The following is a 72,089-nucleotide window of genomic DNA, read 5'->3' on the forward strand; positions in this document are numbered from 1 at the left end:
TAAACATTAGTCTCATAGCTAAAATTTCTTTAGATTTTTTTAAAGAACTCTTTTAATTAATAAGTAGTTTATTCGTGCTTATCTATAAAAAGGATGTTTTTAGGCTTTCTTCACCTCCTTTAGTAGACTGCATGATAAATCTACTAAGGAATGATCTTCCTGAGACCATGATGATGTAAATCTAATATTCTCTAGTCTTTCCATAAAGATATTAATGAATACTTACATTAATAATAATATCATATATTTAAACAAATATTTTGCTTTTCAAAGTGTCTACAAGTTATCTTATTTTATTTTCTCTCAAGGTCTTTGAGAAAAGTAAGGCAAGTATGATTGTATCTTTTGATGGAGAATTAAGTACAGCATATATGAAAATCCATTTGTTAAAGATAACTTTGTTTTAAAAAGACAATTATGACCAAAACAGAGAGAGCAAGGATATGTGGAAAGAGTGAAGGCAGAGAGGTGAGGAAGAACTTATGGCAGAATTATGGGATGTTTCCTATAATACGGCACTTTCTCAATATCCTCCCATCTGGGAAAATTTCATTTTATGCATCCCAGGGACCTCCAATTTGAACCAAAGTCGGAACTTCCATTTGCATGCAGGGTGCTGGTATGGGAAGGGGGATCTGCCAGTCAGACTCAGCTACGTGAGACTTTGATTCAGACATGGGCAATGTGAAGAAGCAGAACTGAGTCAAGTCAATTTGGGTGATGTGATGGGTGTAGAGGTATCCAGGTTTCAGGGCAGTGGGACGACGATTCTGCCATCTAGGTCAGCAACAACGATGGCAATGGTGTCTGTAGCTACAGTGGCTAGTAGACCCAGCAAGTGTGGTGTGAGATTTATCTCTGGCTATGTGACCTTTAGGCCTGACATCTGGCTTTCCTAATTGATAAACTCTTTAATGTTCTTGAATATTTTTTTAAAACTACTTTAAGAAGTTTTCTACCATTTGTGGGGCACCCAGGTGGCTCAGTTGGTTGAGCGTCTGACTTAGGCTCAGGTCACAATCTCACTGTTCATGAGTTTGAGCCCTGTGTGGAGCTCTGTGCTGACCACTCAGAGCCGGGAACCTGCTTGGGATTCTGTGTCTCCCTCAATCTCTCTCTCTCTGCCCCTCCCCACTCGCATTCCGTCTCTCTCTCAAAAATAAATAAACATTAAAAAAATAATAATTTTTCTACCCTTTGGGTGTAGATCACTGACTGACAAAGGACAAGGCTATGGAACACTCCTAAGTCTTTAAGTGATAAACTCTATTTTGAGCATATCTTGAATAAACATCACAATAATAAATTCAGAAATTTAATTTTGTTAGGAAAAAGCAAACTTGCATATTTTAATTTTTTTTAATTTTTTTAACGTTTTTTATTTATTTTTGAGACAGGGAGCGACAGAGCATGAACAGGGGAGGGTCAGAGAGAGGGAGACACAGAATCTGAAACAGTATCCAGGCTCTGAGCTGTCAGCACAGAGCCCAACGTGGGGCTCGAACTCACAGACCGCGAGATCGTGACCTGAGCCGAAGTCGGCCACTTAACTGACTGAGCCACCCAGGCGCCCCTTAAATTATTAAATTTAGCACCTGAAAAAACCCTAGAATTACTCATAAGAGGACATCATTTCACATGGTGGTAATTACTTCAATAGGATAGTTAAATTTAACAAATTTTTTTAAGTTTACTTATTTATTATTTTTGAGAGAGAGAGAGAGACAGAAAGCAAGCAGGGGAAGGCAGAGAGAGAAGGAAAGAGAGAATCCCAAGCAGACCCCATGTTGTCAGTGCAGACCCCAATGCAGGGCTCGAACTCACACACTGTGAGACCATGATCTGAGCCGAAATCAAGAGTTGGACACTTAACTGACTGAGCCACATATAGGTGCCCTTAAATTTAAGAACTTTTAATCCACCACTATGTATACAAACAGGTTTTATGTTGGACATTTGAATTATACTGATAAATAAGAATACTCTCTTTCTCTAAAGAACCTGTAATCTAGGAAGACCATGTTTTTAATGCAATAGCTTTCCACTCTGTATCATCAATAGATGGCATTTTTTTTTTAAATTAAGGAAATGTAACTTTCTGATAAATAGTATAGACAGAAACTTTAAATATTTATTTATAAGAATATAAACTTGTTAATTACTGACCCCGCTTATGTATATTTAAAGGGAAAATCTTTTCCAAATGATAGTATCAGAACTGAGCGCTACCAGATTCTTTTTTTTTTTAATTTTTTTTAATGTTTATTTATTTTTGAGAGAGAGGGAGAGACAGAGTGTAAGCAGGGGAGGGGCAGAGAGAGAAGGAGACACAGAATCCGAAGTAGGCTCCAGGCTCTTGAGCTGTCAGCACAGAGCCCGATGCGGGGCTCGAACTCACAAATCGCGAGATCATGACCTGAGCTGAAGTCGGATGCTCAGCCGACTGAGCCACCCAGGTGCCCCAACTACCAGATTCTTTAGAGGCTACTAAAGAAAAATTATCCGTGCTTTGTATTAACTTCGTGATTTCTATCTTCCAACATGTGTCTTAAGACTCATGGATTAAAAATAATGAAGGGTAAAACAAGATCAAGTGGAAAATAATAATATTAAAATAGACTAAGGTAAGTATACTTAGTCTAATGTAATAAATAATCAATTTTTGGCCAATATTATAGGTTCTATTTTTTCTGTGTAATTAATGTTTTTCTTTTTTTTATAATTTATCTTTTTTTGTTGTAATTTATGCTTTGTATCTAAGTTTTATTGTTCCTAAACTTTCTGGAAAAACTTCCACAGTAAAGTTGTGCTAATAAGTAAATTTGATGAAATATTTTCCTCTATGATTTAAACAATTATTTCTGGAGGGATGACTCATGGGCAAGCAGTTTTCCTAAGGCTTGATTTCTTACACTTTTTTCTTTGCAAAACTTTTTCTAGTGTCATACTTCTAAATATTCATACTTATAATATTGATGGTCCCTCAAAAGTGTTCTGGAGGTTTGTTTTTGTTTTTTGTTTTCTGTTTTTTCTTTAATGTTTATTTATTTTTGAAGGAGAGAGAAACAGTGGGGGAGGGGCAGAAAGAGAGGGAGACACAGAATCTGAAGCAGGCCCCAGGCTCTGAGCCATCAGCACAGAGCCCGACGCGGGGCTCGAACCCAGGGACCGCGAGATCATGACCTGAGCCAAAGTCAGACACTCAACAGACTGAGCCACCCAGGCGCCTCCTGGAGGTTTTTAAATTAGCCCCAAGAAACTAAAGAACCATATGTAAATTAACATAAGAGTTTATATGAATAGCAATAAATTATTTTCATTTGCCTTAATTGATTTTGCCTTCACTAGAGATAAGATAAAGTAGGTATGGTTAACCTTGTTTATTTATCCTGAAATATGTTCTCTAAGGAGGCTGCAAACTTTATTCAATTAACTCAGCTTATAAAGTGCCTCCTGGACAGCATTTCAGAAATTCTAACTTCTGGAGCAAGTCTCTGCCCCTCAAATCAACCATGTAGTCATAAACAATATTGGTAACTTCTCACTTATTATATTCACATTTATACCATGTGCCGTAGGTATGTTGCTTCATGTAATGCACTAAAAAGCTTAACTTCATCGGGCAGATAAGAAAAGGAAAGCTTATAGAGAATTAAAAAACATAAACAGTACTCAATCTTTCTGGCCCCAGGTGTACCATAAATATGTTATCAGACACCAAGGTGTCCAGGAGGCTGGCTGAAAAGGGGAAGAGAGTTTCAGGCGTGGAGTTTCAGGTATTCTTCCGTGGGTTTTCCAACTCCACAATGGGGGGAAATTCTCTCAAATTTAAAGTCTGGGCCTTTTGTGGTGGTGGAGGAGGTTTGTTATTTATTTGTGTTTTCTTTTTGTTTGTTTTGTTTGAAACTCCAAATTTGAACAAAAAAGAAACACCCTGGGGCTTCTAGCTGAGTCAGTAGAGCATGCTACTCATGATCTTGGGGTTATGAGTTTGAGTCCCACATTGGGTGTACAGATTACTTTAAAAAAATAAATACATAAGGGCCTCAGTGGCTCAGTTGGTTAAGCAGCCAACTCTTGATTTCGGCTCATTTCGTGATCTCGCTTCAGCTTCGTGAGATGGGGCCCGAGCTTGGTTGGGATTTTCTCCCTCTCTCTCTGCCCCTCCTCCACTCACACTCTCTCTCTCTTACTCTCAAAATAAATAAATAAACAAGAAAATAAATAATTTAAATAAAGAAATATTTTTTGAATTTAATTTAAAAATAAATAAATACCCAGTGGCTGGTTGTAAGATCGGCATAAAGTTTGTGACATTTTGAAATCTATAAAGACCCACCCAATGATGAGAAACACAGTAATTGATATTTTATACACGTTTAGCCCTGTGATACCTCTGAAAAAAATCACTTTAGGAAATGAGATAAGCTACCGGAAGGTTGATGTTGAAAGCCAACTCCAGTTTCTGATAAAGATTAAATGAATGTGCTTCTCTGGCAACCAGGACCAAAGGAAAAAAAAGAGATTTATAAAGTGTTAAGTCATTGTGCTATATCAATTACAGTTCATGTTTCTCATTCCAAAATACAAAATTATTATCTAGCCAGAATGCTTCTTGATAGACTCTATAAATGTGAATTTATAGATTGGATGATTTTGGAATAGCTTCTAAATAGCTTTTTTTAAGCAAAAATATATATATATATATATACCATACTAAATTTTAATTAATTCATTCACTTAAAGTATCATTAAGACTCTTCCTTCAGAAATAGATTTATATAAACACAATATTGAATATGAAAGAATATGCAGGAGATGGGTAAAAATATTCTTTACACTTTCAAAAGGTATTTTGGCACATATCCCTGTGCCAAAGAGGGTTAAAGCAGACTTGTTTCACTGTTTCTTACACACAGTGACTCTTGTGACCATGTAATGAAATACTGGATGGCTGGGATTCCAGCTCTTGAACTCCATTTTGCCCCAAAAGCACAGTGCCACGAGTCATTTTATCTCACTGTCATTAGGTACATCTTACCTTTCTAGTCCATGTACTAGGAATAAAATCAGACAACTCTGGCGTTCCAAGGACAAAAGCATGTTCACCCTATTAAGCCCAGGCAGTTGGTTTTGGTCTTGTTATTCAGATGTAAGTGAATATTAACACTTAAGAAATTGTAGGGAGCTTAAACCAGAGATCTGGAGTTATAAGATGAAGATTTAAGGCTCTGTTCCATTGTTTATATTCTATTGGACACCGAAAATATTGGTAAGATTTCCTACTTCTTCATCTACTAAATGGGGTTAATAATAATAAAATAAATTTTAAAAATTTTTGGTAATGTTTATTTATTTTTGAGAGAGACAGAATGCGAGCAGGGGAGGGGCAGTGAAAGAGGGAGACACAAAATCCCAAGGAGGCTCCAGGTTCTGAGATGTCAGCACAGAGCACAATCGTGAGATCATGGCCTGAGCCGAAGTCCGACTCTTAACTGAGCCACCCAGGTGCCTCTATAATAAACATTTCTTAAAGAAGACCCCTGAATAGTGATGCAACTGGATAAAGAAACAGCCCAATCTGCTATGCTGTTGAAAGAACTTCTTAAAAACAAAAGAGAAAGAGAAGAAGAAGAGAAACGGCTGGGCACTCTACACTTTTTCAGAATAAATCCTATATTCTCTGAAACTACAACCAAATTTCCTAATCGAGTACAATATGGTTCTAGCTAAACTTCTGTTGTTGTCAAGTTGAATATTGTAAATCCAACAAGAGAAGAAAGAATATTGACTAGCTAGTTCACTGGCCATTTCATCCATCTGCATTTGTTTTCAACCTGCAAACTGAGGAGTTTGAAACCAAATTATCTCTAAGTTCATGTCCAGTTATAACTTTGGTAATTTCGAAGATATTTAACACATTACCTCCCCCTTTTGTACTTGTGTCTTTTGACTAATCGATACCAACAAAATGTACAAATTCCCCTTACCCAGAAAGTTCAACACTTTCAGCACTTCATTCACATTTTGTAAATACCCACTGACAAAAATTTTGGCACCAAATTCTAAAAAATTTCAGCACCTCATTTCTATTTTGTAAATATCTGTTGGTCAGAGTTGTGTGATATTCCCTGAGCCAGACCATCTTTGAATTAATCATAAAGATGAAGTGGGAAACAACTGAAGGATGAGGGCTTTGAGAATTAATATGTTGCATTTCTGGTTTAATTGTCAGGGTCTGAATAACACATAAGAAAATGTTGTCGGTGTGATGTAGTTGTCCAGGTAATTGCAGCATTTTGGACGTGGAAACCAATTGATTTTCAATTAACAAATGGTAGGAGCACTATTACAGTAGTGACTGTTAGATTATTGCTCAGATGAAATGTTGGTCTCTACACATTCCATACACACTTATCTTTAATATATCATTTGCAAAGCAGATAGATCGCTAATTCTAATCTACTGAAAATTGTGTAATATTTCCTCTCCCATAGGAGAAAAGAATGATGGGAGGAAAATAAAATGAGCTCTATGTAAAAAATATAGCTCAGTGACAGCCATCCCTGGCATGGTAGGCGGCGAGTGTCTTGAATGACCAGAATCAATAATCACATTGAAGACTGCATCAGATATTGCCAAGAATAGATTTGCCTTGAACATTAGGTCAGTACTCAGGTCTGAGCACAGGTGCCAGTAAACGACGCCACTCAGAGGACAAGGGAGGTCATGGAGGAGCCTGCCTGTATAATCTTCACTAGAAAGCAGCTCTCCTCAAATGATGTGGGAATAAATAAAAACAATGAAACCTAATTCTTGCTCTAAAGATGTCAGAAGTTCATCTCCACTGAGGAGCGCCTGGGTGGCTCAATTGGCTAAGCATCAGACTTCAGCTCAGGTTGTGATCTCGTGGTTAGTGGGTTCGAGCCCCGTATCGGGCTCTGTGCTGACAGCTCAGGGCCTAGAGCTTGCTTTGGATTCTGTGTCTCCCTCTCTCTCTGTTCCTCTCCTGCTCATTCTCTCTATCTCTCTCTCTCTCTCAAAAATAAACTTTAAAAATAACATTAAAAAAAAAGAAATAAGGATTAAATATGGGATGTGTTAACTTTTGGACTTTATTTATTTATTTTGCTGAAAGCATACATATTGACTCAAATAACTCCTTTCCCAAATTGTATATTATTTCCCAAAATGTCCTTTGTTACATATCTCCCCACTCTAGGGAGTTCTTTGATAATGATATCATTGTAAAGCTCAAGATAAGATTTTTTTTCCTTTGAGTAATAAATTATAGTGTTTATCCTATTAATGAACCATCCTCACTTTCAACCACTCTCTCTCCATCCCCACTTTCCCCAAAATCAGCAGTTTTATTTCTGCCTAGCAAGTCCCTTACAATCAATTTTATTACAGTGACAATAACAGAAATGAGCTTAGAGGGTAGAGTGAAAGCATTGTTGTAATAGCATCAATAGCATGTAATAGCAGAAAGTCTTCTGACTTTCTAGAAATAATACAGCATACATGTTTTCTCTGGATTTCCCTCTTCTTTGGAAAGATCAGATTGAAGTATTGAGAAGGCAAAAGTTTTAGGCTTTCATTCTACACAGAACTTGGATTCAAATGTGGGATCCATACTTTATAGCTGTGTGACCTCAGGCAGTTGTTTAACTTAAACTTTAGCCTATTTATCTACAAAATGGGCATATGAACTTGACAAACTCTCAGAGAATCATGAGGGTCTTGTGATATACTATGTGAAACTGTAGAGCACAATGAATTCTTGGCACATAGAAACACTCTATAAATGGTATTATGTTTAATATGGTTATGTTATGCATTATGTCATGCTATTCATTATATTCATTATTTTTTTAATTTTTTTTATTTTTTTAACTTTTTTTTTTAATTTATTTTTGAGACAGAGAGAGACAGAGCATGAGCAGGGGAGGGGCAGAGAGAGAGGGAGACACAGAATCAGAAGCAGGCTCCAGGCTCCGAGCCATCAGCCCAGAGCCCGACGCGGGGATCGAACTCACGGACCGCGAGATCGTGACCTGAGCTGAAGTCAGCCGCTTAACCGACTGAGCCACCCAGGCGCCCCTATATTCATTATTTATAATTTTTCTTGTATATTTCCCTTTCATGTTCACTCACATATGTACAAAGAAAAGATTGCAAAATTAACTGTAGAGCACATACACATGAAAAACTTGGCATCTAAAAATATTATTTTCATTGTTTTGTAATTTAACTTTTCTAGAAATTTATTGTTTGGTCTTTTGCCAACATATCAGTCCACAATGGATGGGGCAGCGTGGCTTGGGGGAGACACACTGGCCTGTCACCACAAATAGCCACAGAGTCTCTGCCTAGAACAGGGCATCTTTTACTTTAATGTCAATGCAAATATCTGGGCTGCAGTGAGGCTGAGGGCCTACATTTTCTTTTTTATTTAAAAAATTTTTTTAATGTTTATTTATTTTTGAGAGAGAGACAGAGTGCGAGTGGGGGAGGGGCAGAGAGAAAGGAAGAGAATCCAAAGCAGGCTTCAGGCTCTGAGCTGTCAGCACAGAGCCTGACGCGGGGCTCGTACTGGAATGCAAGATCATGACCTGAGCTGAAGTCTGATGCTTAACCAACTGAGCCACCCAGGAGCTTCTGAGGACCTGCATTTCTAACAAACTCCAGGTGAAGCTGATGCTGCTCAGAGGACACCCTCCTGGTAAATGGTAAAATATGAGAGGACTCAGACCAACCTGCAGAATTTCTGACCCATTTATAGTTAATAGACAACTGTTGTGGTCACCATAAATAAACTCTATTGGTCACCTTATATCAACTGAGTGTACCAATGGAGTATGTTTAAAACTCAATTAGGATAAGTGAAAATGTTTGAGTTATTGAAATTGTATTATTATATATCAGTATTTGGGGGGAACACTCACAGTGTAAATATGCCGGAATGCCTTTACTTCTGGTATAGACAGGATCTTGACTCCCTGTCAAACATAAAAGTATCCTTCAAGAGGCAAGGAAAAGGGGTTTTGGAATTCTAATCTCTCCTGGGGCAGAGGCCCATTATTGTGTCACAGTGAAGTTTCTCTGACGTACCTAGAGCACTTGTTAAGCCTCCTTGTGAATAAGAGAGATTGAGAGGTTCTTGGATGTTTGCCTCCTATATGTTGTGGGGAGAATGGGAGGAGAAATTTCACTAAACTCTTAAAATTGGCTTTAAAAAACTGTCTGTGGTAAATTAAATTCCATGCACAAAGGAATTGGTGAGGGAGTTGAACACTGGAAGAAACTCTTGGCTAACAGTGCAGTGAGCAGAAAACCACCGTTACCTAATTTCTGGATAGAAACATACCTCTCATCAAATCACAACTCCTCACAGGATGCCTGGGTGGCTCAGTCTGTTGAGCGTCTAACTTCAGCTCAGGTCATGATCTCCTGGTTTGAGCCCCACATGTGGCTCACTCCTGTCAGCTCAGAGCCTGCTTGGGATCCTTGTCTCCCTCTCTCTGTTCCTCCCCCACTCGTGCTTTCTCTCTCTAAAATAAATAAACATTAAAAAAATGTTTTTAAATCACAACTCCTCAATAGTGAGACTATAAGGATTTTCACCTGGCTATTGTCAACCCAAATGCCCTTCCCCATCCATCCATTTCTGCCCACACCATCTATCTAACAACGATTGCTTTTGAAATGACTAATTAATCCCTACTTAAAAATATTTTTTTTAATTTCTCTTTGAGTCAGAAATTAATATGCCAATTCTCTTATCTAGAATACTGACCCCCTCCAAAGATGTTGTTCCTCTATCAAGTCTCTGCTGACAAATAAAACTATTACAGGAAGACCTTTGTCCAACCATCGGGGACTCTAATAAAGTCTATGAAATTTCTTTCTACTTTCTTGAATCCTCAAGATTTTGTGGATATGTCAGTAAAATTATGGCTTTCTATGTACTTGTCATGTGTTCCTATTTTTATTTCAGCAATTTGAGTGACAGGAAAATCAAAACACCTTCAGAGGCAGTCTGTGATTTTTTGAAGTCTTAAACTCTCTCATAGTATTGAATTTGCCATCTATTAAATGAATGTTTTTGATTGTTTGATTTTATTTGTGCTTCCAGAACTAACAAGTATTTTCTAGAATTTTGTTTTGTTTTGTTTTTCTTTTGAGTCAACACACTAAAATAATAAAAATGACTGTTGGAAAATGAAAAAAAATAGAAAGCGTGTTGGGCTTCTCAGCTTTCTGTTATGATTGAATGTCAGAATTCAGGAAAACATATTTTATTTAAATATTTATAACATATCTACAATGTTTCTGCCTTCTATTAATTAATTATAGCACAGAATAATTAATCAATTACCCCAAAATTGTTACCTGTTGTCTATGATATGCTAGGCATTATACCAAAATTGTACTAGGACGTGCCTTGTGAAGCCCAAAGTTTGCAGGGAAAGATGCGATTATAATTAATAATCTAATGTTAAGCACTAATAAAGGTACAATACCTTTCTGCAAATTAAAATATCTAGGAATGTTCCATAGAGGAAGAAATGTGAGTTTTGTAGCATTGGGTAAGAGTGTATTCTCTGGAGTGAAATAGACCTGCGTTGTGTTATTGACCAGCTGTGTAATCTTGAATACATTTAACCTCTCTAAGCTTCCATTTGCTCATCTGTAAAATAAGTGTTGTTATGCTAAAGTCTAGGCTGGAACACAGAGAATGAGAGGCAAGAAGGTGGGGGCCGCATCTCCCTCATCATCCTGGTCTTGCTGAGGAGCTGGATTTCATTCTCAGTGTAAAGGGAATACACTGGAAGGATATAAACCAGGAACCAACAAGATGTGGTTTGCTTTTCTAGATCACTCTGGTTGCGGTGTGGACAACATTAGCATAGAGAAAGGATGGGAATGTGGAGTGTTGAGGCATGAGGTCCAGGTGAGAAGAATAACACCAGCACATCTGGGGAAACTGAAGATGAAAAGGAGTCAGGGGTTACTGACATACTCTCGGGAAGCAGAGCATGACTAGGCCACAATCAAGTGGTACCGATAGAAAAAGATGGAGTTGAGAGAGTCTCTTGAGATAGAAACATAAAAATAAAAATACATTTCTAGATTGAGAGATACAGTGGGTGGCATTCACATGGCAAGGACCTTGAGTGTATACAAAAAAAAATCATGATCTGATGTAAGAAGAATACATATAGGATATGAAGTCAAATATTTTTATGATTTTTTCAGAGAGAAAAGAGCATTTTTTTAGGATTCAGTATACATTATTGGGCATATTTCCTCTCTCTGATACTTGAAGACAGGAGTGATCATTTTAAGTTAATTGTGTATAGGAAACAACATATTGACTTAAACACAAATATTAATTGCTGTCCATACTTTGTATCATTCTGAAGTAAAATCTATACACTCTTGTCAATGATATAAATAAGTTTTCAGTATATCTCTCAGCATGAAGTTTTGTTAGCAAACAAACAATTAGGTGTCTGCTAGAAAAATTCTAATGAACAATTTTTCTTAAACAACCTATAACTTTTGGTAAAGTAGTGCTTGGGAATTGGCAAATAATATTTTATTTGATTCTTCAGGAAGTTTGAGTTTATTCTTGTCACAGTACCTTCCTTTATCCTTTAGATGTGTCATCACCTTGAAAAGAAAAATGTATTTTTTAAAAATATGAACTCTATAAAGTCTGGCAAAGTTTCTGAGAATTAACCAGGTGTGTCCCATCAACTGCCATTTGGAGATGTGTCCAGTCAACTGTCACGGTAATGTTCCCGAATGTATGCGTGGGCAGACTCCAAGGTGGTTGCCATTTATTGAGGAACTGCGAAGAGTTGAGGCCATGGTAATCCCAGGTGTGTAGCAAGAAACAAACTTATGTATGAGATCATTCATTCATAAAATGGGTATTTATTGAGCACCTATTGTATGTTAAGAACTGTTCTAGATACGTAGAGACAGCATTGAATACATCCGACAAAAACTCCTGCCTCCATGGAACTTACAATTAGTGAGGGAAAACTATTTACTAAAATTAAATGAAAGGGGCACCTGGGTGACTAAGTCGATTAAGTGTCTGATTCTTGATGTCAGCTCAAGTCTCGATGTCAGGGTAGTGAGGCCGAGCCCCAAGTCAGGCTCTGCGCTGGCTTTAAAACTTGCTTAAGAGTCTCTTTCTCTCTCTCTGCCCCTCCCCCACTCATGCTCACACACAAACATGCACATGTGCTCTCTCTTTCTCTCAAAATAAATAAATAAATAAATAAATAAATATTTAAAAAATAACAATATTCTTGCTTATACATTAGACACATGTGAATTATATGAATTGTTTGGATTTGAGTTTCTTTAATCTTCAATTAGTGTAGAGATTATTAACGTACTTTGAGCTATATGTCTGAGTTGATGATTTGAAGCACTTCTAGAATATCCTCCTGTATCTATTATCTTGCTCATTGTTACACATGAGGACTGAGAATGCCAGTCAGACTTTTTAATTAAGTTTTCGAGTTCTTCACTCCGATGCAAGAATCACAAATATTAAGAGATACCTGTGGTTTGTTGCTTGGTTATTTTGCCATGCTTTGATTTTTATTCGTAGTCACATCAGGAAGCACTTCAAATGACCGTTAATGGCTTTTAAAGTTATGACTTAAGCGAGGCTCTGAAGCAGAACTCCAATTTCAAACACCTATGTTGTATTCCTTCAGAAAGTTCTCTTGGAAGCTCACATATTTTCTGAGTAATTTGAAGAACAATCCCTCAAGTACTTATTCTGCTCCAAAGCAGTTAGGAGAATATGACCAAAGGAAACAAGACCCCTGGATAATAACGGACATTTCAGCAGCGATCCGTAGAGTGCTTTATAACAGTATCCTCTAGACGTGCATAAAGCGAACCTTGAACTGTGTAGCAATCAGCTAAAAGCCTGATTAAGCAAGTGATGTTTAAGCAAACATTTCAAACACTTGAGGTTGATTCCTGAAGTTTCTAAGCACTGAAATGGCCATATATGTACCACAAGTACTGTATGTCCAGTCTATGTGAAGGAGGGCTGTCCTGTGACAGTGAGGTGGGAATGGGTGCCCGGATCCACCAAGAAACTACAGCACGCACTCTCCTTGTGTTTGTTGTATCATTAGCTTTGACAAACAACATATCAACTATGTAAGTAGATACTTGGGGTTGGAGAAGAGATGTATTCTGAGAAAAAAAATAATAAAATAGACACCTCCTCACCTTAGTAACTGCCAAGATTAATATTTTTTCTTACTCCACTACAAACACTCAGAACCACACACACTCACACACACACATTGAGAGGAAGAGTCTGTGTCCCTTTTGTGTCTTTTTATTGTTGCCTTGCAGAGGTATAATTTGAATTGTTTTGGTACATTTCCTTAAACAGCTTAAATTACTTAAAATAATTGCTATTCAAATTGTGAATCAGGTGACAAAGTGATAGGATACCACCTCTCCAAATGTAGGACAGTAACCACTTCAAAGGCAATATGTTAAACAATGGTTTGGGAGCAACCTCATTAATTATCATCAGCATAAGCATCCCAGCTCCAGCAGTAATAGTTAATACTTTGTTTTCCACATGCTAAGATTGTACTAAAGGCTTTGAAGTCAAAGAACTCACTTAATTCTTATAAGAGCCCCTTTAGTCACCAGTGCTTAAAGATGTTAAGTTCATCGTCCAACATGACACGGCTAGTAAGGGGCAGTATCTGAACGCAGATTTAGGCAATGATTAGGGAACCTCTAATCAATTGGCCCAACACATGTGATTTTGATATTTTTAATCATATGATTAATACATAGCATCACTGTCTTCTTTTTTTTTTCTTTTTATAACTGTAACTTGGCTTTTGTAGCCAAGTTAGGGAAACCATTTACAATTTTTGTTGTTGCTGAGGGATTATTTTTCACATTCAAAATGAACTTTTCAGCTGTGACATCACAGGAATCTTTCAAAAACCAATCACCATTACTATCAGAAATGTAAAGCCACTGCCCCAAGAAGAAGGCTTTCGATGATGGAGCACATAGGGCTGTTTAAAAGATCCATTGTAACCCTCTCCTTGAAGGAGAATGTGTGATGAGGATATTTCCTTGATATCAGTGGTAGTTGAATAGTCTACATGGACAATTATTTTTAAATCTTAAGGATTGAAATTCTGTACCAGCTGAAGTTGCCAGATGGTGTATAAAACGAGAAGCCAAAGGCAGGCTGGCTCCAGAACATATCCTTGAAGTAGCTGCATGAGAACAGAATTGGTTGAAAATGGTAGTGGCATCATTGGTGATAAACAAAATATGTCTGGACCCATGGGGCCAACAGCATAAATAGGAGAACTAAGAATAATAGGTTCAACCATCTGATGAGAATATGTCCAAAGCTCTTGACTCGATAATTTGAAAAGTTACAAAATTACATGCTAAGTTTGAAAAATCTAAATCCAAATAAATTAAACAAAATAAATCAGCAGTCATATTGATGTTTCACAGAAGGTTAAGACTGAAAGGATCATAGAGTTTACTCCACTCTCTCACGTCACAGATGAGCAAACTGATTGAAAGCATCACCTAAATTCAGCATTATCAATCCAATGGATTAATTACATTGCTGTGATTTTGGGATATATATATATATATATATCGATATATATATATATATCGATATATATATATATATATATATCCATATATACACACACACACACACACACACACACATATATATATATACACATATACATATATATATATATAGTCTTTGTCCCCATTTCTGGCACAGATCCTAATACCATTGGAATTTCCTAAGTGAAGAAAGTGATGAAGGTACCGTTTGTTACGTCACTGAGGTGACTTTGGAAAATCAAGTCGTTAACTTAACGATGGGGGCTGGTTGCTAGAGGATCCAAAGATTTCATTAGAAGTTTGAACCTTTCAGTCCCATCCTCCCCATATACCTCCAGGGAGGAAAGAGGGTCTGGAGATAGAATCAATCACCAGTGATCAATGATTTAATCAATTGTGCTTATATAATGTAGCCTCCAGAAAAACCCAAAAGGATGGGTTTCAGTGAACATGTGGCGATTCAGGGAGAGTGGCATGCTAAGAGAGGGCATGAAAGTTCTATACCACTTCCCCATACATTATGCTATGCATTTTTTCCATATGGCTGTTCCTGAGTTATATCCTTTCATAATAAGCCAGTGCTCTAGCAAGTAAAATGTTTCTCTGAATTCTGTGAGCTGCTCTAGCAAATTAATCAAACCCAAGAAGGGGTGATGGGACCTTCAATCTAGAGACTGTTAGAAGCGCAGCTCACAATCTGGATTGGAATGGTCTGTGAGACATGTGTGTGGAGGGCAGTTTTGTAGGACTGAGCCCTTAACCTGTGGGACCTGACACTATCTCCAGATGGATAGTGTCAGAATTGTAGGACACACAGCTGATGTGTGAGAATTGCTTGTTTGTATATGTATAGAGAAAACTCCCTCTCCAATCACACTGAAGTTGGGTATAGAACTTTTCACTGCAAATTAGGAAATGAGCAAATGAAGCCATCTATTTCCTCCTTTTTAGTATTCATGTAATGTTGGTTAGGAAAATGACTACCAATGTATCAAATGCCCTAGGATGCTAGTGTAACACTAAAAAAAGTAATAATAATACAAAATTTTAAAAAGTAAAATAAACATATGGTGAAATCAGTTTTTTGACTCACCTCCAATGGAATTATAAAATTGATAAGAAATATATATAGAGAGAGATAGATATAGATATAGATATAGATATAGATATAGATATATGTATTAGAAAGGAAAGGAAAGGAAAGTACAGCCAACTCAGGAATAGCTTGCTCTTTTCATTTTTAAATAATTTGCAAGACAGTGTAAAGAGTCCACAGATAGCCTTCACTTACCTTTCCCTAATGTTAACATTGGAATTCCTCCTTTTCTTATTTCTAATATTTATCTAACTGTATGATACTTGGCTTCCATTATCTACAAATATTTACTGATTTGTTATACAAGTGAAGTAGTTTCAGAATTGTTAACACTGGGGTCCCTGAGTAGCTCAGTTGGTTAAGCATCTGACTTTGGCTCAGTTCATGATCTCACAGTTCATGGGTTTGAGCCCTGTGTCGTCCGGCTCTGTGCTGACAGCTTGGAGCCTGGAGCCTGCTTTGGATTCTGTGTCTCCTCTCTCTCTGCCCCTCCCCCCACCCTCTCTCTCTCTCTCTCTCTCTCTCTCTCTCTCTCTCAAAAATGAATAAATTAAGATGTTTTTAATTTCAAAAAAAGAATTGTTAACACCTACCCCTGTGTGAAACAAGTTTTACCATCTAGAGCTCAGAATTCGTGAACTATTTTTTTTTTTTTTGTCGTCACATAACCGGACAATATCCAGCAAAAATATAGTTTTCCAAATCTACTAGGTCTTCTCCTTTCTTCCCCACCCCCTTCTGTGTGTTAACATCATTTAACTGTCCATAATTGGAGCCATTGTCACAACGTACATACTATATGGGTTTTCCCAATATCCTCATTGATTTTTAAAAATTCACTATTATTGGTGTAAACGTCTATGGGAATTGACAAATACATAGAGTTCTTTCTGTATTCACCACCACAAAATCACACAGAACCATTTCGTAACTAATTTTTGACATCCCTGAATTTCCTTTGGGCTATTCTTTCTAGAACATCCTTCAATCACCAACCACTGGCAACCAGTGTGATCTCCCACCCTTACAATTTTGCCTTTTCCAAAATACTATGCAAGGGAATCATAAAATGCAGCCTCTGGGGTCTTTCACTTCATAAAATTTATTTAACGGGCATCTATGTTGTTGTGAATTGGTGGCACATTCCTTTTTATTGCTGAGGTATCCATTGTGTAGATGTTTCATAGTTCATCATCCATTCACCCAGAGAAGGATATCTTGGTTGTTTACAATTTTTGGTGATTTTGCATAATGCAGCTATAAACTTCACATATAAATATTTTTGACAACATATGTGCTTATTTTATTTTCATCAATATCCAAGAGTTGGAGTACTGGGTTGTATGGTTAGTTCTGTTTAACTTTGTAATAAACTTCCCAAACTGTTTTCCAAAATAGCTATATCATTTTGCATTCCTATCATCAATGAATGAGAGTTCCAGAGTGGCATCTTGGCCAGCATTTGATAATGTCAGAGTTATGTTTGGTTGTTTGTTTGTTTGTTTTGCCATTCTTGTAGATGTGCAGTGGGAGCTCGTTGTGGTTTTAATTTCTAGTTTCCTAAAGTCAGTTAATATTGAGAATATTTTCATATATTTATTGTCCATCTATATATCATTTTTAGTGAATTTTCTGTTCAAAATTTCTCCCTATTTATCTTATTTAGGTGTTCTGTTTCTTTATTGTTGATTTTTAAGAGTTCTTCATATATTGGGTGCCTGGGCAGGTCAGTCAGTTAAGCCTCTGACGTCGGCTCAGTTCATGATCTCACAGTTCTTGAGTTCGAGCCCCGCATCAGGCTCTGTGCTGACAGGTAGGAGCCTGGAGCCTGCTTTGGATTCTGTGTCTCCCTCTCTCTCTGCTCCTGTCCCACTCGTGCTCTGTCTCTCTCTGTCTCTCAAAAACGAATAAACATTAAAAAAATTGTTTTAAATAAAAAAAGGAAATTCCCAGAAATATCTGAAAAGAGCATTTTATGACAATAGAGAAGACAACAAAACAACCCTGAGATGGACCATGTTTGGTAAGATACCAGAATAGCAGAGTCCGATGTAGCTGGGAGTTGAGTGATGAATTTAGTGGAGATGATTGAAACACTGAAATGGGTCTTGTAAATCTTTGTAAGGGCTTTAAGTATTGCTCTGAATAAGATGGACCAATCTCACAGTTGAGTTTGTCTAGGGAAAAGGGTGGAAGCAGGGATGCAATTATTATTTACAATAATCCAGACAAGAGAAGGTCCTGACCACAGTATGATAGAAGTACAGGTTATGATGGATGTTTAAAATCTAGGAATATTTTGAAGGTAGAGTCATCAGCATTTACTTTCAGAAGGGACATATGGTAAGAGAAAAGACAAGAGTCAAAAATGACTTAAGTTTTTGATCTAAGCAGCTGAAAGAATAGCTCGACTTTAACTCAGACTGAGAAAGTATGAGTGGAATACATTTTACAGGCAAGATTAAGAGCTCAGTTTGGGGCATGTTGACTTTGAGGTTATTATCAGTTACACACCTAATAGGAAATGTTGAGTACCAATAAGTGGATAAATGAATAACACTCTTCTATGAGACAGGGCAAAGACAGTGTAAAGTTCTTGTGAAAAATAAACTATGTTTTGGTCAATTTCTTAGGGACATTGTTCACTTGATATGCCTGTTACATACTTCTAGGTTCTGGGACTCTATTAGTGAAGGAAAAAGACATATATCTTTGTTTTCATGAAGATCTCATTCTTGTGGAGACAGACAGAAATGTTAAGAAATAAACTGGCAAAACATATAAGTTAGAAGGTAATGTATACTTTGAGAAAAAAAAAATTATGGAAGTTTAGGGAATATTGGAAGTGTCAGCAAGGTGCGGAGGGGTGCCGTCGCTAAAATGGTTACTCTCTGCCTCGCAGTGATGGTTCAGAATATCTAGGCAGTCATAAATACCCAGAGGTATGCAGTGTTTGTGAGATGCTTGAGGCAGGCGGCTGTGAGCATCACTTGCAACCTCTGATGCAACCTGGGAGGACATTTCGAATGGAAGGACTCTACAGGCAACACCACAGATAACACTGAAGTACATGAAATCTATTCATATCCATTCAGAGCCATCGTTCATGCATACGTAGTTCACCTCCCACTGGTGGCCTGGTGAGGGAAGGATCCTGCATGTCAGCCAGTATAATCAAGATTTCATCTGTCTCCAGGAGAGAAAAAGATGGAAAGAGGAAGATGAGGGGAAAATAAGAGCTTGGAGAAGGAAAAGGTAGGAGGGTAGAATATAGAGTGCAAGAATCATACATTCTAAAGCATCATTGAAGACTGGAGCTGAAAGATCTGAGATTGGAAGTAATTCACATGGATTGAGCATTTGCTCTTTGAAAGGGATTGTTCTAAGTGCTGCACGCTTATTAACTCATTTAAGCTTCATACCAACTCTAAGAAATAGATATTATTTAGATCCTCATCCTACAGATGCAGAAAGCAGGGCTCATAATGTTTATACAGCCTGTCGGTCAGGCAACCAGTAAGTGATGGAGCTGTGACAAGCTGATGCCGGTCACGTGTTCTTGCCTGCTGGGCAAGGCAGCCTGCCTGACGTCCAGGTGAGAATCGCCTGCCTTTCTGTACATTCCTTTTAGCCCTCTTCGTGCCTCTATCAACATGGACTGCAGTGCTGGCGAAAACAAGGCTCAGAGAAAAATGCCACATTCCAGGAATTTTAATTTCAGAGATATCTTTCTTCTATCAGAAACCATGTATAATTAGTATATTTATGCACATGCACACGCGCGCACACACACGTAATTTGCCAGTAGTATTAAACTTGCAATCATTAATCTGTAAAATTTCTTATTGCATTATTTGAATGCCCACAAATTATTGAATAACCATTCAATTAGTTTTCCTCCTTTCTACTGATGCCTGACCCTTAGCTTAAACCACTTATAAGAGATGATGATAAAAATAGCTTTTTTTAAAAATTTTGCACGCAATATTCCCTTTGTATTTATACCAACCCAATGAAGTGGTAATTGTCCCTGTTTTGGAAAACAAGGAGTTTTATAGATTTAAATATTGTTACTCAGCTAAATAATATCAGCACCAGGTCAAAGCCAGCATAAATAAATTCACCGCAAAAACTCATTCACAAAGGAAGTGATTTATTATGCCTAAGATTTTTTTCTCTGCCATTTGATCCTTGGGATAACTCAGTGACAACTCTGATAAGCAACCTAATTAATGTAATTAGAGTAGGAGAGAGAAGAAAAAGAGAACGGGAAATGGAAAAGAAAAAGGAGACTGGGAAAAGAGAAGGGAAATAGAAGCCTTTCTTTTAAAGGATTGCAAATACTTGGGCTACAGTGGTTATAGTAGGCAGAAGAGCAGGGATGAGCACTATTATAACAGATTTTAAAGGTAGCACTTGACCTTGGAATTAAGTTAGTACTGTTTTATAAATGGAACCAAACTCTCACCATGTTCTAGTGTCACCACAGTTTGAATTTTTTCTATGCCTTTTTTCATGATAAAGGCATTTTGAAAGGGAAAATTAAATATTTACTCAAGTAAAGGAGAATTCATGCTTTAACACTAGAAAAAAACAGCACGTGTCTGGCTGTTTCCTGTTTAGTCACTGACATTTTTAAAAGCCAATGCACTGAGGGGCACCTGGATGGCTCAGTCGGTTAAGCAACCGACTTTGGCTCAGGGCATGATCTCATGTTTCATGAGTTCGAGCCCCGCATCAGGCTCTGTGCTGACAGTTCGAAGCCTGGAGCCTGCTTCAGATTCTGTGTGTCTCCCTCTCTCTCTCTGCCCTTCCCCTGCTTACACTCTATCGTTCTCTCAAGAATAACTAAACATTAAAAAAGAAAAAAAAATTAAAAGCCAATGCACTTAATAGAGAACCCCCAAAAGTACACCTTTTAGACTGAATCATGATGATCTATAACATCCCTCAACACATCATATTTGGGATATATGTTTGAGAGCCTGGAAAGAAGATGCCACCAGAAACAAACCTATGAGACTTTCCTGCAATATTCACTGACATCTGTCATCTCACCTTGGTTTTTCTGGAAGGAAAATACAGTAGGATTGTTTGATTTTATGGCTTACAAGAGATTTTTAGTTAACCATTACCCCAAATTAAATTATAAGGCCTGTTATTGGATTTGTACTAAAATAAATGTTAAATGTCATCAATTACATGAACATGAAGTATTGTTAAAATTCAGGTAAATATAACAAAAAAAGAAAAGATTCCAAAGATATGAGAATGAGGCAAGTTTGAAAGTGATATCTTAAAAAAAAAAACTTCATTGAATTCTTACTCATTTTAGAATGTCTCATCCTTACAGTGTTTGTCATTACTGATTGTTCCAAATAGAATCTAGTTTATTCTCCCTTGAACATTAGATGTGATGGGTTTCATTAAAATGGCATAACTTGTGAAATTCCCTGGGAAATCTTACAGACACCTGAATAAATAAGCAATCTATTAAATTATAGATAGATAGCTTTGATGATAAGTTCACTTTCACAAACTCTCGTTCTTTTGGTCCCCTGATACAAAAACTCAGCTTAAGGCACTTGAAGTTAACACAGTGGAAAAATAATGGAATTCATATAATGTAGCAATAGATTATAGTTGACTGTTCCAGGAAGGGGGATGGGGTGGAATCTTCCATAGGGAAGCATAATCATGCTCCATTTCACAGAGTAACAATGAAGAGGGAAAGTGTCTGCTATATAAGGGGGAAGTGTAGCAAGAAGAAAAATAAGTTAGGGAAGAGAAGTCCAGGAAATGGTGGCATAAACAGTCTAGACACATTCAGAATTGTCAGGTGAAAGTGATCACATGAAGCTTCTGAGTCACAGTACGACATGCAAAACATTTACCAGGAGATAACGGCAAGCTCTTAAATTACTACCAATGGGCTTTTAGAATTTAGCTAGCAATCAAGCAGAGAAAGCAAGGTCAAGGTTCCTGGGAAGAGGTGCTCACATTTTTATTTCCACTTTGCTGTGCAATTACACAAACAAAAGGTAAATATGGAATATTCTTCTTTCAACTCTGTACCACAACATCTAGATTGCACTACCAATAATGACAATGAAATAGAAGATAGATTTCTCTTTTAATTTTTTTTTAGCTTTCTCTCTCTCTTTCTCTTTGTAAAGAATGACACTTTTGGATTGATTCTCATGATAGCATTCTCTAAAAGGAGTCCATACTATAACCTTATTTTCTCAAATCTAACACTAGCAGAGAAAATGATGTAACGATTTACATTAAATTGCTGGAAAAAAGACTTTAGTATATAAAGGGAAAATTTTCTTCTAAGAAATGTAGTCAATGATATTCACGCATTAAAAGAAAGCAATTTTGGGATGAATACTATCTTTTTGCCATTCAATTTCACATAGCTAAAGGGAAAGGATATAGATTTTTGTCATGAATTATTGCCCTTTGAAAATCTATTTGAAAATAAACATACTATCTATAAAGGAATTTATAAAAGTATAATTAGAACAATGCATCAAACAGTAACAGCTTCACATTATTTTTAAGGACTCACAAAACTCTTAAATAGCTACATGTTAGATTAGGATACAAGTTTCAATAAATTTTAAAAATTGAAATACATCGGAGTATACTCTTTAACCACAATGGAATTAATCTAAACATAAATGAAAAATTTATTAAGAAGTCCAAACTGATAGAACATTAATGTATTTTTTGAAAATTTATTGAAGAAAAAGAAATTGGAATGAGAATTAGAAAATAATTTAAATTTAATGATAAGCAACATATCAAAATGTGTGGAATGTAACAAAATCAGGGTTTAGAGAGAAATGTATAGTTTTAAAGACATATTTATTTAATCAGAAAAATTAAAAATCAACATTCAATCTTACTCCTCAAGAAACTACAACAAAAGTAACCCAAAAGAAGCAGGAAGACTATAAATAACAAAGATAAGATCAGAAAAAAATAAAATAGAAAATAAATGTACAAATAAAGGGAATCTACAAGCAAAAAAAAAAGACTAAGAATGAAAGCAAAAGAGACTGGGTGACTCAGTCAGTTAGGTGTTTGACTTTGGCACAGCTTCTCAGGGTTCATGAGTTCAAGTCCCATGTCAGGCCTTCTGCTGTCAGCACAGAGCATGCTTCAGATCTTCTGTCACCTTCTCTCTCTGCCCTCCCCCAGCCTGCATGCTCTCTCTCAAGGTAAATAAGTAAACTTAAAAAATATTTGAAAAAAAAAAAAAAAAAAGACAGAGAGAGTAAGGTGCCACCAATATTGAACAAACATCTAAAGCATTCAGCAACTAAGGTGAATAGATAAATTCCTTAGAAATACAATACATGAAAATTGATATAAGAAAAAAATATCTGCATACTTCTGTATCTATGATAAATTGAATTTGTTATTAAAATTCTTCCCACAAAGAAGCAGTCTTTCTAACATAAATTTTAAGAGAGACATAATAATAATCCTGTACACCCTACACAGGAACCAAGAAAAAAGGGGTATTTCAGAATTTGTTTCATGAGGCCAGAATAGTGTTGACACCAAAATCTGACAAAGCTACCACCCAGCTTCTTTCATGAACATGTATACAATCAATTATAATAAAAATATTAGCAAATTCTAGTGATATATAAAAATAATTTTATATAACAAATAGTGTTGATTATAGGAATCTCAGGTGATCTTAACATTTGAAAACCAATATATATATATATGTATATATATATATGTGTGTATATATATATATACATATATATATATATATATATAGTCATAACGCCTACAAAAAGGAGAAAAATCTGATGTAGAGAACGCACTTGATAAAATTGTATAAGTATTATTGAAAACAATTAACAAAGATCTAAATAAATAGATATATCATGCCATATTATTTTTGAAAACTCTAAGTTGTAAATAAGTCAATCTCCCCAATTTGATCTACAGATATAATGAAATCCAAGTCAAAATCTCAGCATTTTTCGTAGAAATTGACAAGCTGATTCTAAAATTTATCAATGAGCCAACCCTGAAGAAGGCAAACAAAGTTGGAGGATTTAAACTGCCAAATATGTAAAGTGATCACAATATATAGTAATAAGGGCATTGTAATATTGACATGAAAGTAAACAGATCAATGAACTATTATGGAGTCTAGAGATAGACCTGCATCTTTATTCTTACCTGAATTAAGGCAGTATAGTGGAAATACAGTATATAAGGAAAGGATGGTTGACTGAAAATCATATGAAAAAAGCAAATTTAGATTCCTGTTTCACACCATACAAAAATAAAACAATTGTGGATGGATTGGGAATCTAAAGATGATATAAAGGCCAAATGCTATTTATTCATCAAAATTCCAAATGTCCAAAATGGGTCCAAAAACAGGTGAATGTTTAAATAAATTATCACCATTATATTTATTTTTGAAAAATATTTTAAGGCACAGAAGACATAATTTAAAACATGGAAGTTAATAGTATACAACATTGTATATAGAACATTATTCTAGCTTATACATGTAATAGGGGTGTAAAATCTGGAACGAGTAAAACAAAATAAAAGTGATTGTCTTTGTGTGGTAGAAATTGGTACTATTCCCTTTATTCCTCTTTGTGTCTCTAAATTTTCTAGTGTGTATGTAGTTCCTTTTATGTCTGGAACAAAAGTTTGTAAATTTGCTCTAATTACCTCATAATTCACATCATATTTTCCACTTTATGAACATGGACTTAATGTCATAATGACTTAATGACTTAAAGTCATTTGTAGAATTTGGCCATGACACGCTGCTTGCCAAATGATGTGACCCCCTGACGAGAGTTACTCTTTTCACAGTTTTTTATTGGTCTTGACATTTTTTATTTGTCTTTACCTCATGTGTTGGATTTTTCTGAACACAAACTGAGAGGACCTCAAAAATCTGTAGATTTAAATTTTAAAACTCTGGCTGTGCTCTTGAAACCCACCAGTAAGAACAACAAATAATGCAGTTAGATCATGGGCTAAAGGCACAGAGAGACATTTAACCAAAAGAGATATACAGATGGAAAATTAGCACATGAAAAGACGTTCAACATCATTAGCCACTAGGGAAATGCAACCTACAATTACAAGGACATACCACTACCAACCTATCAACATGGCTAAAATGAAAAATAGTGGAAATGCCAAATGCTGGCAAGGATGCGGATAAACTGGATCACTTATCCAATGTTGGCAGGATTGTAAAATGGTGCAGTCACCGTGAAAAACTATTGCACTCCTAAGAATTTACCTAAATTCCCAAAACCTGTGCACATATGTTTAGAACAACTTTTTTTGTATTAACCCAAAAGTAGAAACAACCCTGCTGTCCTTTAATGACTGAATGGTTAACCAAATTGTGGGACTCCCGTACTATAGATTACTACTCAATAAAAAGAAGGAATGTACTCCTAATACACACAACTTGGTGAATTTCCAGAAAATTATGCTGAATAAAAAATGCCAATCCCAGAGGTTACACCTGTATATGATTCCTTATCTATAACATTCTTAAAATGACCAAATTATAGAACTGGAGAACAGATTAATGGTTGCTTGAGGTGAAGAAGGAAAGGAGGTGGGAGGGAAGTGGGTGTGGCTATAAAAAGGCAACATGAGGCATCCTTGAGATGGAAATCCTCCTTATCTTATAACCTCTATCAGTGTCCGTTTCCTGGTTCTGATGCTGTACGATAGTTTTGTGAGATGTTTCTCTGGTGGGGGGGCGGGGGGACTGAGTAGAGGATACATGGATCTCTGTATTATTTCTTACAATTGCATGTGAATCTAAAAATCATCTCAAAACAAAAAATTTAGTCAAAAAAATGTAAGCTATAATTCGAGGCCTCTGTCCATATGACTTTTTAAAAAGTCAAAATAAATCAGATTCGGTCATCATCATTCAAAGGACTATTTCATGAAACCAGGTAACCAGTTTTTTTCTGCCGTTACACAAACATAGGTTCGCTGTAACTTCATACTAATTTAAGAGGACGATTCTTCTATGTTCCTTTCTACTGTGTTTTGCGTCCTGCTACGTAGGATGCAGCAGCAAGCCTAACGTAACTCAGCCACCTTTCGGTGAAAAACGTGATAATAAGGCCAGCTCCTTACAAGTAAAAAGGAAATCTGCACAACCCGATAGCAGCTCATTGAGGAGCTCCACACACAGTCTGCAGAGCTTGAGGAAGACCTGATTGGGAAGAAGCTACTTAGGAGCATTCGAACATTCTGTGAAAGAGAAGATTAATATTTGGCGAAGTCAAGTGTTACCTTAAGGGAAGCAACTCTTCGCATAATTGAAGAGAGCTCTGCTGTACACAACTCAGAAAAAGAATGATAGATCTCCGCATGTAACACTGGTAACAGTGAGAGTGCCCTCTAATTGTATCTGGTGACCGAGGAGAGTGCAACAAACACTTAGGTTAGGTACTCATTTAATGTTAACTCAGCACAGTGCTAATAGGAGGGACTGTCTCAGAGTTTCATGATTTAGGACTTAGGCACCTCAAGGCTCTGACAAGCACTATTGTCAGGAAACAACAACAAAGAAATAGCTGTCATGAGATTTACAAATCAGAGCCAGGAAGTGATGCTGTAGCTGCAGAATTATTTTTGTCTATTTTTAACAGACAGCTTCTGAAGGTGTTAACTTTCTTACGAAGAATCTAAATCAGAAGTTGGGGAAGTTTCATTAAGTACCTCATTGTCGGAGTACCTCGGAAATAACGCCATTTCAGAAATTACCCTCGTATTCACTCCCCACTTGTTTTTTTTTCCCCACTAAATATTGCCTTACACAGGATCCATGTAAATATTTAATATTGAGAGGTTGCTCATCCTCGGCACAGTGTTTTCCTTGATAATTTAACTAAAAAGAATCCTTTTTAAAAAACCCATTTTTTTAATGGGTGGCTTATAACAACCATGGCACAGTTTGGGGGCTCTCTGGATCCTTAGTCCTTCATGGTCAAGCAGGAAATGAGGCAGAAGCAATAAGGGTCTGATGAGCACAAATCTCAAGGTTTCAATTATCTTCACCCACCGCCACACTTTATAACCGCAAATCTGCTCACTGTCTCTGTTTGGAGCTGGAAGATATCCATCTCTGGTTCTTTCTTCCACAGGAGAGATGCTGCATTGCCCTCTCTTGACCAATATTCACTCCTTGCTTCTTCAAACCTAGTTGAAATTTGAATTAAATATGCTTCACCCTCATCATTGCTGTACTCAAGGCAGCATCGCAGCGCTTTGTTTTTAATGGGTGGTAATCTTGATCCTTTAAAATGAGCTCCTGCCACCCGGATTTTCAAAGTGGACTCAGGACCAGAGCCAAATCTAATGAGGAAGAGGGACAAAGTCAGTTCAGCCTCATAGTGTCTGGGTTCTTTATCAGAGGCTCTGTCTCCTTCCTCAGCCAAATGATATCCTTACGTAACATTACATAACAGAGGCAACAGTTGAAGAGTTTCTCTGACCAATCAGCTGGCTTAAACTTTTCAAGTGATTGGGGAGCTACTTAAAAGTTATCAGACTTTAGATTATAAACTCAATAGTTGCATTCAGGATCAAATTATTAACTGAAAATACAGACTTTAGGGCAGAAGCCTGGAACAGGTTTGGTCTAGTTGACCACGTACTGGCAATTTACATGTGCAAAGGAGAATGTGTGACAATCTTGGGGAAATTAGTGATAATTTTATCTAAATCTACAATTGAAAGCTAACCTTCTGAACTGACATCATGAATTGGATAATTTCATTAGTCTGAGTCTAGTCACTCTGTTTTTATGGACAGTTGCATTTTAACAGATGAAAGAAATGTAACAGGCAACACTAATCAGTGAATTAGTTTGAAAGACTAGAAAACACAGTGTCCATAAATCTAAGAATGTAAGCATTTTGCCGTGGGGCCTATTAATTGCATCTTTAACTTTCTCTAGCCCTATTTCTATTTTCACAATAAATTTCTGTATATATAAAACCACAGTCTAAACATACTGGTAAATTGATATTTTTAAAACAACCCAGAAGTGAGTTTTAGAAAACAAAGATATTTGGCAATAGGAATAATTAATAATGGTTACTTTTCAATAAACCTGTGTCTCTGTAATATATATTGATCATCTGACAACAGTTAAAATTTCACTTCCCAGAGAATTAGAGATTTTCAGATACAAACGGCCATGTAATCCAGGCTTCTGGTTCCAATTTGAACAACTGGAACAATCAATGTTGGCTCTTCAGGTAAACACATGGTGGTTAATATATATCATCACATAAGAGATGGTAAGAGAGCTGCTTCCACAAAATGTTCCCAAGCCAAAAATATGCCTGAACTTTCCAGCAAGATTTCCTGTTTCAGATCAAAGTACAAACACTCTTATTTAAATGTCTTTTACCTTAATTTAAGTTAGTATATCAGATTAACCTTAAATTCTTTAGCAGGTCCCATGAAAAAACAGCCATAAATAAAAGATAGGAGAAGGTCTGAATACAGTAAAAGACTAGAAGCTCCTCCAGAGCCTTCAAGTAAGGATTGGGACCTGTATTAATTTTCTATTGCTGCTATAACAAACCACTACAGATTTAGCAGTTAAAACGAGAACAAACAAAGCAAAGCAAAACAAAAACAAACAAAACACATTGCCTGGAGTTAGGAAGTTGGGAGGGATGAATTAGGCAGAGTATGAAGGAGTTTTAGGACAGTGAATCCATCCTATAAAGTACTAGAATGTTGGACACATGTCATTACAAATACATGGAAATCCTGGGGCGCCTGGGTGGCTCAGTCGGTTAAGCGTCCGACTTCGGCTCAGGTCACTATCTCGCGGTATGTGAGTTCGAGCCTCGCGTCGGGCTCTGTGCTGACTGCTCAGAGCCTGGAGCCTGTTTCAGATTCTGTGTCGCCCTCTCTCTATGACCCTCCCCCGTTCATGCTCTGTCTCTCTCTGTCTCAAAAATAAATAAATGTTAAAAAAAAAATTAAAAAAAAAACAAACAAATACATGGAAATCCAGGCAACTCTCCTGTAAACCTTGGGTGATTACAATGTGTCAATGTATGTTCATCAGTTGTGATAAATGTACCACTGCGGTGGGGGTGTTGATAAAGGGGGAAGCTGGGCGTATGTAGGGCAGGAGGTAAGTGAGAAATCTCTATACTTGTCACTCAATTTTGCATAAAGCTAAAGTTTCCCTAAAAAGCATAAAGCATGTATATTTTGTTAAAAGATTCATTTGTTATGCACAGTTCTGTAGGCCAGAAATCTGAGTAGAATATGACTGAGTTCTCTGCCTCAAGGGCAGACAATGCCAAAGTCAAGGTAGTAAGCAGGCTGGGTTTTATCTGGATGCGCTGGAGGATAATCTGCCTCAAGGTTCAAACAGGTTGTTTTGCAGAAATCGTTTTCAGGCAGCTTACTGCAGAAGTCCCTGTTTCCTTCCTGGATGCAAACCAGAGGTTGTCCTCGTGTTCTCGAAGCTACCTGCCTGCATTCCTTGGCCAATGGTTTTCTCCATCTTGAAAGCCAGCAAAGATATATAGAACCCTAATTCTATTTTTTCTGTTCCTTCTTACTTTGAATCAATCTTTGCCTTCCCCTCTGCCATCCTGTTCTATTCTTTTTTTTTAATAATTTATTGTCAAGTTAGCTAACATACAGTGTATACAGTGTGTTCTTGGCATCAGGGATAGATCTCTGTGATTCATCCCTTACATACAACACCCAGTGCTCATCCTTTTCTGTTCTTTTTTTTTAATTTTTTTTTTAATGTTTATTTATTTTTGAGAGAGAGAGAGACAGAGAGAGTGAGCAGGGGAGGGGCAGAAAGAGGGAGGCACAGAATCCAAAGCATGGTCCAGGGTCCGAGCTATCAGCACAGATCCTGATGCAGGGCTTGAACTCCCCGAATATGAGATCATGACCTGAGACAAAGTCAGACACCCGACCGACTGAGCCACCGAGGCGTCCCTCATCCTCTTCTGTTCTTGAACCCACCCAGATAATCCAGGAAATCTCCCTATCTTAAAGTCCCTTCAAGGAAGTACCTAGCCTAATGTTTGAATAGCTAGAAGTTGGAAATTCTTGGAACACATCTTTAGAATCTTGCCTGCCATAGGACGTTAGAAGCACATTTATTGCTCAGGTGAACACTGGAAAAAGAAAAGAAAAACTGGAGAAAGTTATTGTATGGAATAATAACCATAAATCTAAAACTTATTTTAATTTTGGATTTTTTGGAACGGTTTGTGTGGTTTTTGCTTTTTGTTTTTAATGTGAGATTTATTTTGTAATTTAAAATAAATCTGATTATTACAGAAAATTTGAAAAATAAATAGAATGAAGTGTTAAAATGCCATGCATAATTCTGTCATTCAAAGACAACATTAAAAATTACTATGTTTATTTTCATATGTCTTAAAACAGTTATACATGTGTGCTTAACTGTTTCCTATGCTTAAGCATAATTATCATCACATTTATTTGGATTTCTAAATAGGAGAAAGCTGTCTGTTGGACAGTTTATGGGGAAGAATCAATAATGGGATCATTCATGCTTATCATAAGTGGTAATAATAATTCATTGGATTTTTTGGTTCCATCCATGAATGGAAGACAACTACTCAATCTTCTTATAGATTTAATCAAACGGACAGTTCAAATAGATGTAGCTTGGTAAAATGATGATTTCTGCAGATCTTGTAACGTTATTTGGTAATGCTTTTATATATGATAACTCCGTTCACCTTTTATCCCTAAGCTTCCAAAGTTTTAAATTGTCCTCTGGAGTTTCCACAGTCAATTGGAATATACTTCTAAATAACTTTTTGAAGAAGTAAAGGCATTTTAACTGAACCTTAGAAGAGGTGAAAATGTTCCATTATTACCTTCCCACTCACAATATATCTCAGCTGGATATAAAAGCTATTGAATTAACAAAATATTCTCTGTCAAAACTCTACACTCTCTTTTCAATTTGACAGTTAGTTGTAGAAGAGAAGACTGAATTGAGGATGATTTGTATGAAGCAGATAAGCAGAATTTTCTACCTGATTATACGCTAGAGTTTGCTTTTCTTTATTTATTTTCTTTCTTCTTAAAATTGAAAATATCTCAAGTGTTTTCTGGATATAGGTCTTTTTCTGTGTGTGTGTGTGTGTGTGTGTGTGTGTGTGTGTGTGTGTTTCCTGGTAGGTACCTTATTTTTACCTGTATCCTGAATTCTGTAATGAATCGGGAATAAATCAATTTTACATTACTGCTTCTATGATTATTTTGTTTTTGTCTCCAGGAATGCTAACAACTCTTAGATTAAATCTTTACTATATGATTCTTTATATCATCATCTGTCATTGTTTTAATATTGTTTTCCCCTGAATATTCTGGAAAAGTGACTTTGGAGGAGTGACTCAGGTATTTTCTTCTATAGCATTAGTCCAATTCAACAATGTCAATTCTGCTATTGCATTTTTAGTTTCCCTGCAAATATTTCTGCTACTATCTCTCTTTTTGTAAAATTCTATGGATTTTATATCTTTACCTATTCCTTCCATATGATTTCTGTTTCCTTTTCAATAGAAGTCATTCTTTCTTATTTCCTATTAAAGATATCAAACAGGTATCAAATTTTATAATTTTCTTGTAGCTTTTAGAGGAAATCATTTTCAAGGATGTCTGTGTATTCAAGAAGATATTCTCTTATTGCTGTCCTACAACATGAATCCATCGTCCCATGTCAGTTTGTATGACTTTATCCTAGAACGGGGAGAGCTATATCTTAAAGTTATGTTTGCCAACAGACAATACGTATGAATGGTCTTGATCTTGTTATCTGTTAATTTCAGGGGCAGTCAACTGTCTCTTTTAGATGGTTAATTGAAAAAAGAAACAGTGACTCTAGATTTTAAAGCAAATTTACTTTGTTAAAATATCTTATTGAAGGCAGCTCCTGCAGACTGCCTCTGCTTTATGTTTCTCTGAGTCGGTAGAACACTTGTATTGCCAAAATTTTTATTAAGCATTGGCCACAAAGCTCATCTTAACTACTTTTACTGCAATTACCATGGTCTAACGAATTCAGAAAGACCTGGTTTTGAATCTCCACTCCATCACTTTCTAGCTTTATGGCTTTTAGAAAGTTTCCTAACCTTGTTGAATCAGTTTTCCTAACCACTCTCCTCTCACACTGGTTGTGTGACTTATAATGAAAAGACGCGTGAAGTCCCTAACACAAGGCATACCACATAGTTGAAACTGACTGGTAGGTTTAAGTATTACCACACTTCCAGGAAGTAATGAGTCACCTTCAATTATTCTTTCCTCCTGTTTAGGTTTTTCCTTCAGTGTTGCAGATTTTGACTAAATATAAAAAGCAAATTTATGCTGAGGGATGAGATGGAGAGGGGTTAAGGTCAGTACTTTGCCTCAATAACTGGTACACCATGGGGAGAGAGACAGTCAATTGCTTTTTCTATTGATATAGATCTTGAATGTAGGAGCCAAAAGGCACACTGTGTCAACTAACTAATTGCAGGCAGGGGCCATATAAACTATCAATTTCATTTTTCAATCCCATTCCCTCAGGCTCTCTAGTTAGAGGGACTGTCACACAGTTTCTTTTACCAAATGTTAACAGCCATCTCTTACTGTGAAGGTGGATGTTATGTGTGATACATGCTTAATAAGCATTTTAGTCTACTTCAGAGGGTGCTACTAGATACCATTAAGAACAAAATGCGGGGCGCCTGGGTGGCTCAGTCGGTTAAGCGTCCGACTTGGGCTCAGGTCATGATCTCGCGGTCCCTGAGTTCGAGCCCCGCGTCGGGCTCTGTGCTGAGAGCTAAGAGCCTGGAGTCTGTTTCAGATTCTGTGTCTCCCTCTCTCTGACCCTCCCCCGTTCATGCTCTGTCTCTCTCTATCTCAAAAATAAGTAAACGTTAAAAAAAAGTTTAAAAGAACAAAATGCTATGATTCGGTAAAATTTCCCCCTTTAGCTCAAAATTCTTGAGGTCTTATTGGCAAAATTTCTAATGTGTTTCTTCCTGATGGTGGCTATGTCATAAATTGGTCAAATTTATTTTGGAAACAGTAGATTGAAAAAATAATAGTTTACTGCATCACCACTTCGGATGTTTGGTATGCTACGGTGCATCATGAATCTCAGAAGGAGATATAACATATAACATCTCTCACATTGGTTTGACCATGAAAAGAGTTAAGGAGGTGAATAACTGCAGTGGACATTCTTGACATGCCACCTAGAAACTCTCACACTCCTTTACTGACCCTGCACCCCACCCCCCACCTTCTGCTTCTTTTACTGCTAACATGCCTCACTTGAAAATGTCTTCCGACAATTGCCCTTGGGCACTGGAATTGCCTTCCTGGTTGAAAACACAAGAAATTTAGAAAATTCTATACTCTCTTCCATTCCCATTCTTCTCTCACCCCCAGCCCTAACTCGTAGCCAATGACCTACTGGTGTGGAAATACCAAAGCACAGGTCCTTTGCTGGGAGAACTGTCAGGTGTCCTCCAGAACTCCCCTTCAGATCAGGTTGAGTCTGTCACTTCGCTCAAAGTTACATCTTTACCTGGAGGTCCCTTTCCCTGCCCTGTTTCCCTACCCTCCCACCTCCAGTGGTTTCTTCTGGGATCATAACCTTCGTGAATCACTTGCACTCAAACCCTTGGCTAGGGATCTCTTCCTAGAAGGACACAACCTAAGGCAGTCAAATATTTTGGACCTGGGACTCGAGAAACAAAAATTGGAAATGCTGCTTTATTGCATTATGACTGCATTCAAAAAATATGGGAATGGGTTTTAGAATTTGGGTTTTAACAAGAAGCTCAGGTAATTTGATGCAATCTTCTGTTTAAGAGTCAAATAGCAGGAAGTGCATATTAATACATATTAAACATGTCCCAATAAAGAAGGTCTTTCACAGCTTTCTACTGGTTCTAATTTCAACCACTGAGTTGTTCAAACATATTTCTATACTCTCTTTTGAAGACTTTTATCCATTACTTTCTCAATTATTTTAAGCAATCACCTCAGGAAGTTTCACTACCAAGAGTAAAATTTATATTAACCTATTTGAATTTCAAATAATAGTCTATTAGAGCTGGGAGAGACCTTAATGACCATCTATTCTAACCTTGTCATTTCAAAGATGAGGAAACTTAAATTTAGAGAATAAAAGTTATGGCCCAAGGTCACACAGAGTCATCCCAAGTTTTCTGAATTTTAGTCAGACATTTAATCTTTACACAAGGGTGCCTTTCTAATTTTACAGATAATGATTAAGCAGAAAAGCATTATATTTCTGGAGTGTTCATTTTATCTCTATTTCTATTCACAGAAATATGATCATTGCTTTACACAGAGTTCTTATTTAACATTCAAAACTCCAAAAAATGAAAACTAATTTTCTGTTTATCTTGGTTGTGAAGAAGGAAAATAAATATTTCAAAAGTCATATACGCAGAAAAATTCAATTACTAATACTTCCTATGATTTCACTTTAAAATGTTTAGCTATTATAAAAATTCTAATAATATTGACCCCCCAAATAGAAAGAGAACGATTTTGTTGTTGTTGTCCCAAAAACACAGCAGTTTTTTAAACACTGAGAAGGTACAAATTTCAAAACTTCTCTCTAGCTCAAGTTACAAGAAATTTTTTGATCCAAGCAAGGATAGTTTTCAGAGTGATAAAGGGGGTTATTAGTAATTTTGCTGGGTCTGTCCAGCAAAATGTATGTGGATGTGTAGTCATTCTTCCCATGACTATGTTAGTAGACTCCCTATAAATCTTACCTTCTCCAAGAAGAGTACCTCATTCATCCTCACAGAAAAGCTCTTCCTCTCCTGGACCACCATAGCCCTAGGGGCATTTCTCTCTATGCTAAATCTCTGGATTATTTTCTCTCCTTCGCCTATATCTATATCTATCTATATCTATATCTATATCTATATCTATATCTATATCTATATCTATACCTATATCTATATATCTATATCGTCTGTATCTATTATATCTATCTATCTATCTATCTATCTATCTATGAGATATCTATCTCTATCTATCTACCTATCTAATATATATATCTACAACTATCTATATCGATATCTATATCTATAGTCTGTCTTTGCCCATTTTGTATCCTTTACACTGGCGAGAATAGTGCATTTCTAATCACTGGTGCCCCAAAGTGTTCCAATTTGATTACTTAAGAGTCAATCGCGTATAGAGTACAGACTAACCAGAAAATAACAGAAAAACATCCATTCGAGCCAAACTCAAAGTCCTGTTTTATGTATTTTGTTACCAAACACAGATCTGCAAGATGTGAAGCAGTGATAAGCAGTGCTCATTGCTATCCACATATTAAGGCCCTTTAAAAAGATTTGCTGAAAGGATAAGATATACGTACATGTGTCTTAATTCTTTCTTACTTGACATTTCAGATTTTATATTATATGAAGGATTCAGAGGCATTATAGATGTCAGAGCAAATCAGATAATTCATTAGTTTTGTTATTCTTTTCTTGCAAACCAAGCTAATTCTCCTAATAGCTAATGATTCCTCTAATTACATTACAAGCTCTGTGAATATTGATCTCAAAGCAAATATTGAGGGGAAAAAGAAGTGAATACAATTAAAAGGAAAAGGTAATGCAAATTCTCCTCCTAAGCTTTCCTTGCATGCAATGTAATGCTTTTTGATACTTACAGTAATCAGCATCTCTGTCTTCCTTGTTCTATTATACCAAGAGTAATTGAAGTATCAGTCCATAGTAATAAAATCAATTTATGCAGTTATTGGCACTGAGGCATTAATATCACAACTCCACTTTACATTTTTCCTTCATGGAGTTTGAGTGAGTGGCGACTGTAATTTCAGTCGTGTTAGGGACAAGTTTCTTTCCCACAGACTTCGGAAAATTTTACAAGCTGCATGGTAACATTTCCTGCTGTTTCCAAATATCAGAAACATAATTTGGAGTTTTTCCCTTTGAAAGTGCTTGTTCCATATTACAGAAAATGGGAAAATGGCTCTAAGGTATAGAAAAACCATCAAGCTCTTGGATCAATTTTGTTAACTATCTTTGTTCCTAATTAGGCTAAGTTGATAATTTATAAAGCCTGCCAGTGGACAATTGTATAAATATTTGCAACGAAAAAGGACAACAAAGATATTTAATAAGTACTGAGCAGATTTTATTTTAAGCGCTCTTTGTGTGTTATTTTATCCTCAAAATAACTCTGATCGGCAGATACTATTATTTTTGATGAGAAAACCCTACTGGTGGAGGTTAAAAAGATTTGTTTAGGGCCCACCAGTGCACCCAGTGGCAGATCTGTGATTTGAACACGGGTCACTTGTAACTCCAAGTAGGTTTGCCTTTCCTTTTATTTATTTTTTTAAGTTTATTTATTTATTTTTTTGAGCAAGAGAGAAAGAGAGAGAGAGAGCATGTGAGAGAGTGGGGTAGGGACAGAGAGAGAGTGAAAGAGAGAATTCCAAGTAGGCAGAGAATCTCTGTGCTGTCTGTGCAGAGCCTGAGGCAGGGTTCGATCTCATGAAGCATGAGATCAAGACCTCAACTGAGATCAAGACCTGAACCGAAATCAAGAGTCCGCCATTCAACCAAGTGAGCCACCCAGAAGCTCCCAAGTAGGTTTTCCAGTAAAACAGAGGGCTATGAATTATAACCAGAGGTTAGGTATATTTCAAAATTACTTTTATTCCAGTTCCTTATTTTTATCAGTATCAATTTTGTTATCAATTTACTCATGGATAATGAGTAATGATTATGTGAGGACACATGTTATAGTATTTGGAGTTGTTACAAAAAAATCATCTTGGAAGTTGAAGCCCGTGTGATTTGGGACAAGCCACTTAATGCCACTACCAATTATTCTCATATTTAAAATAGAATTAAGATACCTATTTCTCAGAGTTGTGAAATTAAGTGATAAAGGACCTGGCATGCCACTCTGTTAACCATAAGACACTTGTTCACATGTAAGAAATTCATGTTGTCTGATGGCTGAATATTTACTGCAAATTTTCATATAGGAAATATTGTTTTTACAAAGTAGCAATGAAGTGAGTGTTTATATATCAGCATGTTATATATTGTTATGCTGTACATATCAAATCTCATAACTCCAACTCTGTACCTGAAATTGTAAATTCTTAAGGGGCTGAAGGTATCAGAAATCCAAAACAAACCATCAGAGCCAATTTTTGTCAAAGTATTTTTATATGCTCATTGTATGGTTATTTAATAAGTCAGTCCTGACAGCCTAAGGAGCTCACGAAAGATCATATGCATCAGGTTATAACTTAACAGCCTTTATCAATTGTGAACACGTGTGGGACTAGGTAGTTATTACTCAACGATTCTGTGAGAAATGAGACATTATTAACTGAACAACATCCATTTGTGATCATGGATTTAAAACTTGGCAGAGAATAAACCATTTATACCCCCACACACTTTTATCTTATGTACAGCCTCAGAATTTGCACTTGACAAAACATCTAGATGGGTGAGCCAGAAAAATTAAGTACTTTGAATCTTTTTTATTTCTTAATTTTTTAATGTGTATTCATTTTTGAGAGAGAGAGAGAGAGACACACACACACAGAGTGCGAGTGGGGGAGCGGCAGAGAGAGATGGAGACACAGAATCTAAAGCAGGCTCCAAGCTCTGAACTGTCAGCACAGAGCCTGATGCAGGGATGGAACTCAAGAACTGTGGGATCATGACCTGAGCTGAAGTTGGACGCTCAACTGACTGAGCCACCCAGGCGCCCCAAAATTAAGCTCTTTGAATAGAGGTCAGAGCTCAGAATGGCAGAGATGATATTCTTTTCACACATTGCATTGCAAATAGGCCACATCCTAACAATGACAACTTTAAGTATAAGGAGAAAAGATAATGGCTCGTAGCAATAAAAATATATTAAACACACTCCTGCTCTTCTGGGACAGTTGGCACAGGGAACATACTATATTTTGTACTATTGATTGTATAATTTCTATCTTTCGGAGTGTATAGTGTTTTTCTTCCAATTTTTGCCAACCCCAAGGCGAACCGCATTGCAAGCTGATCCCTCTTCTGACTTATGTTGTACATCCCATTAGCACCTCCGCATGTGTTTGCAAAAGCATTCTTCAACTATTAATGTATTTTAAATATTTGTGTGCTCATTCTACAACTTAGCTATAAATTGCTTAAGTCATGAGATTGCTTTCTTCTCTGGAAAGTAACTGGGATCATTTTCAGTACACTAGAAAAAAGCATGAGTATGTGGTTGGTGTTGAAGAGGAGCAGAAAATGCTATCCCCAAATACGTCACTTTCGTATATGGATTATTTTGAGCTGAAGGCAATTAAGACCTGGCAGACTTAAGAAAAACTTTCACTTCTTTCTTAAAGAATTTAGAGAGAGAGTCTGTCCCAGAAGAGAGCTATTACCAGGGATCATGTTTTATCTTAAGACTTACCTGCATGGCAGGGCACACATCTGATTATCAAACTCATGCTCTCCTTATCTTCCTGTGAATCGCCTTCCTCCTTTTTGAGGCTCTAGGCCCAATCCCACTCTTTAGCTCAGGATGGTTTATAATCCTCAACTGCCTGCTTGCCTTTGGGTGTCATAATTTATGGGGCTAGCATATGGACACAACTCAATGTGTGCTTCTCCTGTTAATCTGTCTTACGTCAATTTAATTATTAGACCAACCAATGAACCTAGAAGGGTAGGAGGAAAACTTTTCCGTTCTGCGTTCAGTAGATACTTCTTTGTTTGTATGCTGGTTATCATTCTAGGACCCTTTTCTCGTTTCTATTCCTTGCGATCTCTGAGCCTCGAGAAACTGATTTTTGTGAAGGAACAAATCACCTGGGTCCTCTTGCCCTGTGACTTCCCACAGGGCTCAGCCAATGAGAAGGGTCAAGAAGAGCAGAGGTCAGCTAAAAAGAGAGGTCAGGGTATTTATTTCACCTTATCTCACCCTCAGATTCCCCTGTGGCATCTGCCTGGCTAAGCCGTACAGTCTGTGTTCCTTTGGGGCCACAAATCCTATTGAGCAGTCTCTCTTCTTGTGCCTGCTGGCTTAGATTGGGCTGTGGGGCTCCCGGTGTTCCTCCTCCATGTTCACTGCTTAGTAAATCACCCCTTCATGAAACTCTTTTAGGTTAATCCCTTTAGAACAAGACTACTATTTTTTTTTCTTGGAATCCTGTCTGCTATAGCTTATTACCATATTATTATTATTATTATCATTTATTTGAATGTGATATATGGGAGCGTCACTCTAACTAGTTTAATAAAATATTTTTAAAGAAAAAAAATTCTCGTGCATCCCCACTGTAATTTAACATATGCAAATATTGGGGCGCCTGGGTGGCTCAGTTGGTTAAGCATCCTCCTTCGGCTCAGGTCATGATGTCACAATTCGTGGGTTCCAGCCCCGTGTCGGACTCTGTGCTGACAGCTCAGAGCCTGCATCCTGCTTCGCATTCTATGTCTCCCTCGCTCTCTGTCCCTCCCCCGCTCATGCCCTGTCTCTATCTTCTCTCTCTCAAAAATTTTTTTAATTAAAAAATGCAAATATTAAATAAGGCATAAGTAATTTTAAAAAACAAACAAAATTATTTATAAGTTATAAATAAATTATTTATAAATTAAACACAATTAAAACTACCAACCAATTAAGGAATTAAATTAATAATACTTTGATATGACAAATGTTTTGCTGCAATTACAGAGCTATTTCAGTCAAATATTATGCCATGAATACACAAATGAAACTCCATGCACTTTTCTGGTCCTTTCTTTTCTTTTTTTTTTTTAGAATTTTATGTAAAAGACATCACCATCTGTGCAGGACATCAGATGAAACACCTGGGTTTGAATCCTTCTCCCTCTCTATCCTGCCCCAGCACGCAATTGATCCATGTAGTTCCATCCTTAATGCTGCAATAATAGCGCAAGTTACCGTGTTCTAGACACTGGATTATTGAATCAGCCTACTGTTTCTTGATCTAATTTGTCCCGCTTCGATCTACCCTCCATGCTAAATCCTGCGTTATTGTTAGAGCATGCAAACCTGATCATTTCCTTGCAAGTCCTCTAAAGGACATTTGTAGCCCCTTTGATAAAATCAACACCCTTTGCACAGTCTATACGACCTCTTGTGGCCTGACCCTTCTTTGGGAACTCTACTTCAACAATAAGCACCAGCACCTTACACATCATGGTTGAACCACTCTACCCACCTTGACATTCCTCTGTAACTAAATCCTTTGTTGTTTGGGCCTCCACACTTGTCTTCTAGCCAACACATGCTCTCCTTTCCCAGATTTTTGCCTGGCATATTCCTCCAATCCCTCATTAGGGCCTCTTCCTCTAGGACTCCTTCTCTTAATCATACTTGTATCTAGTTTAAATCACACATTCTCTCCTCTCACAATGTTACAGTTTTCAGCTCATGTGCCTGTATGCTTCTCAAATTCTGTCTACTTGTCTATCTTGTTTACAGATTTATGTCCAGTATTTGGTATTGTAGAAATACTAGGAATATTGGTATAATAAATTAATAAACATATAAATGAAAGCTTGCACTCATTATCACATTTCTTAAGGCTATTTTTATTATTTTTCTTTAGGATTTCTCCATTTTATCTCAAAACATTCAAATGTTAAACTGTAGAAGGTCAGCACTCATTTCAAAGTTTTTAGTAATTATATCCTCAAATACTATGCTGGGAAGAAAATTGGGTTATTTTCTTCTCTTAACCTTTCAGCTCATGATAGAATCTAAAGAAAAGAAATATTCTCTTATCTATTATCTTTAAAATATATGTGTTGGGGGGCGCCTGGGTGGCTCAGTCGGTTGAGCGTCCGACTTCAGCTTGGGTCACGATCTCGCGGTCCGTGGGTTCGAGCCCCGCGTCGGGCTCTGGGCTGATGGCTCAGAGCCTGGAGCCTGCTTCCGATTCTGTGCCTCCCTCTCTCTCTGCCCCTCCCCCGTTCATGCTCTGTCTCTCTCTGTCTCAAAAATAAATAAACGTTAAAAAAATATATATTTATGTGTTGGCTTTTTCTTATTATACTAACTAGTATAAACCACTTTACTGCTGTTTTATACCCAGTTTAAATCTGCAGATAACACCAAATAAAATTAATTTAATTTAGATTCTTTATAAAAAATTCAGAATAGTGACTAAAATAATAATAATCATATTTTCAGCAAAAAAAAAGAAAAGGAGTCACAGTGAAAAAACGACTCTATTGTCATGGATTATTAGATGCTCCTCAAAATGTGACATCCACACATGTTTCAAAATCTTTTAGGATTCTATTTTAATAAAATATCTCCAAAAAATGCCAGTTTAAATTATAAACCAATATGTATACTATACCTACATTTCTGGTTAAGTAATGGAAAAGTTCCTTGAAAATATTCTAGAAAGGTTAAAAAAAATTTAACGGATGTATCTTTATGTGGCAAGATATCAAATATATACTTATTTGTAAATCCTAATTTTCCCAAATAAGTATCAACTGTGTATTCAGTGAAAGCTTAAACTATTTCAAATAAAGAAAAAATCAGTTGGTTCTATGTCCCCACAAGTGCATATAATTCTATGAATTACAACACAAGTATTGAAATAATGAATAATTAGGTAGAAAGAACAAACAATATTGTCGGCATTTTTTTTAATCAACTTGGTTCTTACAAATGGTAAAATGATAAAATAGTATGCCACGGTGTATCTTTTGTTTTCTCTTGTATAGCACCAAAAAAAGGTAAATCCACTGTCATGAGCACTGACTTATACCATTTTAATCATCCTGACATGATTATTTGTGTGAATAGATCATTATTAATGTATTAGAGATGCTTTAAGTTTTCTGATTGGTAAATACGGTGTTCTTCCTGTACAGAAAATGGCTGTGCTTGTCTCATTTCTTTGAAAGTGTATATGGGGGGCGCCTGGGGGGCGCAGTCGGTTAAGCGTCCGACTTCAGCCAGGTCACGATCTGGCGGTCCGTGAGTTCGAGCCCCGCGTCAGGCTCTGGGCTGATGGCTCGGAGCCTGGAGCCTGTTTCCGATTCTGTGTCTCCCTCTCTCTCTGCCCCTCCCCCGTTCATGCTCTGTCTCTCTCTGTCCCAAAAATAAAAATTAAAAAAAAAAAAAAAAAAAAAAAGTTGAAAAAAAAAAAAAAGTGTATATGGGCAAAAAGTATTGACTGCTCTAAGGCACATCTATTCTTACTTATTTTACCTAGGCTTCTACATACCTTTAGGAATGACTAATCTGAAAGAAAATTTATTATTTTGTTATCAATGTTATTGATTATTAATTAAAGCCATATATTTGCCAAGCTTTCATGCTCTTATCATTGATCTTTCATAGTAAATTATGTCTGTGAAACGATATTTTATGTAACTATATCTAGTATGTAGTTAAGATGACATATGGGTTTGCTGAAGTCTTTTACTCTATAATTATAGTAAGTACATAAAAATATAAATTTGATTTCCTTATTAAATTGATTTGTACATAATTTCTAAATTGGTGCTAACTTGTAAAATCTGAATAAAGCAGTGTGGACTTAAAATTAAATGGTTAGAGTTGATAATAATGATCTTTTTATTAACAGTCTCAATATTTATATCATACTGGACATTTAGTTAGTTGCTAAAATTAAAACCCAAGATTATATCAATTATGAATAGTGTCATGAAAATGAAAACTAAGGGATCTCTTCTTAACTTAATCACATATATAAAAACTGTTGAAGGATGATGTTAAATTAGCAAGTACTGGAAAACAATGTATAGTTCAAAGAAGCTTACTCCACTTGCAAGGTTCATGACAAAAACTGAATATTTCAGCTCTAAAGACATTTCTTAAATCACATCCGATTTTCAATCCTAAATTTGCCCAAAAACTGAAACCTTTTCAAGGTTAACATACTAAGAATCAGTATAGATCTTATAGATCAAAAATGGGGGCGGGTACTTTGTAGGAAGCCACAAACTAGACTAGCAATGCTTCAGACTCTGACACACAAAAAGCCCCACCACCTCTTTGAACCTGAATGTTTAAGCTGTGATTTGTGTTTTAGGCACATCTGAGGCTTTCCTGGGAGTCACTGAATCCTGCTCTTGAAATAGGCAAATGCAAGAAGCACACGGGAATCCTCTCATGCTAATATCTTATCTCTAGTTCTAGTCAAAGTTACTGCCATGACTTTAAAATACAATTACAGCCAGTATTAGAAATTAACTTGGAGGGTCACCTGGGTGGCTCCATCAGTTAAGCCTCTGACTCTTTTTTTGTTTTTGTTTTTTTTTAATGTTTGTTTATTTTTGAGAGAGAGAGAGAGACAGAGCATGAGTGGGGGAGAGCCAGAGAGAGAGGGAGACAGAATCCGAAGCAGGCTCCGGGCTCTGAGCTGTCAGCACAGAGCCCGACGCGGGGCTCGAACTCACGGACCGTGAGATCATGACCTGAGCCGAAGTCGGACGCTTAACCCACTGAGCCACCCAGTCATCCCAAGCCTCTGACTATTGATTTTGGCTCAGGCTGTGATCCCAGGGTCAGGAGATCAAGCCGGGCATTAGGCTCTGCGCTGAGTGGAGCCTTCTTGGGATTTTTCTCTCCCTCTCTCTCTGCCCTTCCCTCACTCGTGCTCTCTTGCTCCCTCATTGTCTCAAAATAAATAAATAAAACATTAAAAAAATAAACTTGGAAGTGTAAAAATGTTACATTGGTAATTTATTAATTAAGGGAAAGATTCATCGTTTGATAATCCCTGATCCCTGGACATATAAATACACACGGCCAGTCTCTTGACTCTGTGCCTTTGCCATTAGTGTAGTGTGGGGAGACAAGCCACACTTGAACTCTGGTGGGTTGCTCCGGGTGGTAAAGAAACTGATCTAAAATCTAAAAGCAGCTGAGATTAGAGATTTGGAATATCAATGTCCTCCCCTGCCTGCTCTACACAATCTTAGCTTTTTTTGGAATCAGCTCTAACAGTTACGGGAGGGGCCAATATTCCAAACCAGTGCAACACTGCATACCACAGTCAGAGCATTTGTTACTATCTTTATAGTAAACACATTTATATTCTATATTTGGTTGACCCAGATATAGACTATCATCAGGAAAACACAGCACTCCCCAGGGAACTGTGGTTTTGACTCATGAACTTGGCCTATTACTGTCTCATAACCATAGAAAAGCTCACTACTAGATTTCACGTATGGAAAAGCCTATAGGTTTAGTTTTTTCTCAACCATTTTATTTCAGTTTCCCTTTGATTCAAGTTCAGTGCAGTGAACTTATTCTTCCCTCCAAGACTTTTGAGCTAAAATAAAACTAGGATACTCTGAAAATGCTGAGAAGTGGATTATCCATAACTGTATCTGACATAGTAAAAGGAAATGAGTTCACTGGGCAAAGCTCTGACACACATTGGTCCTCATTAATCCCAGTTTGCTTGTACAAAGATGGAGACATAAAGAAACAATGTGATAATAAAGAGAACAGCTCTCCAAAGTCAAGTAATGATCCCCTATGCAGATTTGCAGCAGTGAAGAAAATTGTTCAAAAGAGAAAACAACCAAATATCTCATAGAGTGTAATATGAGACTAAAGTTAGAGAAAAAGAAAAGATAAAAAAAATCAATTAAGTATTTGCCACTCTAAATAGTAGTATTCACACAGATAAGTCAAATAAGCCTTGATGCTTTACTTACCTAGACAAATGCCATGGAAAGATCAAAAGGGTGCAAACCTACGTTTTAAATATGTATACATTTAGGTAATGGACGGAAAAGGTTGACCTTCCAAGAATGACACTGATTACAGGATCTACTCACATCACAGTCACCCCTTTTACTACCTACTACCACAACAATAACAGCAGGGAACATGCCACAATATCTTGCAACCCACTGGACATAAATTGGAGCCTAACCCAGGATGGACCATTTGGATTGAGGGAGCATGTAAACAGTGAGATCAAGTCCATTTACTTCTGTGTGCTTGGGGGGACAGAGCAAGCTGGATTGCAGAGAGAAAATGGTGAAGCAGAGGAACCAAATAGGATGCGTTTTAGGTAAGTGCCCAGGTTCTTGATTGTTTCCCGGTATCAGCATCCATTCATCAGAAACCCTTCAAGTGGCCCAACTGCTCTCTTGGAATGGAGAAAATATATTTTCCTATCTTGTAACATTAGTACCCTGAGTCAAAATCACTTTAGCAAATATAATTTTTATGCTTTTATTAACTTCTACTCTTGCTTATATGACCACACCAGTATCAGAGTGTGTTACGGTAGATTTTTGCTTCTATTAGTATATTAAAAAGAGTTTTCCAAAGAAACAGAAGCAATACGAAGTGTATATAAATATACACAGAATATAAATATATATGTATATATGTATATATATATGTATATGTGTATATAAATATATACAGAATGAGAGAGAAGAGGTTTATTAGGAGCTGGCTCATTGGCTTATGCAGTTGTGGAGGCTGAGAATTCAAATGATCTGCTATCTACATCTGCCAGTGGAGAACAAGGAAAGCCCATGACGCAATTCAGTTCGAGTCCAAAGTCCCAAGATTTGGGGATGCTGATGGTGTAAATCCCAGTCTGAGTCCAAATGCCTAAGAACCAGGAGCACCATTGTCTGAGAGGGGGAGAAAATGCATGTCTCAGTTTAGGAAAAGGAAGCATTTCCCCTTCCTCCACGTTTTTTGTTTGTTGGTTTGTTTTATTCAAGCCCTCAACACATTGGATAATGACCTCCCACATGGATGACAGGTGATCTTTACTGTCCATACCAATTCATATGCTAATCTCTTCCAGAAACACTTTCATAGACATGGGCAAAAATTGCATCTTGGGGCGCCTGGGTACTCAGTTGGTTAAGTGTCTGACTCCTATTCTCAGCTCAGGTCGTGATCTCACAGTTCGCGAGTTCGAGCCCCGTGTCTGGCTTTGCATGGATGGTGAGCAGAGCCTGCTTTGGATCGTGTCTCCTTCTCTGCCCCTCCCCTACTTTTGTGTTCTCTCTCTCAAATAAGTAGTAAATAAATAAATGAATAAATAGATAAAAACTTAAAAAAAAAAAAGAATTTTACTATCTATCTGGGCATCCTTTAGCCCAGTCAAGCTAACACATGAAATTAACCATCACAATTAGTATTCCAATTTTAGGTTACTAACATTGTTGGAAAGAGACTTGGTAAAGAATATCATATAATACTACCATCTCAACTGAATTGTGCTCAATATGTTTCTAAGAAATCCTGGTTTGAGGAAATACAATCCTATATATATCTTTTTCTTTTTAAAAGTATTTTCTGAATTTTCAAAAATTTTAAAATAAGAGTATTCACAGGTAATTGGAGGAAAGAGGCACAAAGAAAGTTATCACAGTCCTTCCTCTCCAAACTAAAAAAAAGTAGACTTTATTCAACAAATTGAAGAAAAGTAGACTTTATTCAACAAACTAAAAAAAAAAATAGCCTTTATTCACCTACGTATTTAAAAAGGAAAAAACTAGGGCGCCTGGGTGGCTCAGTCGGTTGAGCGTCCGACTTTGGCTCAGGTCATGATCTCGCGGTCCGTGAGTTCGAGCCCCGCATAGGGCTCTGTGCTGACTGCTCAGAGCCTGGAGCCTGTTTCAGATTCTGTGCCTCCCTCTCTCTCTGACCTTCCCCCGTTCATGCTCTGTCTCTGTCTCAAAAATAAATAAACGTTAAAAAAAAAAAGGAAAAAACTGACTTTTGTCAACATATCAAGAGACCCTAAATAATTAGGATTCACTACTAAATAACATAATAAATATTTATATCATTGTATTTAATGTATTACAGGAGTGAATACATCTATAACCATAAACTACTAGAGAAGAAGAACAACTGGATGAGATTTACAACTGAAGTAGGATAAATACGATCCCCAAACACGTATCTAGTTTCTAATTCCCGGAAACTGATGCAATTGTTATTAAGGAACTTTGTAATTGTTAAATTAAGGATTTGAGATTGAGAGACTTTCCTGGATTGTATGGGTAGGACCTAAATGCAATTATGTGTGTACTTATTAGGAAGGCAAGGGAGGATTTGAAACCGACAATAAGTGGAGAAGAAGCAATGCACCATGAAGCAGCGATTGGAATTACAAGCCGAGGAATGCTAGCAGCCACAAGAAGCTGACAGAGGCAAAGAACAGCTTCTTCCCTGGACAGAACCTCTGGAGAAGGAACACCCTGCTGACACCTTGATTTCACCCCAACCAAACTGATTTCGGACTTCTGGCCTCAAGAACTGTGAAAGAATAAATATCTGTTGTGTTAAGCCACCTGGTTTGTGGTAATTTGTAACCACAGTCATAGGAAATTAATACAGTAACCACTTAACCACTCATAACCAATAATTCTCTTTAATTTTCTAAGACTTATTCAACACCTGCTGTGCCCTGGGTGCTATGCTCTGCCCAGGGCTACAATATTGTACCAAACAAAACCCACCCCCTTCGCACAGTCCAGTGCGAATCAGGTAATGAAGCCAGGGCAGAAGCCTGTGCCTTATTCATGCAACACATGACCTGTACCATTTAAGAGTAAGCAGGAGGGCTCAAAGCTCTGGGATTTTCCACCAGGTCGCTGCTCATGCTATTGTGCAGGGTTGAAATACCTGACCAGGCTTGTCCATAATATTATAGCCAAGGGCATTTATTGGTTGCCTACTTTGTCAACAGCTTTATACATGTGTTAGGTTTATATTCTACTCCAAACTTTCATCCTAGATACTATAACTCTTATTTTAAATAAAATAATAAAATATTTATGTTGGTTTAACTTCACTACATTTGTTTCTGAACTTATTGATATCTAAGTTCTTACCAATATAAAATGACATAGACTGCAGGTAGAAAAGAAATATAATGTAAACAAACATAAAACTTAGAAAGGTTTTTTCATAAGATTGTTATCATTATTAAAATTCCATAGATATCATAGCTCTGCTTTCATTAAAAATCCAGATATGCTCTTAAGATTTTCATAGATCCAGTCATCAGAGTTGTGAGTCCAATATTAAGTTCCAGAATAACCAAAGTTACTTGTGTTGATTTTGTAAGGAAATAGCTTTTCGGTGATGAATGATGATTGGATAATTTCAGGATAATTATTAAACAACTATTGTGGTAATAAGCAAATATTGGCTAGAAATTAAATTCAGTTAATCACAAGTCCTCAGAATAATATGTCGGGCTATTTCAGCTTAATAAATTAAGTTATTTCAGCTAAGTTCAGGCAATAGTCTAAAGGTGTTTTTTTTTAATTTACTTAATATAATTTCCAAGGAACCAAAAATCATTTAAATGTGGATAATAATGTGGTGCATTTTACCTGCTTCACGCCTTCAAGAATAGAGCACATGAATACCAGATCTTAATAGATGATTTGGAAGAATATAAACATTGCCAGTGTTTGTGCAGTGAGAGGGGTGTTCACAAAAACAAGTACCAGTTTTGATGGTTGGAACAATGCTGTGAGGTTAGGGAGAACATTGTCTCTAAAATTCAAAGGGTTAGCAAGGAAATTTCTCATAAGTTTATGGTGATGATTAAGTGAAAGTGTTCAAAAATAAAGCCTGGAGCATGCTAAGGGCTTAAAAATTTTTAGAACTATTGAATACATAAAATTGTAATTTAATGTTTTTGTAAGAAAAAAATATTATCTGATGTTAGTAACCAGCATATGAATCATCTGGTATAATTTCAGACAATGCTTAGTGTGATTTAGATTGTTCCCTGATAGGTTATCTGGTTTGTCCTCAAGCACAGTAAGTTTTTAAATTAGTTGAATCAAGTTTACAACCTAGCTGCACCTTTTCCCAGCTGGGTAATCTTGGGTGATGTTTTAAACTTTTTTGATTATCAATGTGATTGTCATATCTATGATGAGGGCTGTCTCTATTATAAAGCAACACTGAGGGGATTAAGTAACAAACAATGGTAGGATGCCAGTGGAGTACCCTAGAGTTCAATAAGTGATAGCTATTAATAAATAGTAATAATAATAATTAACAATGGCAAAACATCTAATCTCTAGTGGAAATGTCATATACTTACTTGTTAAATGAGTGAGGGTATCTTTAAACCCAAACAGGATATAATTTTAAGCCAGAAAAAAAAAATATATATATATATATATGATTTATGCATTGTACTTTATATTTCCCACAGCAGAGGCCACTGAGAAGGCCCCATGGAGGGTTTTGACAGGCACTTATTTAAAAGCTTTTACCCAAGATTTTTATCTATGATCTGATCAATGGGTACTCCACTTCATAATCTCCCCACAAAATCTCAGAGTTACGAGAGGCCATATGAGTGAAGTCTCCTACTCTTCAATCTCAATCAGTTCAGAAAATCAACCTGCAATACTTCTGACTCAACAATTAGCAAAGTTCTGGTTGAATGTTTTCATAATCATGGACTACTACTTCTCAGTCTGTTCCTTTTTAAAAGAGATGGCCCCGTTTTTGGAAAATTGTTAATATATTTGGCAAAGAAATCTGATTCCTATAACTACTTTTCTTTGGCCAAAACGTACCACTGCATATTTCTATTACGGGAGTTACCATATTGCATTATGTATATTTTTCTTACATGTCTTTCTTCCTTACTAGACTAAGAACATTTTTAAGGTACGAACTGTGTCACAGCTCCAGTTTTGTTCCCAAGCCATACAAAGTACCTGACACAAAATAAATGTTTGACAGTCTTATTGAAAGACGGAACATAACATTCTTCTTTCTGAAGCCACATAAAACAGTTAACTACTTGTTTTGCAATGCAGATATCAAATTATCCTATATTTTTCTCTTATTCATTTTTCTCTTTCAAAATAAGATTTTCAATTACCTCTGATGTATGATTCCAACATCTACTTTAACTAGTATCCCTACTATACCCCTTACTTTTATTATTCAGACTTTATTTTCGAGTGACACCAAAAAAATTTAATAAAAGTGGATCAAGAAATATTTATTGAATTAACTGAGAAGAGCCACCTTCATTCCATGAGCCTTTAATATAGCTGTTTTATTTTCAGGAAATGCAAGCTAATTGAAATTTTGTCTTATTTATAATATTAACAACAAGATGATGCTTTGGGAAAATAATAACATTTTCTTGAAACAAACAAACCAACAAAAACCCTCAACATTTTTTCTCTATTAGCAAAAATATCTAAACAACTTTATGGCAGCAAAGAAAAAAATATGAGTGAATACATAGTGTTCAATTTTTATTTGTTTCCCTCCCTGTTACTTATTTGGTTAATGGTATAAAAAGCAGGAATAATAACAATAGTAATAATAATTCCTACAAGACTGTAAGTATGATTAAATGAATTAATATTTGTAAATAGTACTTGGCACATTATATATACTCTGCACAAAAGTAATAATAAACAATAAAATCAACCAAATACTCACACACAGCATACCCACAAAAGCATGCCATTAATATAAAGTTGAGCTTTTTCCACTTTTCAAGTAACTGGGTAAAATTTTCATTTACATACTCATCTATTTGATATAAACCAGTATCAGAAACCTTTCCTGTAAATCTATTTGCTTATTTGTCCATGAGTTTGTTTTGACACTGATATAATAATAAAGACCTAAAATATCTTTTACTCCAAAATATGTTGCTAAAATTGAATACATAGTTTAGAAAAGAGAATGCTGATTACATTATGAGCATTAATATAGTACAAAAATCCTTTAAAAAGTATTAGTAAACAGAATTTAAAATGTGAAAAAATATATATATATACATATACACACCAAGGGGTTAATTTCAGGCATGCAAGGTTGGTTCAACATTAGAAAACCAATCAGTATAATCTACTTTATTAACAGGATAAAGGAGAAAAATCACATGATTATACTGATACAGATAAAGCAAATGACAAGATTCAACATTCATTCACAATAAAAACTCTCAGAAAAATAGGAATAGAGAACATCCTCAGTTAATGAAATCATCCACAAAAAAATATACTGTTAATATTATTTTAAATGGTGAAGTGTGAATGTTTTCCCATGAAGTTTGGGAATAAGACAATTTGTCCTTTCTTACCCCTCTCATTCAATGTAGGGCTGGAAGTGCTAGGCTAATAAGACAAGAAGAACAAATAAAAGGGATACAGATCAGAAAGAAACAAATAAAAATGTCACTATTTGCAGGTAACTTGATTATCACTGAAAAAATATATACAAACCAACTATACTTTCATAAACTACCAATGAAAACATGGACACCGAAGTTGATAATACCACACAATCTACAATCACCCAGAAAATGAAATACCTATGGGTTCATATAACAATACAAATACAGGACCCCTTTGCTGGAAACTGCAAAATGTTGATAAAGAAATTTAAGATCTAAATAAATAGTGAAACATATGTGTTCTTTTAAACTGCAAAACTCAACATAGTAAAGATGTCAATTCTTCCCAGATTGATAACAGGTATTTGTAATTCCTATTTAAGTCCCAGTAAAGTTATTTTATAGATCTAGACATGATTATTCTAAACTACAAACTGTTTAAAAACTGGAGAGAATTAGAATGGGAGAGTTTGACAGAATAATATAATATTTAAGTATCTAAAGTGTTATTGTCTGGAAGAGGGACCAAATGTGTTCTCAACATCCACACGATGTGGAACTAGACTTTATAGAAAAAATATAGGTAGATAGATAGATAGATAGATAGATGATATAGATAGATATAGATATAGATTAGATATAGATATAGATATAGATATAGATATAGATAGATGATATACATAGATATAGATATAATTATATTAGGCTAAAATAAAGATATTATTTCTATGTCAATCTGTGAGTTCAAAGACAGGGCAGATTTGTCCATCACTGGGGAAGCTCAGTTGTATGCCACCTCAGTAGGAAAATGACAAAGGGAGTTTGAGCATCAGATCAAGAAATAGACTAAACTTGACTAACGCAACACAAGCTAATAAATTTACAATGATATAAAAACACAATGGAAAAAAAAAAAGAAAAAAAGTAGACCAATTCAATTCTAAGGCCACTTCCTACCCAGACACTGCTTTTTTCATGATTTCAAGTCAAAAGGGAAGTGTTTTCTCTACTTTAGAACTGGACAATTTGAGATTTAGAAGAAATAAGCACATAAATTAGTGTTGCTGAAAGCATGAGAGGAAATATTATAAAATAATCATGGTTTCTCAGATGATTCAGTTCTCCACAAGCTGTCATACACTCATCCACAAAAAGAGCTTCACGGTTTTTCCAAGTTGTGTTTTCTTCATCTTATGTGAACCAGCAAAAAGAGTTTATATCTACTTATTGTTCTTGACCAATGCCTTTCATAGGCTTCTCAGTGGGGTGTTGGTACTACCTGCTCATGCCATGGCTGGCTTCTCACATACTTTATGCAATAATATATTTTTCTTACCTTTTCAGTTGATATCATCCTTTATGGCCAATTGTTCTTTATGGACATACTTATATCATTAAATTTCTTAGGAAACTTGTGTAAACAGGCTATTTGATTAATAAAAGTATAGCAATTATCATAATTCTTGCCTAGGTATCTATTGGGTTAGTAATCAAGCATCAGTTTGAAAAATTGTTTTCCAATTTATATTTTTCCTTAAAAGGACCTTATTTTGGGACACCCTACTAGCTTGCATTCCATTTTAAAACTCTAAAAACTGGTCTTCTGAAAATTTGCTACTATAAGAAATATTTTTTAAAGCAATATATGAATTGCTAAATTGGCATAGGAATAGTTAAGAATAAAAGGTAATTGCAGTGCCATGATTGCTATGAATTACATGGCATAAAAATCAGTAGGCACATGGGAGAAATAAAGACGAGTATCATTAATTGACACAGTTACAGTAAAGAAGTTAACCTCAATTCTACATTGTAATATAATTATCCATGACATTTTGAGGAAGAATCTTCACATTATACATTGTATTTGTTAATTTTTTTTCTTTTTTAAAGAATATTTTAGCGCTTCCAAAAGAAATACCAATTTCACTTAACACTGATACTTAAAGCAATTCACTGTAATCCTTCTGATTGTTCCTAATCAAATACCAAATCCTCTTAGAGCTTTACAAAAGCAAAAATAGAGAATACTTTCAACTTTCACATCCCAAATATTCTCTCCCAGATTGCTCCCCATTCCACCACACCGCTCCAAATAATTCTTAGAAGGTAAGGAAAAAAATAAAACCTACATGGAATTTATTGTTCATTTAGATGCCTAGAAAACTGCCAATTGACTTCCTCTGTTCAGATATTATCTCGCTGCCAGTTGTTCATCTATCAAACACACTTACAAGCAGAACATTGCATTTTAACTTTCATTTTTGCTCCATAACTGATCTTGTATTCATCTGATGAAACCATACCCTAACCTCCAAGCCATAAGCCCAACAGTAATAAGCATTCATATCTAACTCAGTCTTCAAAATGTCTTCACGCACTGCCCCGATTGTGTTTCAAAAGCTCAGCCTTTATGCTTTGGACTATCAGATTGCATTTAAACGGTAAGAAGGTATTTAAAAGGGTCCTGTCAGCTCGTCTAGTCTTATTTCTGATTTGCCTTAAAATTGCTGTAATCGAAAGGAAAACTGTTAGATGAACCATGACCCTTCCATCTTTTTGCAATTTATGAGGGAAAGATGAAAATGGTGTAAAAAATTACTTCCATCCTAGAAAGTGGCAAACACTTAACCTAGTCTTTGTCCAGATAAGTGACTGCGTTTGGATACTAAAAACCGTCATCTTGCATCTTTCCGAAAAAGTTAATTATCTAATCATTCCTTCTCAGTTTTCTCCTTACTCTAGTGTACACATATTATTGGATAGAATTGATTTCTGAAAAAAAATATATAATTCACAAATATACAGGCGAAAATGACCAGATTCATGACTCTGGATCTCTTTGCAGTCACTTATTCTATCTAAAAGGGGTTGACTTTAGCTTTTTGGTCTTTTTTTTTCAGTAATAGTAAATTACAAAAAATACATAGATTAATTACCAGAAAAACTGTAAGTCCAAAAGATGAATTCCATGCATTTTTGAGAAGGAGGAAAGGACAACAAAAATAAGCTGGAATCAATAAATTCTGATTATGTAGAAAGGGAGAAAATTAGCATGGGAAGGGAGAAGAAAGGGAAAGAGACAGGGGGAGGAGGAAGGAAGAGAAGAAAGTTAGAGAAATCAGAGAAATGAATATATGTACTCAGAGACAAGTCAAAGTATGGTGTGCTTTCTTCTCTAAGCCTGACAGAAGTCTGGAGTCAGTCAGAAGTCAGCAAGTTGACATCTTTAATCTCACCAGAGCTAAAATAGGAAGTTTGCAAGAATAAGGCACATTAACTCAACCATGTCCTGTGGTTCACCATCTAGATGACAAGTCCACAATAGAGGCTTGGTAATTTGTTAACTTGATTCATTTAAACTATTATCTAAATTTCATAATAGTTCTTTAAGGGTGGACTAAACTTTCTTTTGAGATATATTCTCCTAAATCTTCCCCCCAACCCCCACACAGAACAACAGTATCAGTACCAGAAATAGTTGTACTTTTCCTAGGTAAAAATTTTCATCCTTTGGATTCTGAGAATCAGGTAACTCTTCATATTTTTCAATTTAATTTGGATACTACAAACACTAAACCAAATTGGTATCTTACAAATAGCAAATGCACAAGACATAACGGGGACATGTTTTGGGTAATAATCGCAGTACTGGCTTCAATAATTAAAACTTGAGCTAATTTTTGTGGTTGCCAAGTCTATTAAACAGCGTAGTTGAATATAATTTGGAGGAAATAAAGACATTGATTAGAGAAAGCGGGAAGTGAAGGTGAGAACGAGGTATTTTGGCTGAGTGATTCTGGCTTAATCATGTACTCAGTTTTTAAAACTTACCTTTATTCTGACCCATTTTAAACTGATTTTAGGCATTAAAATATACTTTTACATCAGTTAGAAATATGTAGGACTCGGGGCACCTGGGTGGCTCATTCAGTTAAGTGTTTGAATCTTGGTTTTGGCTCCAGTTATGATCTCATGGTTTTGTGAGTTTGAACCCCATGTCAGGCTCCATGGTAACAGTGTGGAGTCTGCTTGGGATTCTCTCTCTCTCCACCCCCTCTCTGCCCCTCCCCTACTTGTGCTGTCTCTGTCTCTCTCAAAATAAATAAATAAACTTAAAAAAATATATATATATATGTAGGGTTAAAGTAACACAAAGTTATATAAACATGGACTTTCAAAAAATAACCAATTTATTTTTCTTATGCAATAGCAAGTCTAGGGTTACCTGATATAACTACTTCAGGAAAACTTAATGTGGCAGAATCATTTGTCTTCCTGATAGGGAATTTTTTTTAATGTTTATTTATTATTTTTGAGGGGGCTGGGACAAAGAGACAGGGCAAAAGAGAATACCAGTCAGGCTCTGTGCTGTCAGTGCTGAGCCCGACATGAGGCTCAGTCTCATGAATCGTGAGATCATGACCTGAGTTGAAATTGAGAGTCGGTCACTTAACAGACTGAGCCACCCAGGTGCCCCCTGATTGGCAATTTTTATGTGTCTCAAAATGAGTACTTGATTCCAGGTATGAAATCTATTTTTCAGACAGAAGAAAAATAATAAAATAAAATAAAATAAAATAAAATAAAATAAAATAAAATAAAATAAAATATAAAATAAAGTAAAATAAAATAAAATAAAATAAAATAAAATAAAATAAAATAAAAAAGATACCTTCTATAGGGACTTCTTTCTACATATCATTGACCCAAACTGAGTCATTAGACCACCCCTGGATGCAAAGGAAGATGGAAAATAAAATATTTTAAATATGTAATGTTCACTAAATGAGGATAAAGGAGAAGAGAATTAGACTGGGTATTGAATATCCAAAAAAAAGAGTAAATCTTATATTTTACTATTATATTATTTTAAGATACTTATTTTTGGGTGATTCTTGACATGTCACATTTTTAAGTCTTATCTTTTTTCTTATCTGCAAAGGGTAATAATGTCTACTTAGAATAATTCTTGTGACTCTTAAATAAAATATGATATTTAAAGTTGCTTGGCATGTAATGCAACCTCAATAAATGTTAATTTCTTTCCAGTGAAAAGTATTCAAACAGAGACTGAGATTATTCATTTAAACTAATTAATTTTAAGGAACAATTTCTAAAGCAAAAAAATCTGGGGAGTGGTGGAATATAGCCTAAAACACAAGCAATACTCCATGCCCTGTGTCAAACTAAGTATTTTGTGTATATCATGTATTTTCTGTAATTTAAGGATATGCTTTTCTGGATAGTATGACTAATGCATAGTAAACTAAAATGCACTTACTTCATAAGACTTTATAATAAAAAAACCCACAAATTCATATTTGTGGATTCTCTGTTAACATTTAGGGAGATGAATATAACAAAGACAAAATATTCCCTTTTTCCATTGTTATAGCTTCATTTCAGTTGTTGAAGGCTGTGCCGTGTCCCTCTGGGAAGAGAAGAAATTCTAAATAGCACATCATGACACGGTGTTTCAGAAGAGAAAAATCGGTTCCTGAAAATATATCATGAAATCAATATATTTCCACAAGCGACCAGCTTAATCACCCAACCCTCCAGTCAAAAGAATTCCTATTGAAATGCTGTACCGCCTTTCTGTCTTCAAAATTCAGTCTGCTCAACAATACATTGACCATTTTATAGAAGTAAGTAGATCTGGAGAGCCATGCATTGAAAAGGGATCATTGCAAAGATAGCCAGAAGGCTGCTTAGAAGGCAGCCTGTGCTTAGAAGTAATCAATAAAAAAAAATCATATTCATAGTTCTATCTATTTATTTCTGTCAGATGTATTATGGTGATCCTTTACATTCTAAGAGTGGCATAAATATAACAAGAATAAATTTTCTACAAGATAATGGTGCTATCTGACTTCACACACACACACACACACACACACACACACACACACACACACACAGAAAAACCCTCAAAAGTTGCAATTTAGTGTTTGTCAAACTAGAAAGGAAACCTTTTTCTACTAGGAAACATGCCAAGAAAACACCCTGCATTTTCGAGGGAGATAATATGTATATGTAATATTTAACGTTCTTTTTCAAATATGTCTTACTCAAGGTTTCTTTCACTGCGTTCTAAGAAACTACTTATTGGAAACACAAAACACCATTTTCCCACTTTTCTTTCTCAGAAAAACAGGTGAAAGAAATGATGATGATAGCATAGCTAAATGTAAACTATCACAACTGGCCTGTTCACTTGGTAAAATAGAAGTACCTTCACCACGTCATTCTCCCTATGAGAGACGCACGCCGACCTCTTCCATCTGGCAAAAAGAAAAAAACACACAAAAACAAGCAAACAAACAAGCAAACCCAACCTGTTCTCATTTCTGAACCTGGTCCAGAACTATCATACAGCCATTTTAGGTGGAACATTCTCCTCTAGGAAAGTGACATATGGCCCACAATATCCTCCATTTGGAGCACCTGTTCTGATACAGAAGCTGATTGAGACAACTCTTGTTTCTTTATCAGAGTTGTGCCTCTGCACTCTGTCATATTTCTGGGTCATCATGTACTGCTACTCAACTGAGTCTATTTATTATTCTATCTATTTTAAATTAAGCCACAAAATTTGTAGGTCTCTAAGTCAAGGATTAAGACCTTGACTTTAGATCACATAAATAATAATAAGTGCTTTTAATAATTCTCTGCATTTGGTTTATCTTCCGTTTATACATTTTATTGGAGAGTTACCTCTTCATTTTTAATTCTTCACATCTTTGCACCAAATTAATGTGGACAAGTCCTTCAGCAGATACACAATGCATTACTTTTATCACAGATATCAGTTCTGACATGCTCCCAGCTTCTGACCTTGGGCAAATTACTTAACCTCTCTATGTCTTCAAGAGTAAAAGTCTCTTCAACAGTAAAAATGGAGATAATAATAACATCAACTTTATATGAGATAATATTTGTTAAAAATAAGACAACAGGCCCTAAATTGAGTAGCTTATGCTAAGCCCCATGTCACCAAACCAAGATTTAACTTAATTACAGTTTGGGGTCTCACGGAAATAGAATCTTAAGCCAGACAACCAGAAATCGCTTGATCAGCATTAGGTAGGTGTTTGCCTGAGAAACCCCTGGCATCCTCTCTATGGAAAGTAACCTTGAAATAACCAATTCACTTCCCCTTAGCACAACTTCCTTGTTCCTGCTTCCTTCTGACTACTAAATCTCTTGCCTTGTAGAGCTCTTTGGCCCTCCTATCTATCTGCTAGATTGGATGCTGCCTGATTCATGAATTGCTCACTAAAACCAATAAGTATTATCATATTTGAAACATTATGTCATAGGTCTTATAGGAAGAGCATAGTCTTTAAAGTACTTATTCCTATCATCAGAAGGGAAAAGAGAGGAATCCTTCTCAAGAAGAGAGGGCGGTTATATCAAAGGCAGACAAATTTTATGTGGCTTCTCATATCAGAACCATTTGCATCCAAGATAGAGAGTTGTTAACTGGACGAGAACAACAGTCATGACTGAAGAGATGTTCAAGGATGAAATTATGGTAGACTTGAGGAAATTTGGATCTGAGCCTGCATACAAAGAACAGTGACCAACAGATCTTTTTATGTTTATTTACATCTGGGAAAGTGTGAGTGGGGGACGGAGTGGGGAAAACAGAGGATCCAAAGAGGGCTCTGTGCTGACAGCAGCGAGCCCAGTGCGGGGCTCAAACTCACAAACCATAAGATCATGACCTGAGCCAAAGTCAGACACTCAACTGACTGAGTCATCCAGGTGCCCCTGGCCAGTGGATTTAAGTAAAGACTAATGTGATCATTTTTGTGTTGACAAAGATTTCTTAGAAGTGCACTGCACTGACAGTGTGGAACCTGCTTGAGATTCTGTCTCTCTCTCTCTCTCTCTCTCTCTCTGCCCCTCCCCTGTTTGTGCACATATGTGCACTCTTTCTCCCTCAAAATAAATAAATAAACATAAAAAAAAAGAAAAGCAGCACAAGACTGTAGACAGGAACAGCAATTCTTAAACCATTGCAATAATACAGATAATTCTACAGATAAGATCATTAAATTATTTCCAGAGGCCGAGGGAATGGAGTTGGAGGTGCGAGAAGAGGAAAGACTTTACAGGGCTATGTGGATGTAGGACATGAAGGAGGAAAAAGAACCTAGGGATAAATGTATCCACAACCTGGGAGAACTTTGCCCTGGAGGTTCAGATTTGGGAAACAAATCTGGATCAGATTATGGAGCTGCTGAGATCTACCAGAAAGAATATGTAGAGTGAGACAAGAAGGCCAGACAACAATGCTAAGAGGAAATAGCTTGTCCCTGTCTCCATCATTACCTATTGGTCCAATAATCCCAGGTCAAGAGAACAAACTGAATTAGGATAAATAGTAAATTAAAATTAATAAATAAACATATAGTTTAACACATCTGTTAATAACGTAAAGAAAAAACTACCATATTAGATGTATACAGGACTGTCTGCTTAACTTACTCATTTCTTTGGAGATTTCCTCTCACTTCCTAACCATGGGGGGCACTGCTGTCATACTTCGTGCCCTTTCTTTAGTTACAGCTGGCTGGTCCAGAGAGCTTATCTGATGTGAAACACTTATTTCTGTGGCAGGCATATTTTAAATGTGCAACTTACGACTCTGTAGGAATTCAAGAAATGAACAAAAAAAAATACAAGTACTCGTAGCCAAACTTGGCATCAAGGTCAGTTATTAAAAGTGGAAATTATAAGGATAAAGGGATGTGGTCATAGAGCATGTCCAATGCAGATTTGGGACATAAGAGGCGTTAGGGAGGAAGATAGAGATGAAGGAACTGAGCACCGCTTCTAAGCTCTCTTTACCCATAAAGGAGGAGAATGGGGTTGAGGAAAAATCTAGATGATGTCTGGGCTTCTCAAAAAACAGAAAACAAAAACAAAAACAAAAAAACCTAGTGTGGTACAAGTGCTGAAATATAACGTGAGAAAACTGCCGCATTAAGAAATAATGGAAACAGGGGTGCCTGGGTGTCTCAGTCCATTGAGCGCCCAATTTTGGCTCATGTCATGATCTCACTCGAGCCCCGTGTCAGGCTCTGTGCTGACAGCTCAGAGCCTGGAGCCTGCTTCGAATTCTGTGTCTCCTTTGTTCTCTGCCCTTCTCCTACTCATGCTCTGTCTCTCTCTCTCTCTCAAAAATGAATAAACATTTAAAAAAAAATGTTTTTAAAGAAATAATGGAAACAGTTTCTGTTTATTATACAAAGCTTTCAAGCATGGTAAGTTAAATAAACATACCAAAAAGATAGGTGAGCTACCATAGATAAGCCTTCAGAAAGTACAGGAAAACTTGGAGGACTAAAAGAAATTGTAAAGATGATTTCAGCTGAAAGAAGTCAAGTTAAACAAACTAAGGATTTTATAACAACTGTCATATATGCAAATGCAAATATGCATATAGATATATTTGATGTAGCTGTGATTAAATATTAAAAATATTTGAGAATTATTAAAATAGCCAACAAATATTTTCTTTGACAAAAATATTGAAAGCCTACAACAGGAAGCTTATCATTTAATTATCTTTTTTTTAGTGGTTATTTATTTTTCTCTATTTCTAAAATTATCTTTTTCTGTTAGTGATACTATCATCTTGCTTTTGATGTTTAGAAACATTTCATTGAGCTTAATACAAAACATATCAAATGAAATCATTAAAAAAGTCAAGGATTGATGTTAAATTTAGTAAACATCCTAAGGAGAAAACATAAACCGACTTCATCAAAAAAATAATAATTAGTAGAATTCTCCTCAGAGTCTTATAGTAAGTAGATAATCTTTTCTGGATGTCAGAGGTAGAGGCTGCAGGCTTTTTTTTTTCATAATTGCTCGTGGGAAAAGTACTTACTACTTGTAGCAGGAGCACCCCCAAATCTTCCATGTGAGCCCAGTATACGTGCAATCAAGAGAAATGCCAACAGCCAAGGAAAATCCGATGTGCTGTTCCTTTAGACTTATTCTCTTTGTATCCCTACAGAAAGATTGAAACGTTGTATGCGTGTCAGGAATCGTATTTACCAGGAAAATAGTTTTGAATAGTAAATGGACGCCATCCATCTGCTCTGCATGGTTTTTCTGTGGGCAAATACAATGTATATAGGAAAAGAACTTACCAGAAGGCAGTCGAGAATACTAGATGGAGGCAAAGATGAGGAAATCGATGATAGTAATAAATCTCATAGTAGCAGGGGTGTCCTAAAGAACAGTCTGTTTGGGCAAATGCAAAGGAGATGGGAGAGCTGGAGCGAATGATGAATCTACAGATGTGAGAGGTCAAATGAAATTTATTTCGGGTATTTTCATGTCTGATATTTGGCAAGCAACTGGCTCAGTGAAATAACAGTTGAGCAGAAGTAAATAAATAAAGGTTATGATACTATAATTTACATACTCTAAAGTGAAATCAGATTTGAAAAATAATCTTAGAATAAATTGAAAATCATCGCCTCCAATTTGAAAACATTCAGGGCTGCAAAATACTCCTAATGGGGAGTTATACATGAGACAAGTCCATGAATGACCACTTCATTGTCCCTAAACATTGGCAATAATGAGGTGGCCCTTGAAAAACACTGCCTATCCCCCAAAACTTGTTTTTTTTTTTAATGTGAGAATGATGAATGATCACTTGGGAATAGATGGAAATTATCACCTGACATTAAAAATACTCGACAGGTATACTTTTGTAGGAGCAAAATTTAATATACTTAACAAGTCATATAATTTTATTTGTTAAAGAGTCAAAGAATAACAAGACCTTCCAATTATATGATTTGGAATTTTAAGAATGTACTTTCTTTTTCAATGAGACCAGAATACATTGTTTAAAGTTAGAAACACAATATGAGTTATCCTTTAAGCAGTGATAACATGCTTGTTTTCTATATAAAACAATCTATCTCTATTGATCTTTTGCCTTAATATTCTCTAAATCCAATTTCCAAACCCACTAAAGCACAGCTTTCATATTACAAGGTATTCAGAGCTTCACTAGGTCTCAGATATTTTTTCTTCTTATATTTCAACACACACAGATGTACACATACACACACACACACACAACTTAGACACAGATTATCATTCTTGTTATTTCTCTTCCCCAGAATTTTCCATATAGAAAAATTTCACTGACCACCAACCTGAATGATTTCAGCATTTTATTAGTAAATCGTGGGTATTTAACAAAATTATCGTGGCAATTCATAAAGGAAACAAAGCTGTCAGTGGATAGACATCATTCTAATATGGTACCACTGGAAAAGAAGATGGGTTAGCTTGTTTTGTCATGGGGAGTTAAAAGGGTAAGTTAATTTATGCTGACAAAGAAAAATCAATTGTACATTGTGCACAAAAGAAGAATCAATCATCATTTCTATGGCCTCTATATTCATTATGACATGAATTTATTGAGGAAAACATTGCATTCAAATATGAATTGAGTTTGCCTCAAAAGTCACTAAGCTCATCAAAGGCATAATCAAGGCCCTTGCTATCAGAATCTTTTAGTGACCCCCAACATTAATGTGGCACCCTGCACACAATGAATAGTGAATAACTATCTTCATCTGGGCTTCAGCAGCATTTTAAGAATCATAAATCTTATACTTCAAATGCCACAATAATAGGCATTTCCTTCTGGTGTATCTTCACACATTACTTTTCATTTTAGTGAGGGTTCCCTGCAAAATAGCTCAAGCATACTGGGGCCTTAAAGTTATTTTTGCTATTTACAAAGAAATGTATGTGCAGGCATTTATGTCCGTTCTCCGTTTTTGTTTTGCAGTCATCCCTTCTTTGAAATAATTTCCTGCCTCTTTGGTAACACTTGCTAATCGGAAATGTCTCACTTTCTTAAAAGCACATTTTAAGTATTTTTCTTCGTATTGAAATTAACATATTAATAAATAAGAGAAAGTAGTATAGTGTGAGGACACAGCCCCTGAAATGAACAGTTTTTCAAAAATTAAATATACCCAGAATAAAAGCTTCTTGAAGCCAAAGGATATATACTCAATGTGTTTTTCATATCTTTTGTGTAACTTTTATTTCATGGGTCATCTGTAAAACTGGAGAAATTGAGATTCTAGTTAAAGTCCATGATCTCTTGGCTCAAACTGAAGGTTACAATTCCTTGGTTCCAGCAAGTTCTCCTGTGGTTTTATGAAGCTAATATCCATTTGAACGTTGAATAGGTGTCTAAGAAATTCCATTGGCTTCCCCTTCTTTATTAGACCTGTGATAACAAATGAAACTGAGCTAACCAGCCACCCTCCTGCAGCAACAATGTGTTTCTGAGCCTGTTGTGTCCTAAGTTAATGTGACCTAGAAGGCTCTGCCAACTCACCGTCCCTTCTAAGTGCCATTCTGACTCTCTGAGGTCAACAGTTCACCCCTGCACCAGCCTGGTTGCCACCAAGGTCATTTGAGTAACTGTGTCCACTAATTTGAGGAATGCTGTACTGTCACATGGGAAACTGTTTTCATCTCAGGACTAGACTTTTCACCCAAAATAGTTTTTTTAAAAATGGCTACCCCAGTTTCCAAAGAAATTGTCGAGCGAGCCCTCAGGTTAGAGGAGGGCATGCTGACTTGCATGTGTGAGGGCGCGCGCGCACACACACACACACAACCACCCCACAGCTACAAAACAGAGAAAATGCTTTTCATTAATGGAATGGAACATAAACCAGATACAGAAATAATCCCAGCACAGGTGATAGAGGATCAACCTGAGGCGCAAGCGAAAAACCAGGCTGGAACCGAGCATTTGCTTGGCTGTAGTGTTCAACACCAGGCTTTTTTCCCTTAAGTTTTAAAATATGATTTGTTGTCAAAGTGGCTAACATACAGTGTGTACAGCGTGCTCTTGGTTTTGAGGGTAGATTCCCGTGGTTCATCACTTACATACAACACCCAGCCTTTGGGAAGAACTAGATATTCCAACCAGCTAATGGTTGCAGTTTGCTTTCTGGTGTCCAGAATATGCAAAATGAGAAAAGAATTTTCCTTTTTCCTCTGAAACTCCTACTGCAAGGACAAATTGGTGCCATTCTGCTGCTGGGAGGTCCTCTCCAGCTCTGCCTGCACCATGCTGGTCCTACCATGGCCCCATGGACATAACTGTGACCCTGCTGACTCCTGATGATGCCCTTTAGGGCTCCAGTGTCCCTTCAGGCCCACTGCCCAAAGAGCTCTTGCTTCAAGCCTGCTGCCAATATGACTTAGAACTTGGATTCCTTCCATCATCCCAGTTCATCTGGGTGTTTTTCCAGTGATACAAGACAGTGACTGAGAGAGAGGAATCTTAGAAATCAAGGAAGAGACTTGTTAAATATTCTATTTAAGGAATATTATTTCACATTATTGAGTCTCGGTTATCATTATAAAAGAGGATTGTTAAAAGAATTAATGCAATAATACAAACCACTTACCTTATTGAAATTATTCAATATTTGATAGTTCTTATAATTAGTATTATTATATAAGGCCAAGTTAATTAAGACATCCCAGACCTACTACTGCATCAAAATCTCCTAGGGGAGAGTTCTACAGTATTTTATTTCAGAAAGCTTCAAAGGTAATTTTGGGAACTTCTCTTTTTAGATATGATGTTATACTGAAGTTTAACTATGACTTGACTGAGCTAAAGAATTAAACACAGGGTTGATGGGGGTTGGGAGGGAGGGGAGGGCGGGTGATGGGTATTGAGGAGGGCACCTTTTGGGATGAGCATTGGGTGTTATATGGAAACCAATTTGACAATAAACTTCATATATTGAAAAAAAAAGAATTAAACACAGAATTGTATGTAGTTCTCCAGATGCAACACAAGTACAATTATCTCCTTCTGATGTCAAAATATTCTATGGATGTTAATGTAGCTGATTTTGTAGATAACTAAGAGGATCTTAAATGTTTTCCTTATGATTGTTTGTTTGTTTGTTTGTTTTAAATTAAGTCCCTATAATTCTGGGTTATCCTGTTGATCATATTTTTGTTTTCATTTTTTTCCTGTTGATTTTGTTTTACCAAAATTCAGACCCCGATTTTTTTTTTTTACCTATCATATCTCTAGTTGTTAATTCTTAGAAGTGGTCCGAAGATAAACCATGATTCCCAAAAGTATTGTTTGGCTTTTTCATTCAGCATATATATGGACAATTTGATAAGCACATCATTTATTTCTTCATCAAAATTTCTAATGACCATGTTTTGGTCAGAATAGAGAGTAGAGTACATAGAAGAAGACACAATATCTGATTTCTCCCTCCAACACCTCCCTGGCTGGAACACACCTGAAATATTCTTCTTCAGAATTTAAACATAATTTATTCACAGAGGCAAATGGGAAAGTCCAAATGTGCATTTGTTCAATTATGGTCATAAATTCTTATAAAAGTTGACAAAGGCAGTCATTCTGTGCAGTGTTAACAGACATTGATAGGGAAATGTCCAGAGAACTATATCTTGGCTCGAAAACATTTAAAAATGCAAGTGATAATACATTCTGGTATGATCAATTGAAATTAGAAGACTAAAACGTGCCCCTTGCTCTTCAAAGTCACTGAAAAATGTCACTATGAGGGAAGGAAATGGAAAGAAAAAACTTAAATTCATGGAGTTTTAGAGTTGTAAATTGCCTTATGGGTTAAGAGACCAATTGCATCATTTTACAGATGAGGGAAGTGAAGAAATGACTCACGACAGAACTCATACCTAAATAGTGGCAGCATTAATACCAGGATCCGGTCTTTTGACTCTTAGTCAATATTTTTTTCACTATACCAAGTGATCAAACAAATTTTAATGGATCTATGACAGTAAGCAAATCAGTGATAAATTTAAATCTATAACGAAGTATTTACTTGCTAATGTTTGACGGTGTCCTAAAATACACTGTTTCTGTGTTCATTTATATTCCAACTTCATTTAAATCCCTATCTTAGAGATGCCCAGAATCATAGTAGGAAATTTCGTATGTTGTTACATTTTCAAATTCTGTTACAGGAAGCTATGATTAGGATAAGAACAATCCTTTTCATCTGTCACATGAATAGAATGTAAACACCTACCTTCCTGACTTGCTTCATAAGCGGATACAATTTAGAGAATGTTTTTTGAAAAGCCTCTTTTCAGGAAGGCTAACAAATACACATGTATGGTATAGTGTTGAAATATAAATCAATTATTTTCGACCTAACAGTAGCCAAAAGCTGTACTGCTAATTAACACGCTGAACTCCAGAATCCCTTTGCTAGTGCTCATTAAAGGGTTCATCACAAATGTCACAAAATCTCAAGATAAGCAAACTCTAGAGCATTGAAGGAGGAAGGAGGAAGATGTCCATCTGGTAGGGATTATTAAAAATTCAAGTATGAAAGAAATGAAGAAATGTTCCTGGGAAGACACATTGTCACACGCATTCACAGAAGCGCTGCACTGACATTTAGCAGAAGGATATCTCAGTGTTGTAAAATAAACTCATGTAATAGGCCAATGGTCACTGAGGCAGAGCAGCTGATTCCCGAAATACATGACAGAGTGGTGCCACTGTGGCCGCATCCACATCTTAGCTTACGTGAGGTTTTGAGCTAAAGCAAGGACAAATAAAAGTCCACAGCCTTCCCCTAGTGCCTCGAACAACATTCCAAATATACTCAACTTAACCTACTAATCTGCAATGTTTCGGAGACGATTATGCGGCCGTTGTGTTTGAAACAGAGAGCAACATTGAAAACAAGCAAATAAGAGAAAGATTTTTTGCAGATTTTTGCAGATTCTGTAAAAGTAAGGTAGACTTGCTCCTGAAAGGGAGACATTCTGGTCTTCTTAGTGTTAAGTTTATTGGCAGCTGAGAGGAAGGTCAGACCTCTTCTCAAAGCCAAGTATATGTTCACAGGTGCACTGCAGGTCTTCTAATAGTCACATCAACGCTGCATTTCAGGTGGAGGTTCTGCCTGACACAACCACATTAGGCCTGGAGAAGTGAGGGCCCCACGTTGCAGTTTACCAGGAGGGGACGACTGGAGGTGGGGAAGGTCACTGGCCTTTTCTAACTCTTCGCAATTTCACTTTCTCATAGCTCTGCCCACAGATCTAACTCATAAGCTTCCGAGGCCAGACTTCTTACGATGTTCTTTCACTCACATTTGTTTCTTTTTACTCACCCACATCATTCACCATCCCTCTGGTCTACCTCAATTCTACCCATCATTCAAAGTTTCGTGTTAAAGTATATCTTTTCTCAAAACTCACTCTAAACACTCACCCATACTGTTCTTCTCACTCAAGCCATAAAATATAATTCCACCGTGTCGCTCATTTGGCATTTGTATTGTTATTGATTAATGTATGTATGGGGCATTCCATTTGCAACCAGGTATGAACCCTGTCACATCAACAGCCATGTTCCACATTGCTTTTTTCACCCCAGTGTGGTTATATTTTATAAGGGAAGAAAACCTCTCTTGTAGTATGAGTTCAGTGAAACTGTGCGAGTTGACCTAGTATCTAAATACTCTATTGGAGCCATTCTTTCAGACAAATGTATTCTCAGCTCCAAATGATATCATATAAAGGAATTTAGTGAACACTGGGAATCGATAGGTTAGGTGTAGCATGTAGTTTTCTCAATGAAAATATGCTTAACACTTAAAAATCACATACTATCTTATTTTAAAAGTTAAAAACAAATAGGAAGCTGAGCTTTTTTTATTCATTCTACTCTACATTAGAGAATGTTTTTTGAAAAGCCTCTTTTCAGGAAGGCTAACAAATACCTTCAAAGTGGAGAGAGCAGAGACAAATATAGAGTTAGCATTCTGATCAAGAATTCTGAAAATGTATTCCTATCAATTCCTTGGACAAAACGACCCCAGGTTATTCCAAAACACATGATATGTGTGACCTTGACTCATATAGAAAAAATTATGGTATATATCAATATACATTTCCTAGCTTTTCATTCAAAGGGAAAATGAACACTACAGAATTATCATAATAACTTTTAAATATCCAAATTAAGTGCAGGTCTAATATCAAATACTAGAGTTTTAATTATGACTTTTGGCAACATTTATTTTCTCCTTAACCACTTTCCACTAGAAAAAAAAATTTTCTCTCTCTAGCATATTAATGGCATTCCAATTTTGCTATTTTAAGCCATACACAATGTTGAACTAGCTACCTATTGTCACCCTGATTTAAACATGATTTGAGCCTCTCCAAATATACATATCATTCAACAAAAACAAAAATTGTCAAAATTAAGTACTGCAGTGGCTTGCACAGTGATGCTGTGACGAGGCAGGTTTACTGTAATTATCCACACAAAGCAGCAGGGAAGATTATGGATTGGCTAAGTGCATTCCCACTTCTACTTGGCAGTCTAATACTACATCTTACCATTAAGCAAAGAAAGTCTTTAATACATTAACAACATTCAATCTAAAGTGGCTCACAGAGAAAATGCTATAAAACACTGCAATTATGCTAAACATAGAGGCAACACTATTAGATGGTATTTTTAAATGTGAATCTGTTAGGTCGGTCTTAATCAGGGATCGTTACAATAAACACGTCTCAATCACTACGGTTTAGAGAGATATAATTGATCATAATTTTTGCAATGCCATGAGCACTAATGGAATGTGAACAAATCCTATCCTTTACCTGGAAGGCCTCCAAAATTCTGTAAATATTCTGGAAAACATTAAATGACTCTCTTTTGAAAAAAGGGTCTCTATGCTTCTCATTTGTCCATTCCCAGTATAAAAATAAATTTGAAAATTTCCTAAATGATGTTTTAGACAGGACGATCATAGTAATTTTCTCCAAAATTGACGATGCTGCTTCCAGCGATCTTTTAAGTTAAAAACAATAACAACAACAACAACGACCACAATCTAGATATCAACACTCAATGTCTCTGCTCTCTCCACTCATTCACTCCATGTTCTGCTCCATTCTGGCTTCCCTGCTATTACCACCATCATCGTTTCCTCAGGGCACCAACTCCATTACCTCCATATTGATAAACTGTGGAGTCTCTCTTGTATTGAGACTACCTGACTACTTAGCAATACTCAGCAGAGTGAACAACTCTCTTCTTAAAGGCCTCCTCTCTTGGAACACTCTTGGATTTTTTATTATCCGCTGGCCAATTCCTTTTAGTCTCCTATCTGGATACTCTTCCTCAACCAGACTTTTACATCTATGTGTTCCTCAGAATTCAATTTATGGCTTTGCCCTACTGACATCCACCTCTCATTATAATTAAACCTCCACAACTCTATCTTATTCACTATTATGTATCCCATGCCTACAATAATATCTACTCCTAAAAGGATGCTCAATAGATATGTGGCATGATTAGATCAATCCATCCCCCTGGGTTGAAAATCATTTTTATTCTAATGGCTCGTAGATATATATTTCAAGGCCCGATCTCTCCCTGTGCTGCAGGTTTACAAATGCCTATCCTTACTTGATTTATCCCTTAAATGTCACTGACTTTTAAAATTAACAAATATAACATATGAATCACCCCCAATTTTCTCCTATTTGAGAAATGGCATGGTCATCTATCTTGCTGCTAGGTCTGGAAATTATGTATCACCTTTGGAATCTTTCATTAGATCAAACTCATGTCTAATATATTAGAAAATCCTGTCAATTTGACCTTTAAAATACAATGTACATTTATCCACTGGTCTCCCTTGTTATTGTTACTATCCTAACCCTGACTATCAGCAAGCGTCTTTTGTCTAGACCATTACATAGTCTTCTCACTTGCTAATGCAAAGAACAGGTGAAGACAGTCAATTTAAGTTGATAAGACTGAAGTCCCAGTGGGATATTGGGATGAAATACAACTCCCCTCCAAAAAAGAGGAAAGAGAAAGAAAAGGGAAAAAAAATTACTTTGATTCCTGATCCAAATCTCCCTACTTACTGAACTAAAATCAATGTCATTGGGCTGTTGCCTGCAACATAGGAACTTACAAAATGGTAGAATACTATTAGTAGACCAGTGAGAAAAAGATAAAAGGAACTTAAACCAAAAATATTATACCCATCCAAGCATTTATCTGCTACATAATTGTGTATATACAAAGATGCAAAGAATATATCACTTACATGCCCCTGTTGAGGAAAATATTCAAAAAAATACCACTTTTCAAATAATAATCATTCATAATGGAATTCTCAAGATAGGAAAAATTGGAAAGAAAAGAAATAGTATTGATCAATAAACCCAGATTAGATAGATAATAAATAAATATGGACATGATTCATAATCTGTGTACATGATTAAAAAATACTAAATAAGGCTTCTTAAAATAAGGAGGATAAAGTACAGGAAAAATCCAATAATCCAGAACAAAGATTATAAAGTATTCAGTAAAATCTATTGATAAGGGCAAGCAGAACATGAAGAAGTGAATGCATTCTGGGTATTGATGGAAAGAACGGTAAAAATAATAATAGTAATAATGAGATCTATCAGTAGGGGGAAAGGGCTTTGTTTTAATATACTGCCAAACTGTGTGTTTCATTATGAGCACTGGGGAAAAGAACATAATCAGAAATAAGATTCAAAAGTATAATAAAACTTAGAAAACGACAGGAGGGATGAATAAAATTAATAATAATTTGATCAATTCACCAATAGTTGGTTGGGGGAAAAAATGAGAAGAAATATAAATAATATTTTTTAAATTTGTGAAAAATCAGTTTTATTTATTACTTATTACACTACATAAAATACGAACAAAAATTTCCCATTAAACCCCAAGTACATTCATGTTGGTATGAAAAATGTGACATAGCTCTGTGCTATTTATAAGTAACACATTGAAAACAAAGTAATAAAAGGGCATTCAAAAAAGTAGTTGAATAAAAATTTAATCAAACAAAAAGGACAAACAACACTAATAATAGAAAAGGAGGATATAAAATGTAGAGTTTAATACTACCCAGAATAAAGAGGGAAACTATATGCATAATACATATGTGTATACACACACACACACACACACACACACACACACACACACACACATAACAAAGGCATAACGTCTGATACAGCATAAACAGTTTCATAAAATACAAGTAGTTCAGGGTCACTGGTGCCATGACATAAAGATTGACAATAAATGTGTAGACCTCTCTTAACCTTCCTTAGGTTGATAGGTTTCAGCCCTATAAATTACTACTTATGGGATCAGAGCCCTATTGGCAAAAATGTTAGCCTAGGTTTTAAAGAGCCACATTCAGAGTTAAAAGGTGAAAACCTTACCAAAAGATTTTTACAATATCACATTGTAATTTTCTTAAGCTTATAGGTTTAAACCCTGTTCATTTTTGACATACCACATTAACATGAGATAAAATATTAACTAATTTACATTCTAATGTACTTCTGGCAGAAGAAACTTACTGTATTTCAAATAGCCAAAAAATTGCTAAACATAGAATACTGAAGATTATCAAAATGCAAGATTTCCAGTAATGTTAACTCAGCCATGTTAAACATATTGTAGATTTTATATCTCTCATTTAAGTACCACTTAATGCCCATATTGACAAGTTACTATAGAAGTGGCTATAGAAATTTGGAAAATGAAGACGTTTAAACTTTAAAGCATAGATTGCATAGGTAAATTAATAAGCTTCCTGATTTTAAGGAACAATGGAAATATTTTGAAAAATTAAAGAGAGCTAAGAATGGTAACATTAAAAATGATTCTCATTCTTTTTTTTAAAAAATTTACATCCAAGTTAGCATATAGAGCAACAATGATTTCAGGGGTAGATTCCTTAATGCCCCTTATCCATTTAGCCTATCTCCCCTCCCACAGCCCCTCCAATAACCCTCTGTTCTCCATATTTAAGAGTCTCTTATGTTTTGTCCCCTCCTTGTTTTTACATTATTTTTGCTTCCCTTCAC

Source organism: Panthera pardus, unplaced genomic scaffold (assembly GCF_024362965.1).
Source record: "Panthera pardus isolate Hobbes unplaced genomic scaffold, ASM2436296v1 HiC_scaffold_17, whole genome shotgun sequence".
NCBI lineage: Eukaryota > Metazoa > Chordata > Mammalia > Carnivora > Felidae > Panthera > Panthera pardus.